General features: G+C 50.8%; 4 protein-coding genes across 9 annotated transcripts; 2 read left to right on the top strand and 2 right to left on the bottom strand.

Moving 5' to 3' along the window:
• Positions 1-6575: 6575 nt before the first annotated feature.
• EMC1 (ER membrane protein complex subunit 1) lies at positions 6576-30049 on the bottom strand. Of its 5 annotated transcripts, none has more exons than XM_016214664.2 (23): positions 29955-30049; positions 27305-27429; positions 26359-26424; positions 26025-26118; positions 24737-24865; positions 23771-23897; positions 23081-23230; positions 22616-22783; positions 22050-22121; positions 21617-21679; positions 20871-20993; positions 20014-20110; positions 19568-19690; positions 17730-17929; positions 17436-17585; positions 16653-16814; positions 16204-16323; positions 13825-13962; positions 10197-10370; positions 9392-9602; positions 8403-8487; positions 7131-7260; positions 6576-6976 (listed from the first exon to the last, which is right to left on the bottom strand). In XM_016214664.2, exons 1-23 carry the CDS (start codon positions 30047-30049, stop codon positions 6797-6799), a joined length of 2982 nt encoding a protein of 993 aa, XP_016070150.2. In that variant the 3' UTR covers positions 6576-6796. The 5 variants fall into 5 exon arrangements, 4 of the variants coding, with proteins under 4 accessions (XP_016070150.2, XP_016070153.2, XP_016070151.2 ...); XM_016214667.2 differs by having other exon boundaries at positions 19568-19687; XM_016214665.2 differs by having other exon boundaries at positions 21617-21676.
• Positions 30050-30301: 252 nt separating this feature from the next.
• On the top strand, positions 30302-35954 carry MRTO4 (MRT4 homolog, ribosome maturation factor). The gene is made up of 8 exons (XM_016214692.2): positions 30302-30399; positions 32136-32194; positions 33016-33119; positions 33795-33876; positions 34166-34233; positions 34495-34646; positions 35039-35115; positions 35227-35954. The coding sequence occupies exons 1-8, from the start codon at positions 30372-30374 to the stop codon at positions 35377-35379; spliced, it is 723 nt and encodes a 240-aa protein (XP_016070178.1). The 5' UTR covers positions 30302-30371; the 3' UTR covers positions 35380-35954.
• Positions 35955-36413: 459 nt separating this feature from the next.
• LOC107538440 (aflatoxin B1 aldehyde reductase member 2) lies at positions 36414-42321 on the bottom strand. Its single transcript, XM_016214691.2, has 7 exons — positions 41997-42321; positions 39409-39596; positions 39131-39235; positions 38524-38620; positions 38237-38336; positions 37518-37647; positions 36414-36805 (listed from the first exon to the last, which is right to left on the bottom strand). The coding sequence occupies exons 1-7, from the start codon at positions 42319-42321 to the stop codon at positions 36644-36646; spliced, it is 1107 nt and encodes a 368-aa protein (XP_016070177.2). The 3' UTR covers positions 36414-36643.
• Positions 42322-42526: 205 nt separating this feature from the next.
• Positions 42527-54715, top strand: SLC66A1 (solute carrier family 66 member 1). Of its 2 annotated transcripts, none has more exons than XM_016214708.2 (8): positions 42527-42586; positions 47437-47651; positions 49906-50035; positions 50744-50831; positions 51434-51576; positions 51726-51818; positions 52299-52484; positions 53706-54715. In XM_016214708.2, exons 2-8 carry the CDS (start codon positions 47488-47490, stop codon positions 53775-53777), a joined length of 876 nt encoding a protein of 291 aa, XP_016070194.1. In that variant the 5' UTR covers positions 42527-42586; positions 47437-47487; the 3' UTR covers positions 53778-54715. The 2 variants fall into 2 exon arrangements, with proteins under 2 accessions (XP_016070194.1, XP_087676326.1); XM_087820200.1 differs by lacking the exon at positions 42527-42586 and adding an exon at positions 42637-42731.
• Positions 54716-55118: the final 403 nt, after the last annotated feature.

Here is a 55118-nt window from a genome sequence, read left to right as displayed (position 1 = left end):
CTTTATTGATTTCAGAGAGGAAAGGAGAGGGAAGAGAGAGATAGAAACATCAGTGATGAGAGAGTCATTGATCGGCTGCAGCCCACAACCCGGGCATGTGCGCTGACCAGGAATCGAACCCCGATCACTTGGATCCTAGGTCGACGCTCAACCGCTGAGCCACGCCCGGCCGGGCTATATGGTAAAAATTTAAAACAAAGAAGAAAATGTGCCTTGCAGTCTTCCTGCTTTAAGAGAGACAAATAATTTTGGCAATTGTGCAGGACTAAAATAAAATGTCAGTTTTAGAGAACAGCAGGAAGCAAGACTTATAGGAAACAGAGAAAGGACACACTTGAAATTATTACAATTATAAGATAAACATTCCAGTTTTAACAGTGTTCAGTAATAGCCAATGTGAATTAACAAATGCTTGACTGACAAACTCTTCCACGATATGAAACTCGGGTATACTTAATCAGCTTTAAACAAATAACATATAAAATCGAAAATCAGAAGAGTTTTGTTTTGAGAAGGGATTTTTATATCCCCCAGTTCTGTTGTCATCTTTTAGGATTTACACTCAGCAGAACTTTTGACCATCAGATTGAGAGAAAAGAGAGAGACGGGAGGGAGATGGATAAAACAAATGTCAAATATCTGAGAATTTTTTGTATTGTTCTTGTAACTTTTCTGTAAGTCTGAAATTGTATCAGGATAAAAAGTTAAAAGAAAAAAAAAACTTTGTAAATACTCTGCCCTATGATTAGGGAAGTAGTATAGTTAGCCTAGGAAAAGTAGAGTCAAATGATTATAATGTATCCTTTGGGGGTGGGGAGGGGCTGCTCCTGTCAGTGGAAGTGAATATTCTGGTCTCTTACACATATATGCCTATAGTAAAAACCATGCATAGGATATCACCCCCCCCCCCATGCTAACTCCATAATAATCAAGCAGACTTACAGCATTTTAATTTACTATCCAGACTTTTTCCAACTAGCAGACATAAGTATTCTGGTCCTCTTTATAATCTGTCTTCCTTGTCATTAATAAATTGGCATTCTGGTTATGTTTCTAGTCTATCTTATTTATCACAGCACATGGGATGTAAAACACCACCAAAACCATAAAAAGTTGTACAGTAGAGCTTATAGGAGTTGCCTTTTAAGTATATTACTGCTTTCTTAACTTTTCTTCTTTCAGATTGTATGTGAGGCGATAGTAGACAAGAGTGTGCTTCGATATGAACCTGCAGCTATGTCACATAGATACCTTCCTAAGGAGCCTCAATCTCCACTGGAAAACGGTCCATCTCAGGACCGTGGGTTAGGAATTCATACAGCCCTGGTGCTGGGAGGAAAGTGGGTTCTTGGTTGGAGGTCAGTCTCCACCGACATCACAGTCCGACTCCTGAAGAATGAGGGCGTAGGGTGTGCACATCCTTTGTTACTGTTGTAAATCCTTCCTGCAAAGACCATGTGACTAGTACAAGACAGACTTTCCTGAAAGAGGATTTCATTGATCACATAACAGTCTCTAATGGAGTACCACTGAACTGCAACCTTGTGATCATAAAAAGGGGTTCCCCCCGTTGCTAATATGGAAGGCTCTCCATGATAAGTCACATTGCAGGACATCATGTGGTCTGGAGACATCCATACCAAATTGTTCAGTGGTTATCTCTGGGACATAGAGGGTTGGGGAAGGTTTTGAAGGGGAGACCCAACCATGATTTTTTTGGGAATTGTTCAGTAATTTAACATATGTAGTCTTTTAAAATAAATAACTTGGCAGCAAAATATGAAGCAGTCCCTTTATACGAAGTACCAGTGTCTCCACTGTTGAAAGGTAGATGGTCCCTCTGCTTACATTTTACAAAAAAATAAATGTGACAAAGTATTGATTTTGGAATAATAATTGTCAAATTTTGAATATTAAGGTAGTTATAAAGAATATTGTTTTCCAAAGCCTATTTGGACTTTGAGTCTAAGTAATCACAGTTCTCTTTATTTTGTTTACATTAAGTACATATAAATACAATACCAAAAAAATACCATTCCTTTTTTTTTTTTAATCCTCACCAAAGTGTATGTTTATTGATTTTAGAGAGAGAAACATCAATGTGAGAGAGAAGTATTGATCAGTAGCCTCCTGTACATGCCCTGACCAGGGATCAAACCCACAACCTAGGTAATGTGCCCTGACTGGGAATCAAACCCGCAAACTTGGGTGTACAGATGATGCTCCAACCGAGCCACCCCGCCAGGGTGATACTGTTCCTTTTTAAAATAGAAATTGTGGTACCACAAAGCTTATTTCCCATATTGACCTTGTGGGCATGTTTTATGTAGCATAATAGGGTTTGTCAGAGCCTGCGTTCACCAGAAAAGGTGAGTAGAACTATCTCTTGGCATTTCAATGTAAGAATGAATTCCTTATGGAGTCACCAAAGAGACTATAAATTTAAGAAACTAAGGACAAATGTCCTAAGGTTTCTATGAAGAAGGCATTAACATTTGGGGAACTATTGGTCAAGTAGCAGCTTTATGCTTAAGATAGTGGGGAATTCAGAAAACAGTTTATCAATCCCTGGGAGACAAAATGACTCAAGTAATAAAATGCTGGAATACACCATTCAGGAAATTGTGTGGTGAGCAGCCAGGAAGCCTGGAGGTTCTGGGTAGCCAAAATCAACAGGGAGGGCTTTATGGAGGATTTTAGATTTGAGACAAACCAGATTTTGAGAAGGCAAAAAAGCATTCCAAGTAAAGAATGTAGAGAAACAATAGATTCATTACTTAAAAACAAAATTTTGAATGAGCAGAAATCAGTAAATAAGTCTTGGGATGCTTCTGATCATAGTAGCTTATGTAATAAGCTTTTTAAAAGAATAGCCATTTATAAGGGCAAATTACAAATCTAAAATTTCTATCATACTCTGTTCCAGAAAGGATTTAGGACCTCTTTTATCAAAACCTGATGTTTAAGATGGAGTAGTTGGAAAAAAAAGTAGAATTTAATAGCAGGATCCCATTAAGAAAGTTTATGCATAAGAACACTAAACTGACTACCATATGATTAATATTAGTACTAGTCCAGAGCATATTTTGCATGTAAAATTTTTCTATAACATGCATGTTCTATTTAAAATCAAGGAAAAAAGATTTTTATAAGTGACTTGAGACACTGTTCTGATACTGAGCCGAGGGAAATCCTCCTTGGTCTCTACATATGATAAACAATGTCTTTAACATCCAGAGTAAGTCCAGCACCAAGTTCTAGAACCCATTCCTGAGGGTAGGCTGTGACAAAATGCTGCCCCTGCCCCTAAAATTCAATCCAGATGCACAGCTGGTCTGGCCTAAGCTAGGGACCGACTTCAGAGTAGCCTGCAGAAAAGATGGGTTTCATATACACATGCGGGGTCCACCACAGCCGTCTGAACCAGTCTCCCTTGAGCCGTGTTTTTCATTCTCTCATTGCTGTGTCTTCACCTCATTAATTTTCACCTTATTTTATTGTGTATCACTTGTGGTGGTGTAAGCTGTCCCAAGTGCTATTTTAATAATATTTTATTTTTCAATCACAGTATACTTACAGTATTATTTTGTATTGTTTCAGGCTTACAGCATAGTGGTTTGACAATCATATACTTTACAGTGTCCCCCTCAGTATCTCCAGTACCCACCTGCACCGTACGTAGTTAACGCAGCATTTACAGACCATATTTCCTATGCCATCCTTCACATCCCATGACTGTTTTGTAACTGCCAGTTTGTACTTCTTAATCGCTTCACCTCTTTCTCCCAGTCCCCCCTCCCCTCTGGCAACCACCAGTCCGCTCTCTGTGTCTGAGTCTGTTTCAACCAAGTACTTTTTATAAGGAGGTGAGATACTGACCAAGGAGATCTACATTAAACTTCCTGGAGCATATCTTCTGTTTGTGCTCAAGAGGCATGGAGCTATACGGTTTAGCAGTTTTAAAGCTGAGAGGAGTAACATCCTCTCGTTAAAATGAAAGAGCCTGACAAGGATTTATGTCTAATCTGAGGGCCAAAGGAATGCCTTAAAGCAGTTTCATATCTGCTCTAGTGCAGAGAAAAGGGTCCAGGCCCAGGACTCTCCTACACAGAGAAAGGCAGAATGAGTCGACTCACAATTTTGAATTGTAGACTCCAAGCAAAATAAATATTGGAGAAATACAATTATTTGGGTTTCAGAAAAAGTTTAGAACTTGTTTTGGTAGTTACCAAGTTGAGGGTCAGTAATAAAATCATATTATCTGCATATGAGCTTGCTCACCCTTCATTGTTGGGGGTGGGGATAGGGGAGCAGGTATCAACCTCTTGCAGAAGAGGTATTAATAAGCTACAGTTTTAAGAAGAGGGTGGGTGGGGCAAAATACATCACTACTTAACCACCCCCCCCAAATTTAAAACTACAATTCTGTATTTAATTCATGCACATTCCCCAATAACTGATCACTGTCCAGAGTGAAAGGCCAAGGAGACGTTAACGAAAGCCGTAAGCCACTGTACCCAACAGGGACTGAGAGTCACTAAATAGTGTTTATCTGTGAACTTTATACCAAGAGATCATTTGTGCTGACCCAAGTAATTTTAAAAATGATGGCATCCAAAATACTGGGGAATCTCCTTTTAAGTGAAATATGCATTGCAGGGGGCCCCAAAGTTAACCTAATTAATGAAGAGAGGGGAACACATGTCTCGAGGGATGCACAGAAAGGATACACACAGAAAAAGGGGAAGATAAGAAAACCCACCAGAGAAAGTGTCAAAAGCCACAGGTAGAGGTTGAGTATAACTGGTCAGTACTGAGTGCTGCTTTAAGATTAAGAAAGGTGAGAAGACTTAGATTTAACCATGCCACTTGAGGTAACTCACAGTAAAAAGAAAACTAAAGCGGAAATGCAGGGAATTTTATGAAAGGTCAATAACTTGTCTCCCATTAGCTTGTTCTTTCAGATGTGGCACATACGTAGGTAAATATAAACTAGACTCTTACAGATGTATTGGGCTGGGCGAGCACAACAGGAAGCCAGGCGGCAGCCAGTGAGGCAGTTCACACAGGTTTGCACAGGACAGTCAGAATTACAGCCAGGCCTCCTCAAACTCAGGCAGAAATTTTTTTTTATGTATGTCTATTGATCTCAGAGACGAAGAGAGAGACATCACTGATGAGAGTCATTGATCAGCTGCCTCCTGCATGCCCCCTACTGGGGATCAAGCCCGCAAGCTGGGCATGTGCCCTGACTGGGAATCGAACCCCGATCCCCTGGATCCTAGGTCAGTACTCAACCGCTGAGCCACGCTGGCCAGGCAGGCAGAAATATATAACTTTCACTCATTCTCTTCTCCCAGCTCACAATATGCCTTGAGTCAGGATGAACCAGATGCCTGTTTTTTTCTGGAGATACTCAGATGTTCATTAAAGTCAAATTCACAATTTTATTACTAAAATAAAATCATTTTTCCTCCTTCTCTGCCATAATCTACCATCAGCATGACAACAAAAAGATAAAAAATGTTTTCTAAAAACCATTTCTGCACTGCTTTTTTGTCCCCTCCAATGCAAAAGTAACCTCAAAGTGTCCTTAAACCACAAAAAAGGACTTAAATAGTGCCATCTGTCACTCGCTTCATTCAGACACTTGTGTGTGCCTGTCCTGCACAGGGCTCGAGGTCTATGCTGTACATGTCACTCTTCACAGTAAAGAAAACCCCATCATTCCCCGAGTCCATGAATAAGGGGAAGCTGCTAGGGCGTCTTTCATCTGCAGCAGAAACAACAGCCAGGCGACCGGCAATGCCTCACCCACTAGGTGCCGATTTCCTGCCTCTACCCTTTCTCCATGTTTCTTAAAGATCTGTAAGATTTAAAATCTGCTCGTTTTAAGAGCGATCTAGTGACCCACACATGTCACTTTATATCTAAAACTAAATAATGAGGTTCCTCAACAAGGATGACTCTCTAACCTGGCTGTCAGATGGCTGGGCCAGGCTGTGGGTGAAATGAGGCTGGTACTGCAAATAGGCAGGTTCTCTCCTCCCTGCCCTGAAATCACAAGGTTCAGACAGTTCAGTAGTATTAAAAAGGCCTCAGCTTGGACACACCTTAGGTGAAAGACCTGGGCAATGATCCACAAACCAACGTGCTATTTACACACAAGGCTTTTGATAAACTGAAACAAAGACTAGGTGGCCCAACCTGAATGACAGCATGAAACTATAGTCTTAATTAAAATAAGTCTGACACCAAATACAGATTCCTCAACCAGGAGTTACTCTGGAGAGACGTCACCAGAGGCTGGATCAGTGCTCAAACTTTAGCAAAGGACAGATCTTCTTTCTCCCCAACATAAAACAGCAAATGCGCCTATAAGATGGAGTTAGCAGTAAGAGTCTGAGGAAGAAGCAGGGAAACAGAGGATTTCTAGATTAACCTGGGAAACTGGAGGCAAACCAAAATCAACTTAACCAGGCCTCACAAAAGAGAAAACTCTGTTGGGAAGTCTTATTTAAAAAAAAAAAAAGATTCATAGCTGGGCAGAGAGGAAACGGCAATGGCCTGATGCTTTGAGATTCTCAGCTGAGAGAGTGAGTTCAGCCTCCATCCACCAACGACTGCACCAGACATATCCCAAAGGAGGCTCCCTGAGAGTCCATCTTTGCCCTCACAACTCCACTAAGATGAGCACCCAACACACATCCTCCACCACCCTGTCAAACTGCAGCTGGCGCATGACTGACCCTCGCTCCCCTCGGCTCTCTGCTCTCCGGCAGCAGGTCTTGGGTCTTTACCGCCAGGCACGATTCAGGAGTTTCACCTGCGCCAGTCTCTTCGTGATCATGGTGGCGAAAACCAGGCCAAAGAGGACACTGCTGATTAACACGTAGTCATAGTCATCCTTCAGGACGTCAAACTGTTTAGATGGGTAGACTCGAGTTTGGTAAATGTCCAGGCCATAGGCCACAACCTGGAAGGCAGGGGGAATGAGTAGTAGTTAGGAAAGGCAGCTGGTGATCCACACAACATCACTCGGGTAGGGAAGGGAAGGGAACCCTCAGCTGTTTCCCCAAGGGTGAAACCAAGAGCAGCTGTCACATTGGGCAGCTATGGGATCTACTCACCAAACAAGTGGACTCCAGGCCTGAGGGAGCGGTGTAGATACCTCGCATTCGAGAAACTGTCTGGTTATAGTTGATGAATCGTTCTGCGTGTATCTGTACATCTGGAGAATACGGGATTAGGTTCTCCTCTCTGCAAAACATCAGCCGGGACGGCATTCAAACTGCTGTAAGGAGATCCCTTGGCTGCCCTTCCGGAGTCCTGGGAGCTTTCCAGGCCACACATCTAGCCTCACATCTCCCTTCAAAGTCTACTAGGTAGGTAGAAATTTAGCAGCTAACTGTTGGAAGGCTGCGAGAAAGCAAGCTGCGTGGAGACTAAGACTGAGATCTGGATTCCTACCTTGTTCTAAATCTAAGTACAAGTAGCATACAGACAACCAGTATTCACACCAGGGGAGGAAAGTCAGGGCCATTTTAAAACCAAAAAACGGAGCCAGTGGGCCAATTCCTGCTCTTTCCCACAGAGTGTCTCTGCCTACACTCCTCTCGAAAACCCTGTTAGTGCCCCGCGTCTTTTGCCCACCCTTATCCTTCCCTCCCGCGCGCCCATCTCCCTCGCTCTCATTCTCGCCCCACCTGCAAACCATACTCCTCTCCTTCCCGCGTGTGCAAAGACAGACCTACTGTCTCTTCATGCTGCCCAGTTTCTCACACCCCTAAGGGAACAGGACTGGGGATGGGGGCGAGAAAATATGCAGAAATGATGGCTGGAATTACTCAAATTCATATTAACAGTGACAAGCTATTTGCCTTCCCTACATGACCCAGCCCCCCATCACATCCCTGACCTCCCTGTCCCCACCACCAGCTGCTCCAGCCCCACTGTCCCCCCCCCCCCCCCGTAACTCACCAACCTGATCTCAGAGAATTTGCACCGGCTCTTCCCTCTGCCTGAAAAGCACCCAGATCTCCACAAGGCTAGCTGCTTTCCTCCTTACAGTCTTCAGTAGAGTGACCATTTCAGAGGGGCTTTCCCTGGCCACCCTGGCAAAGTTCAACCACAAACCACCACCCCCATAACCCTTCATAGCCCCTGTCCCCCTTTTGCTTTTTTCTTCCTCAGCATTTATGAGTAGCTAATAGTTCATCTTATTTACTGTCCATCCCCCAGCCAGAACATAAAACTCCATGAGGGCAGACATGTTTGTCAGACTTGTTCACTGCTACATCTCCAACACAGCAGGACAGCATGTACCAGACTGAAGACCAAGCGTGACTAACAGTTTAGGTTCCTAAAGGTCAAAGTCTTCACGCTGCCCACAGGGGTCTCACCTGCTTTGTTCTGTGGGGATCTCAGGGCGGCGGGGATCCAGCAAGGCCTTAGGAAGGGAGAGGATCGCTCCGGAAGGTAGTCCAACTGCACAGAAGGAAGTTGAAATGACTGTTCACACTGGTCAAACCCAGATTAGGGCTAGTTACAAAAATGTCATTATCACAGAAATGTAACACTGAGTTTAAAACCAAAAAAAAGGGTCACTGAGGCTCCCTTAAATGGCCAAAAATGATAATCTAATACACATGGGTCTGAATGAAGGTTCCCACTTTTGAAGATACTGGTTTCCTCACATATCCTGAGACATCAGGAAATAAAGTTCTTGAGTCAAGAAATGGGTACTGATGAGAGAGAGGAGCATGGAAGGCCACTCAGATCTCTTCATCCCCTCCTCTCCCTCCAATACTACCTGTCGCGACCGAGTCTCCTTCCCATGAGCCAAACATGCCGTGGGCGCCACTGCGGCAGAGGCCAGGGAGAGCAGAAGACATGAGAGCCTGCTGAGTTCAAAAGTGGTGGGGCTCTAACTTGGGGTTTAAACTGCCAAGAGGGCTGCCCTCCTTGTATTTGAGAACAAAATAGTAGTACTGAGTGCCTGTCAGCACCGAGACCCAGACGTCTTTGGTAAAATCAACTAGACAGGGCAGCCTGTTAAGCACCACTAAGTCCTGAGCTTAGGCTGCAGAAGGATGAGGCGGAACCGTGCCAGTTTCCGCAGTCAGCACAGGCCAGCTGTTGGGAATAATATCAAGGCCCAACTTTCTGAGCAAGGTGACAGTGCAGAAAGATATGAGAATTAAAACGTGTCATCATCTATGGGTGGCAAAGCCAGACTATGGAACTTTTCCTACTGAAATAAAGGCCTCCTCCCTAGCCTTTCCTGTCGGAGGTCAAGCGTGGCTGTGCCCACATGGTATCCCTGGCTCTGTCCTTCAGTGTGGCTGCCTGAGGAAACCCAGTCACCCCAGAGACCCCCCCGGTCACTCACTAAGCAGGTGTCGGCTGGTGATGCCCCGCTCGGTGATGGTGGCTTCCATGGCACTGATGGAGGAGGGGAAGATGTAGGACTGCTGGAGGACTTGGGGCAGCTGGGGCCGGTCCAGGGAGCTGAAGGCGGTGGCATTGTACTGCGCGGTGCCCTCGTAGAGCTCCAGCACGGTGAACTCGTTGCGCCGGGCCTTGGTATTCCAGTACTGGTACTGCAGAGGAAGGGGACAGCCAGGGACTCAGCTGCTGCTGGTCCAACTGGACGGGAAATTACCTGGGAAGACACCTTTCCAATCAGCTACATGCCCAAGAAGGAAAGAAACCACCCAGCACCCCGGTTTTCTTCCTTGCTAATAAGTTTACTACCTTCCAGAGTAGTTTTCTCTAGGCTACCCACACTTCACCACAAGAAACAAAGGATTCTCATGATTCCTGGAAATCGGAATAATGGCTGGCATCGGGTGCTTACTATGTGCCAGGCATTGTAAGCTACACTGGAGGTGACTGTTACTATCCCTATTTCACAAATGATGCTGCACAGAGCTTAACTAGCTAGTTCAAGTCCAGGTTGTACGATCAGGAAATGGAAGAGCTGGGATGAAACCTAGGCAGTCTGATCCTGAGCCTAACCCCCGACCAGCACTCTATGCTGCCATCCAGGGGTTTTGGATCCCACGAAAACACAAAGCAGCATCTGGTTTCTGGAACAAGAGGCAATGTGAGGATTTAGACACAGGGAGACCAGCCATAGAGTCTTGAGCTGTCATGTCCCTGATGGCGACATGAGTTTATCTGCGAGTCCTTACCACCACCCAGTTCTCAGAGTGCACAATGTGGACGGGGCCCTTGGCCTTCCTCTGCACAGAGGAGTGGACGATGCGCCCAGTGACACCGTCCACGAGGAAGATGCCGATGAAGGTGCGCTCGTGATGTACGTCTGTGCTCTCGGTCACCACGGCCAGTAGGTTGGGGTTCAGGCTCTGGGAAGGAGGAGAGTAAAGCTCCCTCAGAACCACAGTGGCACATCACGGGCTCCACGCCACTGTGAGCCTGGGGCTGTGAAGCAGGGCTGGAGCTCACTGGCCTGGCACAGGAATCGGGTTTCCTGGTAAGAAGAGCTTCCTGTTTAAGAGTCTGTCATCACTGCACCCGTTTAGTGTCTGCTGGGTGCTGGTGCCACACCACGTGCTTTGCCTACCTCATTTCACTGAATCCATAAACATCTTTGCAAAGTAGCTATTATCCACATTTCAGAGATGAAAAATGTTACAGTAGTTACACAGCTTGCTCAAGTCACAGAAGCAGCAAATGGTAACTCAAGATACAACCCAGGTCTGCCCAGTCACTGGCCTAAGGACATTGCTCCAGCAACACTTTCTATCCCAGTAGCCTCCCTATCACTGAGTCAATGGATGAGTCTCAGTTCTCACCTTACCTGGCCTACTGGTACCATGTGACACTGGATCACGCCCGTCTTGAAACACTTTCTCCACCTGGCATCTAGGACACCGCTTTGTTTTCTTCTGCCTTACTGGCCACGCCTTCTGTCCCTTCTGCGGGTTCCCCTCATCTCCCCGATCTCTTGGACGCTGCCATCTATACTCACTCTCACGGTGACCTCAGCCACTCTCATGGCCTTCACACCATCTATGGGTGCTGGCAGTGCCCAACTTGATGTATCCAAGCCAGACCTCTCCCTGAACTCCAGACTTGACTAACACACTGCCAGCTCAGTATCTCTTCTTAGATGTCTTATCTCAAACTTGACATGCCCCAAACTGAACTCCTGTTCTACTTCTCAGGGCTCCTCATGCGTCAGTGTCTTAGACCTGGAACCTCTGAGTCATCTCGACTCCTTCCCTCTAACACACACAACATCCTATCCATCAATATATTGGTTCCACCTTCAAATGTATCCAAGATCAGATCCTTTGTCACCACCCTAACCAACCCAGTTTAAGCTACCATCATCTCACCTGGATTATTACAACAGCCTATTTGCCTGCCTGCTCTCCTCCTTGGCTCACAACAGGCTAGTCTCAACACAGGAGGCCACATGAGCCTGTTATACTTCCATCACTTCTGTCACTTCTCTGCTCAAAACTTCCCAGTGGCTCTCTGCGTCACTCAAAAGGCCAGAGTTGCCCGGCTGGCATGGCTCAGTGGTTGAGCATCAACCTATGATCCAGGAGATCGGGGTTTGAGTCCCAGTCAGGGCACAGGGCACATGCCCAGGTTTTGGGCTTGATCCGGGGGGGGGGGGGGGGGGGGGGGGGGCAGGAGGCAGCCAATCAGTGGCTCTCTCATCATTGATGTTTCTCTCTCCCTCTCCTTTCCTCTCTCTCAAATTAATAAAGATATATTTGGGGAGGGAGGAGGCCAGAGTGATGGCCTGTGATCTGGCCCTGTACCTCCTGACCTGAGCAACCCAGACTCTCCTCAAAGACCCCATTCTGGTCATACTATCCTCCGTGCTGTTTCTAGAACACTCCAGGCATGCTCTGGCTTTTCTGTCCAGAAGGCGCTTCCCAGGTATCATATGACTCACTTCCTCATTCCAAGTGTTGCTTAAGTGTCACTTTCTCAATGAGACCCTCCCTAACCATCCTATTTCAAATGTACCCCCTTCCAATTCCAGTCTGCCCTGTCCTCTTCTCAGCTTCGTATTTTCCTATAAAACTGGTCATCCTCTAATATGGTATATAATTTACCTATTTATTTGCTTTATTAGCTTCTTTCAAATACAATGAAAGCCTTGTGAGGACAGGACATGTCTCTTGTGTTCCCTGATGTATCCCCATGTCTAGAGGACCTGGCACCCAGCTGGCACTCACCTCTGTGGTATCCCGTCCAGAACCTGCAACTACAGTCTAACCATGAGAAAGCATCAGACAACCAAAACTGAGAGACACTCTACGGAACTCCTGACTAGTGCTCTTCAAAACTAGCAAAGTCATTTAAAACTGTCAGCTTGACAACTAACTGCAGTGTGGGGCCCTGGATTGGATCCTGGGGCAGAAAAGGACATTAATGGAAAAGCTAGTGAGACCCAGATAAAGACTGGAGTTTGGTTAATAGTCTTGCAACAATGTTGGTGTCTTAGTTTAGACAGATGTCCTGTGGTCCCCTGGGGAAAACTAGAGAAGGGGTATGTGGAATTCTGTGTACTACCTTTGCAGCTATTCTGTAAATCTAAAATTAAGCTCAGGGAAAAAAAGTTTATTTAAAGCAAGACTGACCTAAAAGCATTCGGTATGACTCCATAGACCCCACTATAAGTATGACTCCATAGACCCTGCTCCTACTATGCTTTCAGCACATGAAAACACAACCACTCTAGTCTATTTTACAGGTTTTTTTTCTAGTACAAGTCAAAATGTACTTTAGAACATGTATTATATTGGTCCTTCTGAACAAGCAAAACTGTGGCCACATGGAAGGCATCCATCAGTAAAGATTTCAAGCTCACAGCACTAATACTAATGTTAACTGGGTGGAGGACACCATTCAAATCACGTTACCCGTGGGGGGTTTTTGTTTCTTTGTTTTTTGTGGGGGTTTTTAAGGTATCTTTACTGATTTCAGAGACAGGAAAGGAGAGGGACAGAGAGAGAGACAGAAACATCAGTGATGAGAGAGTCATCGATCTGCTGCCTCCTGGGGATCGAGCCCACAACCCAGGCATGTGCCCTGACTGGGAATCAAACCCTGATCGCCTGGATCCCAGGTTGACACTCAACCGCTGAGCCATGACCGGCCTGGCAACGTTACATGTTATCATTAATCTTCAAAGTTATCTATGACACAGACACTACTGTCTCCATTCTAAGTCAGGAAGCCTAAGCAAATCACCGACGATGAACAGTTAGTCTGCGGCAGAGCCTCGTCTGAACCTAGACAGTCCAACTGGAGGCTTGCACTCACCTCACACTTGGCGAAGCAGCTGCCCATGGAGTTCCTTGGTTGTGTTACCCGGGTCTATTACATCTCCCCTAACTCAGTCTCTGCTGTGCTGGAGGGTGTAATTAGTATCCATTACCACAATGACTACATGCCCTCATAGGACAGTTCTGCAGCCCACTAGTCACCTCTCCATCTCCCGCCCTGTACTACTAACTACAGTGCTGGATCACAGAGACAGACTTTCTGACTGGTCAACTAAGGTTTAACCCCAGTAAGCTCTATCAGTACTATCACTAATAATAACAGCAGCTAACATCTATTGGGTAAGTGGCCTTATGCCAGGCCCCAGGCTGAGCATGAGTCTCTCATGGGATCATCACGACCACCCTAGAAGGGCAAAGTGTGCCCATTTCACAGACAAGTTAGGCTCAAAGGGATTAAATGACTCACTTGGAGTCATGTACCTACCAAATTCTAGAGCCAGAATTCAAAGCCTTGCTCTTCTGCATTATACCAGACTGGTGTGCATACCTTGTAGAGCACGCTGCGGTCCCCCATCACACGGCCCTGGGAATGCACGTGCTCACTGCTGCGCTTCCCCTTTACTGTGACAATGCGCTGCACTTCTGGGGGGATGGTCAGCTCCCAACTCAGTTCAGTAGCGAGATCCTAGAGCAAAGGCAAAAAAGGTGGCACTTGTCATCAGGAGGGTACACCTGGACCCCAGACACCTGTAGCTGGGCACATCCTACAGTTCATTATCTGTAGCCTTTGTGCTGGAAGAAACAGGAAAACAGTAATAAGGATCTAGTTTGTAAAGAAGTTCTAAACTCTCAGTTTGACTTTAAAGGATACTAAAGCCATTAAGAAGCAAAGGACTACTCAATAGCTTCCCATTGTTTATCTGAGTAGGAAATATCCAGAGAAAATGTACCACTTATTACTAAAATCAATTCCCTGGGCCAACAGTGAATTACTGAGCTGGCAGGGACCTCAATATACTATAGTAAACATTCTTTAGAGTCAAAGGAAACCAATGAGCAAACCTCTATGGTTAAATGTTATTACAGAGGGAGGGGAAAGGGGCACAAGGACCACCTGGGGTGCTGGGGCCATTCTGCTTCGGATCTGACTGCCATGTACACAAATGTTCCTCTTTTGAAGGGTCACTGAGTCATAACCTCAGGATTCTGGACTTTTCTTAATATACTTGAATTAAAAAATGGGTTTAACAAAATAATGAGGTGGAGGAAAATCAAAAATCCTATTATTAAATACAGGTCAATTCCATTTCACCAAGAAGAAATACCTATGAATCACACATACATGTGGTCCATACAGCTGCTTACACAGTACTGTGGATACACAGAAAGGACCATGCAAGATGCACAGCCAACTCCTGACAGGCATTTCACCTGGGCAAGCAGCTGGGAAAAGATGGAAAGGGTCCGCTCACATTTTGCTTGTGCATTTCTGTGTCAATTCAATCTTTTACAGTGAAAAACATTCCCAGAGTAAGGTCACTAGTAAACTCACTCAGAGGTCAAAAGACTGTAAGTCATCCTTGGCCTACTCCTCAGGTACACTTTGCCTCCTTTGTCTGCCCTTGGCCACCACTTACTCCGATGACATCCTCAGAACTCCACTGATTCATGACACCACACTTGTTTGCTCCCCTGTATCCACAAAGAACTGTCTCTCTCAGGGTCTCCTTTATATCAACTTGGAAGGGCAACTGATTTTCACCCCCAAGGATAAAGAACATATTTTCTGGGTAGACCATTTCCTGTACTGTTTATGTGAAAGGCTGATGTTACACAATAGTCAGAAAAGGGCATCACACCTTAAAACAGCAGCAGGTAAAAATCTTAGATGGCACTTACCATGTGACAGGCACTGCTTTATGTAATTTACATGTATTAGTCCCTGACTCCTCACAATAACCCTATGAGTTAGGTACTATTATCATCTTATTTCAGACAAGAAAACAGCGCTAGAGAAATCCTACACCCAAGGTCACAAAGTTAGTAAGCAAGGTTTCACACATAAGCAGCTGGGTCCAAGCTCTTAACCTCTATATTATGCCTCTCCAAAGGCCCTATGGGACAGGATGGAAGGGCCATCAGCATGCTGAGTACACACCACAAATTACTCCTCTATGCAGCCCTGACGGTGAGACCAAGACCAGCCCTCGTGAACAGCCAAGCTGTACTTCAGAGCCAGTGTGTACCACTGTTTGCAAGAGCTGGACTCAGCCCAGCTGGGCATGGCTCAGCGGCTGAGCATTGACCTGGGATCCAGGCAACTGGGGTTCGATTTCTGGTCAGGGCACATGCCCGGGTTTCGGGCTCCATCCCCAGCAGGGGGCGTGCAGGAGGCAGCCAATCAATGACTCTCTCATCATTGATGCTTCTCTCTCTCTCCCCCTCTCCCTTTCTCTCTCTGAAATCAATAAAGATATATTTTAAAAAAAGAACTAGACTCAAGTAGGTCAGGGTCAGAGCAAATCAACCCCACTTCTAGAAATAAAGTTCAAAACATGTTCTATCAAGAGTGGGTTAATAACACCATCCTCACATAGAAATACTTTTACTCAACCCCTATTTCTACCTCCCATGCTCCCCAAAAGGAAAAAATGTCCCTCTCTCCACTGTAGAAAAGGGAGCGAATGAAACCGCCGCGGGAACAGAGGCTTTGTCTACCGTTCGCTGCTCTTTCCACAGCACCTGGAACCACACCTGCCACGTAGTAGCTGCTCAATAAAATGAAAATGACTTTGAGTCAGGCAGCAGGACTCTGCTGGCCTAAATTTACAATAAAATGAATAGTATAATTCACTTCCTAGCCAAATAACCCAAAAACGCCCACCTCTCTCCTACAAAGGATCCTGCCAGGATGCCCCTTCCCTACCTTCCGAAGTCGATATCCACACAGCCGTCCCTGCTCTGCATCCACCAAGTAGAAGAAGATGGAAGGGGCCAGCTCATGGAGCTGTCGCAAGACATTCCGAGTGGCTGGGAAAGCTGTGACCTTGGAAACCCCAAGAGCAAAAGAAAAGAGTTAAAGGAAAAGGCTGGGCATCTCTGAGCAGTTTCTCAATACTCATTACTATTTCCCATCAAGGAGAACCTTCATAAAACAGCAAATCTTGAAAGAATGAGTGTACTGAGCTCAGTTAGGGCTTGAGTTTAGTTCTGTTAAGACCCTGAGTAATCAAGTCGCTCAGAAATGCCCTTCAAACCCAAACATGCGCTCACTGCAGACAGCTCCCGTCTCTGTACCACCGGCTACTGTGTGACCAACCCTCCCAACACCCAACTCCACTTGGAGGTTCTCCAGCAACACTGAAGATGTCATACCTTGTACTCATCATCTATCAACAGCAGCACCTTGGCATAGTCTTGATCCATGACGGGGAGAAGCAAAGACTGCAAGATGGGGCGCTTCAGCACCGGGGGAGCCACCTGACTCCATTTCCCAAAAATGGGATTGAAGACATAGAGAGAACTCATTCCTGTCTCCTGAAACAGACAAACTGTCAGATTTCACCAACATGAAAAGAATGCACATCCTAGGGGAAATCTGAAAAGATGGGGATTCCTTAGTCTTTGCCTTCCTTATGGGAAATACAAGGCTAATCTGTCAAAAGGAAAATACAGTACACTTCCCCTTGGCTCCAAAGCTAACCAAGAACTGGAAAGACTGAGGGGCAAATTAAATGGTCAAGAACCAATTCAGCAATCCCTGGGCAGCAATTCCAGCAGAACGCTTCCCAGCTCCCTTTAAACAGTACCAGGATGAACCCACAAAAATCCATCCAGTTCTAGGAGGCAGGGCTAGAAGTAGCTTTGTGTCCTGCTCTTCGTCATCTAAGAGAGGAAACAGCCAGTCAGCTACCAAGGGCCACCTATGCCTAGGAAGAAGCAGCTGCTGCTACACATCTGGTCAAGTCACACCCGTTTCCAGTCAATTCCCCCTCGGTCCTGGATGGCTCCTCCACTCAGGAAAAAACAAAGAAACAGAGCTCTAGCCCCTGAACACTGATCTTGAACTCCCATACAAGTCTCAAGGCCTAGGAGGAATTTAAGTTATGAAACACCAAAAAGCTACCCTGCTTTGGTTCAAATCAGAGGCGGCCTCACCTTATCCTTCACCAGGAGGGTGCACTGTGGGGGGTGGGGGAAGTGAGCAGTGGTTCTCTGCACCATCAGTTTAAAGGAGGAGTCTGGCTTGACACTGGGGAGATACTGTTTCCACAGGATAGTGCCAGAGCTGCTCTCAATGCCAAAAAGCTGCAAGATAAACAAATAACTGGCTCACTACTAGGAAGACAAACCAAAGAACTGATTCTATCCGTGAAAATTAGAACCCGTGCTCTCCCCTGCCATACCCAGAGCCTCAGAAGGCTTAGTACCTGAGGCTCAACCCCCACTCACCTTGCCTGAGGCTGTCACCATCACCATCATCTTCTGGAGGTTGAATTCATCTCTGGCCAGGGTGTCAATGTTGATCTCATTCTTTATCTGACTTCGGGGCTTCCGAGCATCATAAAACATTTTCCAGAGGTGGGAGGTCCATGCCTGCAGCAGGATGAGCTGGGACGAGAGGCGTTTCAGGAACATCCCCAGCAAGCCATCTGGTGTCAAGGAAAAGGTAATACAGCTGAGGCTCCCTCCCCATCAGACTGTTTCCAGCAAGGGGGTACCTGCTTTTCCTAACGAGGGGTCGCTCTCTCTCCTGTGGCTCCACACCCCAGGCTGCACGCCCAAGGGGCAGTCCTGTGTCTGATGCCAAGTCTCACACTCAGGTACAGCCAGGCAAGAACTTCCAAACCTACTTACCTGGCTCACAGCACTTCACCTGCCTGGGATCTTGGAAAAGGAGACTAAGAGGTCAGGGATCAGCCATGCAGGATGCAACCATGCTGTGAATGTCTCCACCACAGCCCACATCCAGAATGGCTAGAGGAAGGCTCCAGGTGCAATGAAACCAAAAGAGAGGGGGAACGTGGGGTGCAGGAGTGCATTGTATGTCTATCATGGACGGGTGCTCTCACTTCCCACTGCTTCACTCCTACTCTGTGAACTGTTTGACCTGCACCCAACAGACCTACCTACAACCAATTCCCAGGCTATCACTCACTCTCTCCGACTCCATCACGACACCACTACCCTCGAATCTCCTCCGCAAGATAGATTTGGTCACTGAAGCAAGGTAGCATGGTGCAGAGCATGGCCTCTGGAGCCTGGCAGACCTGGGTTAAAATCCCAACTCCACTTGCTTACTAACTGGATGACCCTGGGAAATGTACTTGACCTTCTGGCCCCTGGTCCCCCATCAGTAATGACCTGTAACCCACTGACTGGGCTGCTGCAAGATGCCACCACATGATGGACATACAGGGTTTCACACAGTGTGGGGTACATGGTGAGTGCTCACTGAACAGGAGGGATGCCCTTTCTTATGTAATTTTTCTTCAGTTCAAGGAAGAGAAGTGAGAGGCAAACAGGCAAGTCACAGCCACAGCAGTCCACACACACATGGTATATACCTTGTTGATGCAAGTCAGGAAAAACACAGAATTAACCAAAAGCTAGTCATGTGGGCAGGCAACAAGCAACAAAGTGGCCGGAAGCAGATTTTACCTTGAATCGCTGGATCCAGGCAGCAAAAATAAACAGTAAAGTCAAATTAATCCTCAGCTTAGAAAAACCTGCAATGCCTACCAGGGTGCCCGGCCCAGAGTAGGCCCTCAATAACTATCTGTTGGACAGCGGGATGAATGAAGGGAAGGGAGAGAGGTGGGAGGCAGGAGTGAGTCAAAGTAGAGGGAACCAAGTCCGTCTTGGGTTTGGGACTGTGGCCAGCCTCAGAAGGCACTGGCCACAATAACTGGGTCAACCCAGTCATGTCTCTCTAGAAAAGCATGGCTGTTGCTCTGGGGACAACGGGTGTATAGTGCCTGACACGCTGCCTGTCAAATTTCAGGTACTCAGACAATGATAGCTATTACTACACTAAACTAAGTTTCTTTCCTCAGGGCCTTTCCCTAAAGGGAGTCTGACACCTTTCAGAGAAAAAACGGGTACATAAACCATGTGACCACAAAGCACTGTAAACTGGTCTCAGAGCGGGTTCAGAGCAGACTGGCAACAGCTGCACCCCGAAAGCCAGGGATGCCGTGAGACAGCATTGCCTGTGGTCCAACTAGCAGAACCATTCCCAAAGCCACCCTCTCCAGCAACTCTGCTGGCCCATCCTCTTAAGCTCATACCTGCCTTCTTGCCAAATTCTCCTTCCAGCTCAGCCTGTGCCCCAGTCAGGGGGAGGTCCACCATCTCTAGGCAAACCACCTCTGCCAGCGACTCCTCCCGGCTCCACAACACCGCCTTCCCTGCTGGAGAAACCATGATCACAGAGCTAGGCCCACCCCTTATCTCCCGAAGGGACTCTTGCTGGGTCAGGGATTCCCTGCAGCTCTTATGTCAAAAAGAAACAACAGGGCAAGGGGCTGGATTCTACAGGTCAAGCTAGGAAAGTTCTGTGTCCCAACAAGAATGCTAAGGAATTCCTCAAAAGCAGGAGACGTGCTTTGGAAAAAATATCAGGGTATGCTCATCATGGCTCTTTTCCAGAAGCCTGTTCATAGCCCCAAACAGAGAGTCTAACTGGAACTAAAGGGTGGGCCTAAAGTAAAGGGGCCGAAGGAGGTCCGCTCACCCAGCTGCTGCAGGAAAAGGAGCAGATGGTCCTCGGTCTGCACCAAGGCCCGGTAGCCCACGGAGTCGTCCTTCTTCAGGAACACCTGGATGTAGAGCTAGGGGCCAAAGAGTCAAGACCACTGCGTCAGTGCCAATTCAAGTGCCTCTCAGTGCGCCGGACCCTAAGATCCAAAGCCTGAGGTGTGGTCAGAGGTCCAGGTCATGGCATTATTTTATGTCTAAAGAATACAGCTATTACCTGGACTCCAAAAAGATAACGCTTATTCCTAGAAGCCAACACAACAGTACTAGGCTCGAGCTCTGACCTTCCCATGGAGGAAACCTGAGGAATCCTTGGGTCCACATCATTCACCATGTGCCAAACACAACCCACTAAGTGAGCAGGAGGACAGGATTAGGCTTCCTGTTTTAGGAACAAAAAGCCCGGCCCAGAAAGGCTGAGGAACACAACTAAATGTGCACAAAGGCCACACCGGGCAGCAACGAGGAATGCCAGCTGCAAGGCTAGTGACCTCTTGCTAGCTCTGTGACTTGGGCCAGGGTCCTGAATCTCTGGACACAATTTCCTATTTGTAATAATCACCTCACAAGACTGCTGGGAGAGTTAAATCAATTAGTGCATACATGAAAAGCTTAGCACGGTGCCTGGCACAGTGACGACTTGGAATGAATGGTACGGCTTTCACTGCTATTCACAGGGACTTATGACAGGTCAGTGGCTCAGCAAGAACCAGAGCCCATGTCCAGAGAGCTCTAATCCAGGACTGAAGGCTGTGATCCGGCCCTGAGGAAAGGGAGCCCTACACTGAGACGCCCAAACAGCGAAGTCTGAAGACAAAGCTCCCTCCCGCTCACCCGCTCTGGCCGAGTGCCGTTCTGTTCCAGGCTAAAGGTGATAGTGGTGTCGAGCAGCCGCCGACCAGTCTCCACCAAGTAGAGGTTAATGGTGTAGGTCTGGTTGAAGCAAGTCAGCGAGTCCTAGGGGAACAGACAGCATGGATCAACTAGAGGGATCTCCCAAAGCAAAGTTCCCCAAAGGAAGCCCAAGAACCGGGGGCAAATACCCTAGTGAAGGACCCAGGCCAGGAGAGGAAGTATGTGCAAAGGAAGAGAAAAGAAAGCTAAATCCTAAGGCAGAAATAACACACCCAAGTAAATAAATAAAATTACAACCACTGTACTTGTCCAGAAGGACACAGTGCAGTATAGCAGAGACTGTCCAAAGAGATAGAACAGTCAGCGGGGAAACGACAGACCCTTCGGAAAACTCAGGAGAAAGAGCCGCAGCAGGAACCTGTGTCTCCAGCCAGGGTCCCACACTCTGCTCCAGTAAAACACAGATTAAAACTCAACTCTACCAGCCAGGAGCCCAGAATAAATGGGGAAACTAAGGCTGAAAGGAGAAAGTGGGTAAGGGCAGATTCTAGAGATTCTACTTCCTAACCTCCCAACTAAAAAGGATCCAGGGAAATATTATCTATACTACTTAGGAAACCCCATTTGAGGCTGGAAACCAGCTCATGGCCCAAGCTGCACCCCCAGCTTCACTGGGTGACCTCCTGGGTCTCTAGGTCTGGCACACTGCCGATGCCACACCCTACCTGTGGACCAGACTTCTCCGAAAAGCTCCCCACTGACCCATCTTCAGAACTGCTAGGTTTCTGCTAGGAAAAGAGAGGGACAGGAGAAAACTGAGCCAAAGGGTCACTTCCCAGTCACCAAAACAAAGCTTTCACCTCTGTGTCTTCTCAGGATTTGGGAGAAGGCAAATCTCAATTTCCCATTCCTGCCCACAAAGCCTATGCAACTCCTAACAATCCAGATGGAAGTGAGGTCCTCATATTAGGTCCACTCCTGGGGACCAAGCAGGTGTACAGAAAGCTCTATCGATGATGTGAGAACTCAGTTCTCAACAGCCTCCCGCCCCCTGGACTCAAAATGACAGGGGAATATACCCAGACGTTTGGTCCCCTGGGCTCTTGGCAGACACAAGGAAGGAACCCCCCAGTGCTGACTAGTATTCTCAACACTCACCGCTTCATTCCGACAGGTCATAACTGCAGCCACCGTCTTCTCCCCAGTGGTGGCAAAGCTCACCAGGGCAGTCTGGGGGGGAAAAGCAGGGTGTTAGTTCCTAAAGGGGACCTTCACTAGCCAGCAGTCCTCCAGAGAGTCACCTCTGCAGGGAGGTCCCTTGGCCTTGGAGCTGAAAGTACTCCAGCTTCAGAGCGTAACGGCCAGGCCATGGGAGAGCAGAGGAAGGTGCCCCCACAGCCGAAACGGCCTCTCCCCCTCCTCCGACACAGGCACAGGTCGATCCTCAATCCCACGCTGCTTAGTACCTGTGGGAAACTCTAATTAATGTCCCCACTTTCCTGAGGACTCATAGGAAGGTGCCAGTTTTACCCTAAAGATCCTTTATAACTCTTAGAAGAAAAAGTACCCCATTTCCGCTCTAAGGCTAATCCCTCTCAAGCCACTTTTGGAAAGATGTCTTCTATCTTGAGCCAATACCTCCAGCTTCAAAGGTAGGGATTTCTAGCATTCATGTCCTGGCTAGATCCTCCTGAATCGTAGCGAACCATGTGGCCTGCAGTTACCTGTGGGAAGTTTTTGAGCAGACTCAGGACCCCATGATGGTAGTGCAGCAGAGCATAGTGGCTTGGGGACAACTGCAGGAAGAACTGGGCCCGAGAAGGATCCACTGGGTTAGGTTGTGTGGGAAGGACCCGGGGTTGGAATCCACTTGCAAATTCTAAGTCGAGAGACTGGGAAGCAAGAAGGAGGGTTAGGGCTAGAAGCTGAGAAGTCCGTTTTTCATCCCAAGCTTGCACCCTCTGTCCCACTTTGCCAATGAAAGCCATATGGCATGTGGCTCCTGAAGTTCCTATTCAGGTTCTCCAAAGAGGAGAGTGGCCCACTTCCCCTTTCATCAGTTCAGCCAGAGGCCTGCCTTCTCTCAACAGCTGCCAAGGCTCAGGAAGGAAGCAGGACATTGGAAGAAAGACTTTTCAAAGCAGTGAAGGCTGTGCCTCAGGCCAGGGGAAGCAGCGCTGGTGTCTCACCTGCAGTGGGATCTGCCTCAACTCCCACTCTGTCTCCAGGGCCAAGGTCTGGAGGGACCGTGAGCTGGGGTCAGGGCACACCAGGACAGCCTCATCAACCACACCACAGGCTCCGGTGAGACTTTGCAGCCAGGGAGTTGAAACCCTGACCTACAGGAAAGACATCATAACAGAAGGCCCGTGAAGATTTTTACACTTCCCTCTCAGCTCATCATCAATGTCACCACCAGATTCCACTGGGGAGGCCTAACTATAAGGCTCTTTACGGTTGATTCCAAAGGAGCTCCTCCTGTCCCCCAGCCTCCCAAAAGCTCCAAAGCCAGAGAAAAATCCCAATTTTCTTTCTAGTTACTAGAAAGACATACTAGATTATTTTTAATACCTGACACTTCAGATAAGCATTCGCTTACTATATTTGTCACATGTGGCTTCTCTATTATTATTTTGCAAGATACTTGTAAGCAACAAATAGATCTATGCAATTTTTTTAGCCACCCTGGGAGAGCATTATGTATGAATGCAAGAGCTATAAATAAATACTTGATGAGGAGAAGGCAGCCTCCAAGTGACTAGAATCAGGGACCTTAAATGGCTCAGCCAGCTGAGTTCCCTGGTCCTAGTGCAAGGAAGGGTTCTATCTGTCCCCTTCCTCAACTCACAGGGCTCCTTGAGGCAGACGCCTGACCATACCTGTTGCATGATCTCTCCATCTTCCACATTAAACTTGACAATGTTCACGTGGCTGAAGGGAACAACACCGAGGGCCCACACCACCCCAGAGCCGTAGGAATACACCATCTGGTAATGGATGCTGTCACTAAGAGAGAGGAGAAAAAGCAGGGAGCAACAGCCTGAGCCACAGGACAGGGGTCCTCCAGAAGCAGGCTGCCAGGTCCTTAGCCAGCGTCATAAAATATCAGTTCCCAAATAGGTTTTGTTTGGTTCACACAGTTCTTCTTTATTATTTTTATTAGTCGTCCACATTCAGAATTGAGATTTTATGTGTAAAAACCAGATTTCTAGCTTTTCTTAAAAAAGATGTGGCAACACTAGGCATCCCTGCATGCCTATAGGGCACTTATCAGCTGAGTAAGGCTGCCCCCTTGAGGAAGGCCAGGCACACTGCAGTTCCCAAGAATCCCCAAGGAGTCTGCTATCCATGCACTTGGCCCCACAGGAATCTGACTTTTGGGTCCAGCCTTAGGTGGTCTAAGTAGATCCTTTCCTTTCCTCCCTCCCTCCTGTTTCTTCCCAGCTTCAATGCTTCCCACCACCAGGACGTCTGGAAACCACCTCAAGCTCCTAAGCTCCTGCCCTGGGCCTTCTTGAGTTGTTATAATTCTTAATATGAAAGGCTCAGTCTGACTCGAACTAGAAGTCCAAGAGCCAAAAGTAGTATGACCATGAGCGAGAGAGCCACTCCCCTTGCTTGACTGGCTCTCATGCCCAGTTTGAGAGTTTTCTCCTCACTGCAATGGAAACTCCAGAGGTAGCACAGCCTTTGAGTTCAGGCCTAGATCTAGTGAGCCCAACACACTATGCCTGATGCCAATGTAAGGTAAGCTGGGCCAAAGCAAATGCTTCCACTCTAAAGGAGAGAGGGGCTTGTAGAGAGCAGAACCAGGCAGCCATCACCTGGTGGGAAGGCAGCCTTACCTTTCTGGGAGATGCTCCACCCACTTTAGGTGCCCACTGGAGAGGTGATGGAGGGCAAGAGTGGTCTTCTTCAGGACTGCAATGTACCGCACTGACTCTTGCAGGCCTACCAGGCCAAGTGCCTGGAAACTGAGCACAGGGACTGGGTGAGCACTGCCCAGCGCATCCAGAGCCTCAAGCTAGAGGAAACGATATGGGACACTACTACTGCAGCTGGGTAGGTAAGAAAATAGGTGTTGGGGTCCAACACATCTGGATGATCCTAAGCCCAGTGCTGCCTCTGGTTAGGTGACTTGGAGACTGCACTTTGAACCACTAGGCTACACTGCTTCCCTCAGGCTCTGAGTCTCCTAAGAGTTGTTCCCTCCTTTCCCTGGGACTTCACAGCAACCAGGCCAACCCTCCACCATGGCACCCATCAGAAAGTACTGTCATTATTGGGCTACATGCCTGCCTCCCCCAACTGACAATGACTTCCTTGATGACAGAAACTAACTCACAGTCACATGCATGTTCCTACTGCCTGGGGGCTCCCCAAGTGCTTACCAAATAAATGACTACCAGGTGTATAGGCTAATGCAAATGACCTTATCATCTAGACTTTAGCCAGGATGTAACAGTGCTTTGAGCTGTTCTCTAAACAGAATTAAAATACTGAAAACTTTATATTATGTCATTGTATCTACAACACTGCAAAGCTCTCAAGTCATGGTAAGACTAGGAAAAGCAGTTAAGTACAGTAAACACTGCATCTAGCTCAAAGCTCTGCATCTGACAGGTGCTCAATAAATGCTGGCTGAGGAAACACATGTGTTCCATAACCTCAAAAATATCAAGCCCTGGCTGGTGTGGCTCAATTGGCTGGAGCATCATCCCATACACCAAAAGATAGTGGGTTTGCCCGGCCTGCGAGGCTCAGCAGTTGAGCATCGACCTAGGATCCAGGAAATCAAGGTTTGATTCCCAGTCAGGGCACATGTCCAGGTTGCAGGCTCCATCCCCAGTGGGGGGTATGCAGGAGGCAGCCAATCCATGACTCTCTCATCATTGATGTTTCTATCTCTCTCTCTCTCCCTCTCCCTTCCTCTCTCTGAAATCAATAAAGACATATTTTCTTAAAAATATACACAAACAAAAAAAACATCAAAAATTGGGTGTTTAATGCTCATTGGCTCTGTAGTTGTCCCTGGGAAAAAGCCAAAAGGCCCAGAGTTGCTGTCCATGCAGATCTGTGTTCCAGCAAAGCCCTGAACCAAGCCCAGATGAAATATAGCTTCTCCCCCTCTACCTGCCACTGTCCAAGGTAATCTCCCAGTTGAGGCCCCCTATGTTAGTCTCCCAGGAACGCATGATCCGGCCTCCACTGGACACAGTGATTGCATCTGGAAAAGAAAAGTCCATAGTGACATCATCTCCCAAACTGGAGCTCTGTAGCCACCTAGGGCCTGTCAAAGGTAGCCTCACCTCTGATACATGAGTGCAAATAAGAACTATGTGCATACCTGTTCTCTCTTGTGGGGAATACTTCTTCTTCTTTCCCTACCAGACCCTGTGCAAGGGAGAAACCAAGGAATGGGGAGAGGGAGCCGACACCATGATGGAAACAAAGCAGGACTGCTTACCCTGTCCGTACAGCAGCATGGCATCCACTGCCCCTTCCGCTGTGCCCTTGTCAACATGGCGCCACACTGAGGGACATGAGAGCCAGACATTACTACAAGATAAAGAGAGGCATCCAAGAAAGAAGACAGGTGGGAGAAAACAAAAGAGGTCTGCGTTTGCATAGCGGTGCCCAATTTTATTTCAAGGGAGGGAAGGACTATAGTGAAATGGCAATGATCCACTCCACTCACTGGGTAATGGGGGGAGGAGGGACTGAGAGGAGCCGCTACTGCCCCAGTCTAAGGTCTCTGCACTTCCCACCTCTGCTACCACCCACCAAACATGCAAATGAACAATGACAAAATTAACAAAATCCATGTGATTCGCAAAAAAAATAGTGGTTACAAATTACATATCCATGATTTTAGTGCCTAAAAACATCCATAAAAGCAGTACAAGTAACTGGTAGGGGGACAATCCAAACCTTTAGTGCAAAATAGAGTAATGTGTTTTTTTGCAGCAATATCTAATTTAAAAATACTCAGGATGCCCAGCCAGGTGTGGCTCAGCAGTTGAGCATCAACCTAGGATCCAGGAGATAAGGGTTCGATTCCCAGTCAGGGCACATGCCCAGGGTGCGGGCTAGGCAGCCGATCAATGACTCTCTCATCATTGATGTTTCTATCTCTCTCTCTCCCCCTCCTTTCCTCTCTCTGAAATCAATTAAGATATGTTTAAAAAAAAATACTCAGGATTTGGGCTCAGGGAAAAAACAAAGGCCAATTACAGGAATATATTAAATGACAAAGACTAAAAAAAAATGTTAGAATCCAGTAAGAGATGCATCTTTTGGCCAACTTGTCCCTAATCTGGGAACCAGCCAGACTTCCCAAGCCACAGACCATTCTGGATACACTATGGTCAGCCATTCCACCCCAAGCTAACCACCCTACACAATTCACTCACAGATCTCCCCAGTCCGAGAATTTAATGCTGCAATCACATTCTTCTCTGTGGCCACAACCAACTTCTTGGATCCAGGGGAAAATTCCAAGGAGGCAAATTTGAGCTTCCCAACATACTGCTGTCTCCTAAAGAAAAGGGAAATGTGAGCAGCCAAAACCATCACTGCACAAAATGCTTTGGAAAAAGACAACTGCACAAACACAGGTTATCACTGTCGGTACCTATCTTAGGATGTAGGAGAAATGTTTGTTAATGGGAGAGCTGAACTAACGCAAGATTTCTATGCAATGTAGTCAGAAGCAAAGGGAACAAGAAAATACCTAATAGATGAGAAATACAAGCCTTCCTTCTAAATGTAAGCACATATTTATCTCAAGATAAGCGACACCCAAAAGAGCACCTGGCCTAAATCCCACTGGAACAAACATTACAGTCCTCTCTGTACTCATTAATAGTGGGATTAGGCACTCACACCACACATGAGAGAAGAGACACAAACCCTGTTGTCCATGAACATACAATCCAACTTTCCCTTCTACTTTTACTGACCTCTGGAGAAAAAAGTTATGCAAACTTTCCCAACAAAACTCCTTTGTGCTCTACAGTCTTTTCTAGCCTGCACCATGTTCAGGATCCATTTGACCCATTACTCATACCTTCTTGGGACTATACATATCTCATTACTTTCAACACTCTTACCTAAGCATAAAGAGAATGTAACTAGCTTCGTATGGCAGACTACCAAGTACACAGGAGGTGCCTGCACATTGCTGTTAATGAAAAAGTACTACATTCTCCGACAGAGTGGTGAAGGCCAGGGGAAGAGTGATGGGGGCTGGGTGAATGTGGGCAAAGACAGGGGAAATGGGAAATATCTGTAATAGTGTCAGCAATAAAAAAGTACTGCACTCTCCAGCAAATTAATCGCATATGATGCTTACACTGAATTTATCTTGTCATGATTTGGTCTAATTTTTTTTGTTTTAAGAAACAACTAAGCTGGTAGTGGAGAGAGGCTTATATTACATTTGACAGTTTCTACCAGTATTTCCACTTACTTTATTCTCACTGTATCCAACGAACACTCCATGAAGTACGTGGGACAATTATTACTCTCATTTTACAGGTAAGTAAATCAAAGTCCACTGAAGTCATCTAATTACTGTCAGAACTAGAATGCAAAACTAAGGCCTTCTGACTCTAAATTCCATGCTCTCTTTTAAAATACTGTTATCTGGACTATAAAAAGAATGCCTGCTCATTGTAGAAATGTGAAAAATACATAGAAGTATTAAAAAGAAAATAAGAAATGCCCCCAAATAACCACCATAAACTTACTAATGTTTTGGTATATTTCCTTCTGTTTATTTTTCAACTTGTAAATTGCATATGCCTAGTAGTCTGCTAAATTGGAATCATACATATTGTATTATGAGTGTTTGCCCTGTCTTTAAAAAAATGTCATTATGTTGCATTTGTCAAGCCTTCTTATATCACACAGCAGGTCCTCCAATAACATCATTCCAATTTAACAATTTGCCGTAGGGACTTAACTCTTGCTTATATCAATTGGCCTATGGGAAAACTGGTCTTGATGTATGTTGTTCTGTTTAAAATTGCAGAATGTACTGATGATGTTAAGTGAAGACTTACTGTATATCTGCCCCATGAGCTCCTTCACATCTCCGTATCCACAGCACCCAGAACCACCACTGACCCACTACAGGCACTCAACAAATAGGTGAGTTACTTTGCCTGATACAGAAAAGACTTCATAGAGGAGATATCTGAGCTGGGCTCTGAAGGTTGAAATGTTCCCTGAATAGTAATAATAATGGGCAACATTTACTGATCACACCCAATGAGCCAAGCATTGTGCTAATTTAAGGAAATGATCTCCTCCATCCTTACAACTGCTGGAGGAGGTGATGGATTAGTATTAGTAAACCACTTTACAGATAAAGAACACACGGCACAGAGTGGCTAAGTCACTTTCCCAAGATCACACAACCCTTAAATGGCAAAACTGAGATTCAAACAAAAACAATCGGAATCCAGGGCCTTAAAGAAAAAGGAGGGGTATGAGGAGGGGGGCGAGTGAACCGCACCTCCAGGAATGGCACCTCCTGGCAGATGTGAGGCTTGCTCGGGCCTCTTCAGAGGCCAGAGCTGGGCTGGGCTGGAAGGGAGAGGAAAGAGGGCTCAGTATAGGACTTATAACAACACCCAACGTCCTGTTCACATGCTCGAGATGCCAGTCCGAGGAGGCATGAGAGTTCACTGCGGGCCGTCGGCCTCTGGCGCGCAGATCAGAAGCCCGACAGTCACGGAGAAGCGGCCCGACCGGGAGGAGGGGACGGCGATCTCCGACCCGAAACCCACGCGCGCGGCAATGTCACCGGCCTGCAACCTGTACAGTCACGCGGGGCGGCTCAGAGGCACCCCCAACGTTTGGTTTAAGGCTCTGCTGTCACCCCCTTAAAACTTCACTTCTGATCAGGGGTCCCACACTTTCTTTTGGCACTGGGCCCCGCAAGCTCTGTAGCCTAGCGGGTCCTGCTGCCTGATAACCCCCTCCCTTCAGCAAGGAGAAGACAGGGACCGGGGAAATAGCCACATCTTTCCCGTAGGGGCGCGCGCACGTACGCACCAATCAAACTTGCCCACTTGGTCTTCGTAGACCGCAGCAGCAGGAACAAGCAGGGCAGCCCAGAGCCAGACTCGGGAAGCCGCCGCCACCGCCATGATGGGAGCCCGGGCCCCGCCCGCCGCCGGCCCGGCATGCACCGCGCCGCAGGCGCTGTATCCGCGGAACCAGCGAGTTGGGACCACGCGCAAAGCCCTCGGTGGGGCGCGCAGGACTCGGGGGGAGATCCCCGGACGCGTGACAAGTGGCCCTGGAGACGTGGGGAAGAGCGCAGGTGGCGGCCGCCGGAGAGAGGCCGGACGCAGCGCAGATTGGGTCAGGCACCGTCGAGGACAGCTCCCGAGGGCGGTCCCAGAGGCCCCCGCGCCGCCGGGGTCCTAACAGGCAACACCGCCTTCCGCCGCACGTGTCCGCAGAGCGATGCCCAAGTCCAAGCGCGACAAGAAAGGTGGGCAAAAGGGATATTGGGACCCAGCGGGGAGCTCCGCTTGCTGGGTGCCGGCTGTGATGGGGGCTGTGGGGGCACGGAATGGGACGCCCAGACCTCCGCGAAGAGCTCCGCGGGGTCGCTGCTAGCCGGCGGCGGGAGCACCTCTGGGGCGTAAGGAGCATCCGAGGGGGCTGGAGCCTGTCTGGGGCAAGGGAGCGGAGACAGTTTTGCCCGGCCTCGAGTGTTCTTTCAAGGCCTGCTGGACCGCGCCCGATCTCGCCTTGGTGCACCTTTTCCACCTCAGTCCATCTCCCTTAGCTTTCTCCTCTCCCTCCATCCTGTCCGCGCTAAGAAATCGTTCCTGACTATGGCGGCCTTTCTCACCCCAGCTGTTTAGCACATTCACTGCAATAGTTAGGGGCCTGGCACTGTCTAAGCATAGGTGGATACGGCGGTTACAAGGAAGGCCTAGAGCCCTCGCTGAGCTTAACGTTTTAGTCACGGGAAATACCCCCCCCCCCCATAATACCAAAAACCCACTAACTAATGTCAGTCATGACTCCCACGGAGCAAAAGTGAAAGAAGTGATGTTTTGTGTAATGTGACCAGAGAAGGGCTCTCTGATGAGGTGGCAAATGGGCATAAACTTGAAGGAAGTGAACAACCCACGGAGTTGCCTGGATAATGGTGTTCCAAAGAGAAGAAACAAAAGAGCAGAGGCTGACATGAGGGCATGTTTGAAAGGTCCTGGGACCAGAGGCTGGTGTGAGCAAAGAGGGGGAGGCGAGAGTGGGCGGGGCTTTTAAGACCTCTGCAAGGAATTACCTTTTACATCCAGGTGAGATGTGTAGCTATTGAGAGCTTGAGCAGAGGAATGACATGATTTGACTTTCCTTTTAAGAGTTTACCCTAGTTGCCTTGTTGAGAATGGACTGGGCAGAGTGGAGGCAAGGATGGAAGCAGCAAGACCAGCAGTAATCCAAGACAGGATGATGCTGGGTTTGTTCACAGTTGTAGCAGTGAAAAGGATCGAAAGTGGATCATTGTGTTTTGTTTCCCCTCGTGCTTCATTTTCCCCTGACCGGTGGGATTACCTTTCGGTATGTGTGCCTCTGAAGAGGGACTCAGTCCCAATCAGGATAAATAAGAGGCAGCCTCTTCCTGGGGGAACCCTGGGCTTTGCATTTGATGCTCTGTTAAGTGTCTGTGGGTTCTGTGGGGGGATCCGTGATGACATCCGGCAAATGCCAAACCCTTCTGGGTAAGGGGCCATTTGGGCCCCAGCTTTTGTTACAGTAGGAGTGCTTCTCTCTCCCCAAAGTGGCATTGCTGCATCCATGAGTCCAAACTGCAAAGATGTAGCAGAGGAGATGAATGATGAGCCCCCCCCCCCCCCCCGACTCATTCATTTCACAGCAGAGGCCAGCCATAGATGGTCTCTGTGCACCTGCCTCAGCCACCAGGCTAGGTCTTCCACTGAAAGCACTTTGGGAGCACGAACAAGCCATACCAACACACCTCAGAACCGAATTCTAGCTTAAACTAAGAGGAGGGAAGGAATATCTAGTTTGTCTGCATAACAGGAACTATATCAAAAGATCTTCAGGGTCAAGAATGACAGTAGGTAGGCACTCAGGACTCTGGCAATAGCTTTACTGCCTCTCCCCATACTGGCTTGGTCCAGCCAAGAAGAAAATGAGTCTCCAGGACATCCAGCTTTGTCTCATCATGTCTCCTGTTTTTTTTTGTGTTAGTTTCCTTAACCAAAACTGCTAAGAAAGGCTTGGAACTGAAACAGAACCTGATAGAAGAGGTAAGAGCTTGTTCTTTTTATTTCTCCAGACCTTGTATTTGGTTTATAAATGTAGGCATAGGATTGTATGTTAGGAAAACATACTGTTTAAAACAAGAAAAGGCTGCTGGTCTAGCCCTTTTCCTCCAGTGGCAGGAAAACTCCCATAGTAATGATTTCCAGCTTTGATTGAGCTCTTACTCTATGCCCTGCACAGGGCTGTGTTCCACATGTATCATTCCACTCCATCCTTACATAGGAGGTGATGTTATAACTGTTTTGCGGTTGGGTAACAAGCTTACAGAGATTTGTTAGTCTGCCTGATGTCAAAAAGCTGGGAGCTTCCAGATGTGAGTAAATGCACCACCTCACTGCACTGCTTTGGGGCTGCAAGCAGGGTGAGAAGGGTGTCTTCTCCTGCACAAAGATTCTATTTCCTTGAGACCACCTCATCATGGCTGCGGCCAGCAATGTGGGCAGAGCAGGGCTGGTGAGCCACCTCCCTTTAAGAGTAAATAATGAGGCTTCATGTGTTTCATTTAGTAGGCGACTTTCTAGTGCAACTGAGTGTTTTTAGGTTGTCGACTATTAAGGAACAAAACAGAGAAGCAGCCACAGGTAAGTCAGAAACCTGGAGAGGCTGTGGGATCTTGACCCATGGCTCAGCTTCCCCTACACTTGGAGGTCATGCCTGCTTTGCCCCAGAGATCCTGGCTTGGAGGCCTCCAGCCCTAAACTTTCATTAGTGAGGGACTAGAGCATAGTCTTTCCCATCTGAGGCCCAGGTGTTGAGCAATCTGTGGTGCCCCTGGAACTTCAGAGCCCCATGAATTGTTCCACAGCTTCGGAAATGTGTGGACACGTACAAGCACCTTTTCATCTTCTCCGTGGCCAACATGAGGAACAGCAAATTGAAGGACATCCGGAGTGCCTGGAAGCACAGCCGGTGAGCAGGCAGAGGGCAGCGCCCTTTGAGTGCTTTCAGAGCCCAGAGGCAGTTATTGACTCTTGGTCACCTGGGTCACAGATGGCGTCTTAAGGACAAAGTGCCGTGCCCCACTGAAGGGCACTTTCTGTTCCAGCTGGTCTCGCTCTGAGCTCCTTGGGGGGCAGGGCTTGGTGGTTGCTCAGGGAGTTTGAGCATTGACCCCCTTCAGGAGGAGGGGCTCCCTCACCCCTAGGGTCTGATCTTTTTAGGAACACTCTATCAGTTTTAGGTCAGGATGTGCTGTGGGATGCAACAGGGACCCTGCAGCAAGCTGTACAAGCCATGTGGCAAGCATCTGTCCTTGGGCTGGAATTGTGAAAGTGCGGATGATGACTGGTCACCTACAGTTGCACCAGCTCTGGTTCAGACCATTAAACAGGCCTCTTCCATACATTCAGACAGGGCAGGCAGATTATCACATAACATTCACGGTGGGCTGATAGAATTATTGTGAATTTCGGGTTTATAGGCAGGAAAGTAGTGAAAAGGACCCTGGGCTGTAGACAGTGGGCAGGGCTCCATGGAAGAAGTGAGAGCCTCTGGCCACATCTCCAGCTACTAGAGCTGGTCTGCACTTAACTAGGGGAGCACGGGGCAGGCCACCTCCTTCACAGACCCCTCTTCTCTCTGTAGGATGTTCTTTGGCAAAAACAAAGTGATGATGGTGGCCTTAGGTCGAAGCCCATCTGATGAGTACAAAGACAACCTGCATCAGGTGAGCCTCGGGCCCTCACGAGGAGGGCCAAGGCCAAGCCACCTTCTCTCCTGCTGTTCTGTGACACACCAGCCAGCTGGCCTGCCTGGGGCTCGGGGAAAGCAAGGTCTGGCTTAAAGCTCCGGTTCTCCTTCAACCTCCAACCCAGAGAGTAGATCCCCCACACACATGCAGCTGCAACCATCAAAAATGCCTCCAGATGTTGCAAATGTAGGGGGTGGGGGTCAAAACTGTCCCCAGTTGAAAACCACTGTTCTAATGTGACCGATGGATGCACTTTCATTTTTAGGTCAGCAAGAAGTTGAGGGGTGAAGTTGGTCTCCTTTTCACCAATCGTACTAAAGAGGAAGTAAACGAGTGAGTGTTTTTGAGGAGTGGGGGGGAAGAAAGGTTGGTGAGGACTCTGGGGAAGGAATCCAGGGACTCTGTACAGTGGAGACATCAAGAACTGGCTCCTGGGACCTGTTACTGAGCCTTTATTCCCAGCACAGTGCTCCAAGCCAGCTGCTGCCAGCAGCTGAGATGAACCCAGAGGGGAGACACCAGGGGAACCTGACTTCAGGTGGGCCGGTGGGCCAGTCAGGAACCTCCCCTCCAGCCCCTTCTTGTTCCCCTAAGGTGGTTCACGAAGTACGCAGAAATGGACTATGCTCGTGCTGGAAACAAAGCAACGTTCACCGTGACCCTGGACCCAGGGCCCCTGGAGCAGTTCCCCCACTCCATGGAGCCACAACTGAGGCAGCTGGGCCTGCCTACTGCCCTCAAGAGAGGTACAGGGAGGTCCCTGGAGCTGAAAGGTCACAGCTGAGTGGCCAAGAGCACAGGCTCCCAAACCCAACAGGCCTCCTTTCTGGCTGAGCAGGTTATTTCTACCAGCTTCCATTTTCTCATGAGAATGGGGTACTAAGAGTGCCCACCTCATGCTTGGGGTGAATGTGGACAGTAACTTACAGCCAGGATGCAACACGTAAGGGACAGTGGGGGAGGCTGTCAGCTGTCACTACTCCAAATACGCCGCAGGCCACTGACACTGCTGAGTAATCCATGCCCCAGTGTGTGCTGGAGTGGGGAGGACAGGTGGGCAAGCAAATTCCTCCCAACTCTGGGCAGCAGACAGAAAGCTCTGCCAGAAGTAACTGCTTGCTGCCCCCCTTCTCCGCAGGTGTGGTGACCCTGCTGTCCGACTATGAAGTGTGCAAGGAGGGCGATGTGCTGACACCAGAGCAGGCCCGCATCCTGGTAAGTTCGGCCCGGCTCCTCCTAGCAGTCTGCAGGCTGGGGCAGGAGGGGCCACAGTGACTCCGGATCACACCTGCTCTTCCTGACTCTCAGTTCCTTCGTCTCTTGCAGAAGCTTTTCGGATATGAGATGGCTGAATTCAAGGTGACTATCAAATACATGTGGGATGCACAGTCCAGAAGGTTCCAACAGATGGAAGATGACTTGCCAGAGAGTGCACCTGAGTCGACAGAAGAATCAGAGGACGACGACGATGACTGCTGATAGGCAAGCAGGACTGAGGGCCTCTGGCTAGGTCCAGGTGTCATATTGACTATCTGGACTGCCACCGCCCCTCTCGGCGGAGCAGCTATTTATCTTGCTGTGGAAGACAAATGAGGGCTATAGGGACAGACTTTTCCTACAAAGAATAAAACTATCTGCAGGGTGTCTCCGTGTAGATGGAAAAAGGAACTTTTCTCAGAAAAAAAAGGCCTTTGGGTTTGGGCTTTTGTTTGGATTCCTAGGGTTCCTTTCGTTCACCTCGTGAGTCAGCTTCCAGCACTGGTTCCTGCATGACCACTGTCCCCAGAAGACAGAAGATCAACTACAGGGCTTCTCTTCAGTGGCCCTCAATGCCCTTGCTTGAAATGGGGATTTGCTGAGAAAAACAGGCACCCTGGCTCTGGCCGGTGTGGCTCAGTTGGTTGAGCATAGTCTCACGAAGTGAGAGGTCACTGGGTGGATTCCCAGTCAGGGCACATGCCGTGGTTGCAGGCTGGATCCCCAGTAGGGGTCGTGCAGTAGGCAGCCCGTCAGTGATTCTTTCCCTGTCCCTTCTCTAAATTCAATAAAAACATATTAAAAGCAGGCACCCTGGCTGCCCTTCCTCGCCCTCCACATACTCTCTCCCAAGCCAGAGCTGAGTAGCTTTGGGGGGAGGACGACGGAGGCTTTAGCTAGGATGAGAGCACAGCCCCGAGTGTGTTAATATGTTCCACAGCATCCTTGGAGGTTGTCTTCTTGGTGGTGACTCTGACAGAGTTTTGCCCAAACTGTCCTATCTGTAAATGATTCAGTGAAGGCATTTCTGAATGAGAGAGTCTGCGTCAGGTTGTACGGCTCTTTGTCATGTGTGGAAGGGCCACCTCCAGTCCCTCTCCTGAGAGGTCAGACTGGAGTCAGCACAGGACGCTGGGGAGCCCATCCCACTGCCTCTGCCCTTCAAAGACGAAGCCACACTCCTGCACCCTTCTCCCCAGGCCTTTGGGAAGACAGGAACCAGGTTGCTGGCAGCAAAAGAAGCAAGTTCACCAGGCTCACTTTGGGCCTGGGCTACCCCAGGTCAAGTGCCTGCTTTATTCAGACAGGAAATGCCGGAGTAGATCACAGCCCCCGCCTTTACACATTGTGAAGGCAACTGGGAGTATTACAAGAATATAGGAAACAATTTGTTAACTAAGACGATGAGAAAAGAACAGGCTAAATGAAGTTTAAGGCCAGGGTGAGAGACTGTAGTGTACTCTGCTACCTTGAGTCAGGACTAGGCCTAGCGGAAGTAGTTGGGACATTCATGGGCAACCAGGTGCCAGGCTTGATCAAAGGCCTGCACAACAGCCGGCTCCAGGGGCCCTTCCTCAGTTGCTGCCAGGTTCTGTTCCAGCTGTTCCAGGCTGGACATGCCCAGGATGACTGCATCCCCGTGGGCACCCTGGAAGGCAAGACAGACATCAATGCACCAGTGCACAGTGACTCCAGACATGCGCACCCCTCGCAGTCCTGTACCCGTTTGGATTTGGGATCTGATGTCTTTATACCCTGTATTATTACAGAAAGAACTTATCTTGCCTTCAGACAGCTCTAAAGCCCTGCCTCCAGTCTCTTCAGCACACAGACCTAAGTTCAGAGCCACTGACCTCTGCCTCTCAGCAGCTGGGTTACTTACTTGACCTCTCTAGGCTTCAGACTTCCTGAAGTTTGCAGGGTGATTGTGGGAATTAAAATTTTGGGAAGTACTTTGCTTCAGGCCTGGCACTTAGCAGGTGCTCGATAAAGAGGAGCCACACAATACCCAAGCTGGGGGAAGGGAAACCCACCAGGTACAGAGTTGGACTCTGCAGAGCGGGCAGCCAAGGATGGAATAAATGCTAACGGTTAAAAAAACCAGTCCTTGAGTGAGGGTTAAAAAATAAAATTGGGGTTACACCTAATAGGACCAATAGTGTTTGTGACAGGGCACATAAGGAAGTCAAAGAACAACAGAATTACTGCCCAAAAGATGGGAGGGGCATGGAGAAATTTCAGAGAAAGCAAAGGAGTCATCTCAGAAATCACCAAATAATTATGCAGCCCTCTCCCTCACCACCGCCCCACCCAAGAAAATGGAAAAACAGAAGCAGAGCCTCCTGGGACAGCTGGGTTACCTGGAGCTGCGAGTGGTGGTACATCCACCGCAGGGCGGCTGAGGTCATGCTGGGGGCACTGGTGCCATATGCAGCCTGCAGGGCCTTCTCCACTAGGGCAATGGCCTTGAAGTGGTGCTCCTTCCAGAAACTGGGCAGGTGAGGGGGGTGACATATAGGTCAGTATCATGGGGGTGGTCACATTGGGGGCTATAGGCAAAGAGCCAACCAGAGCAGCTATGCCCACCCCAACCCCACAGTAGGGGTTGGGCAGTGTCCTCTCTAGCAGTGGGGCTCGTGCCTTATTAGGCAGCAGAACCACTCGGGCTACTGGCTCCCTCACCAGAGACCTCCACATCTTCATTCCTAAGAACACAAAGCCTGTCCTCACTCCACCCTGGAGCACACATAGTGCAGGAGGCAGGCCCCACGTCTCCTGAGCCTCAATCCAGGGCTCTTTCCTTTCCTCTTAGCAGGTGATGAGCATTTCCCAGGGAACAGCTGTGACTTGGAAGACCCTGCTTAAGGTCCAGGGATCCTCATTTCCTCCCAGAGGTACCAAGAAAACAAGAAGAAACCCCACAGAGGGTTTGGCAATTCCTGCAGGAATCCAGAGACATAGGTCCAGGCTGCAAGGGAAGGCCTGGAGCCCACAGGAAAGCAGCCTAGAACTTCTCCATTCAGATAAAAGAACACTCCCCCCCACATACACACCCCTAATGCAGATATCTCCAGCTCACCGATTCCTGTAGGTCTCAGCCCAGCTATTCCCAAAGAAGCGGCCCACAGGTTGTTTCCCATCCTTGTCTTCATACTTGTACTTGCCAGTCAGCAGGCCCCCTGTGGGAAGGCTGTAATCAGATCCCCTGACCCACACTGCTTCCAGAGGCTCTTCTGGACTGGGCTTGGGGGCGGAAGGAGAACCAGGAAGGATGGAAGGCACAGCCGAGCCTCCTGTGAAACCCATTTCTGCTTCCCAGGGCCAGGAATGCGCACCCACCCCAGGAGGAGGAGCCTGTCCTCGTACCAGCCAAAGGGTTGTAGGCGTAGAATCTCAGTCCAAAGTGCCTGAGGCAGGGGAAGAGCTCTGTTTCCACCTGCCGGGTGGTGGCGTTGTACATTCCCTGCAGGCAGAAGGACCGGCTAGAGAGGGTGCACATGTCAAAGGAAGGGACCCCAGCAACCTTCTTTTAAAACCTGCAGTCAAAACCTGCCAAGGACTTCAGCAGTGATTTCCCAGACCACCTGGTGGTAGGGGATGGGGAGACAGCATTGGGCCCAGGAAGGGAAACTGGACTCGAGTGATCATTCCACAAACATCTATGGGTGCCAACTGTGGGCTGGACACTGGGTTTCCAAACATGAGTAAGTCCAGCACAATCTCTGTCTCCAACAGATGTTAGAGGCGAGTTAAAGACACAGAGAGGAGACAGATAATCACAATAAAGGTGGTTTCCAGGATTAGAGCCAGGCTGAGGAGCTTGCACGTCAACCTGAGGGGCACCTGGGGCCGATATGCAGGCTGTGAGCAGGGGAATGGCTGCTATGGAGAGGGCAAGGGCCGGTCAGAGGGGCCAAGAGAAGTCGGGATCATAGGAGCCCTGGAGACAGGCCTCTGCAGCCCTGCCCCGCACCTGGTACACAGTGGGCAGGGTCCAGCCGTTGCTCTTGCAGAGAGTACAGATCTCAGCCACCTCCCAGGCTGCATAGTTGGAAAGCCCAAGCTCCACAAACTTGCCCTGCAGGAAAGAGGCAGTGGTCAGAACCCAACACCGTCAAGACAACCCTAGGTGTGGGGACTGTCCCCAGCTCTGCTTTGGGACAGCCCTGGAGCCTCTACTCTCCTGGGTAATGGCAGGCCAAAGAGAGGAGCAGCAGACCTCCTCCTGGAGCCTAGGGGGGCCACCCTCACCTCTTGGTGCAGCTGGTGGCAGGCACGTAGCGTTTCTTCCACGGGAGTGGCATGGTCAGGTGCATGTAGGTAGAAGAGGTCCACCTGGGAGCACTGCAATCGCTTCAGTGATGTCTCCAGCTGGGACCGGAGACTGTCAGGCTTCAGTGACTTCCCATCCCAGGGATTGGCCTTGGTGGCAATTTTCACTTTGGGGGCAGAATGCAATGGTGGAGAGACTTACTATAACCACTTACTAGCCATGTGACCCTGGCTAAATTATTTAAGTTCTCTGAGCCTCAGTTCTATAATCTGTAAAATAGGGGTGATAAGGAACTGTCCTCATTGGGAGATCGTGAGGATGAACTACATGATGTTACATGTAAGTTCTCAATGTTCATTGCTGTTATAGTAACTATTATTAGTCATCATACTGTTTGGTGTGCCAAGCCTTGCACTGGAGGCTGAGTACACAGAAAGGAACTAAACACACTCGATCTCTACCCTCAAGGAGCTCAGAGTCTAGAAGGTGAGGTTACAATACAGTAAGTGCTGCACAGAAAAGCACTGGTGCTAAAGGAGCCCAGAGAAGAGGTGTGTGGTCAGCCTGGGACTGCCAGGGAAGGCTTCCTGTGGGATAACCCCCAAGCTGAGTCTCCAAGAATGAGTCACAGTCAACAAGGAAGGCTGGGAAGCACATTCCAGAGGGTGGGAACACAGGCAAAAATCATAGACAAGGCAATACAGTATGTGAAGGGCCATACTTGGCAATTCTGAGCTATAAGAGCATAAACTCCAGGCATGGAGCAATGGAGCAAGAGAGAAGAGAAAGGGCACAGGCATAATCTCAAAGGATCTTCTCAGACACCATCACTCAAACGTTTCAAGTCAGTGTGTGCCCGCACTCTGGCTGCAGTATAGAGAAAAAAACTCAAGGGGGCAGGCCTGGAAGTATAGAGACGGGTAAAGAGGCTGCTGGGAGAATTCAGAGAAGAGAAGTATCTGCCTGAACATGAGCGCTGGCAGAGATCAAGTTGAGAGACAGGCAGAAGGCAAAATGAGCAGAAGGCAATTATAGTTCCCCTTCCCCTTCCAGACTCGTGGAAGCTGCACACCCACACACCCACCGTCCAGACACAGTCCCCATGAGAACGAGATAGTGCTCTGCCATGCAAGCACGGCTCTGCCTTGCAAGCGGCGTGGAAATGCTATACAGAACGCTGGCTGGCTGGATCGGGGGGGTGGATGGAGTCTGCACTTTTCATCCTTGCCAAAGACAACTCAGCAGTTCAGAGGGAAGTCATCCGACCATTTCATATGAGGGAACAAGTCCCACAGCCTTACGACCAGATACTCTCTATTCCTCCGAATGCTCAGTGAACTTTGCCTCGGGTCCCGCCTGAGGACTTGGGCCCAGTGAGCGCCTGGGTCAAAGAAGGAAGCAGGGAAGGGTTGCAGAAGAAAAACCACTTCAGAAACAAAACCTTCATTAACAACAAGGCGGCCAGGTGAACTAGACAGCATGGGCCTGAGATACATGTCCCCATTCTGTTCCTCCAGATCCACCAAGCTATGAGTCTAAGGGTCCCGAGGGGAAGCCCCACAGGGGCTGGGAAAGAAGAGCCTGGGGGGGAGGGGGCGCAAAGTGTGACAGTAATAATAGCCAACGTTTAGTGGGCGCCACTATACGTCAGGTAGCCTCCTAGGCACTTCTAATGGAATCAGGCTAATGAGGGACAGTCCTTCCTTACACACACTTCCCCCTTTCAAGCCACACCTGCCCACGGGCCACCCTTCCACACACCAGGCACTTTGCATTTCCAAGCCCAGTCTTAGTACAGCTGTGCCCTCAGCGCTAATGCCCCTTTCTGTCATTCTCTGCCCAGCAAACCATTACTGATCCTTTAAGGCCCAGCCAGCTCCTGCTCTCTGAGCCTTCCCCAGGGCCCCTCCCAGTTCTGGTCGTCCCAGAGCGCTGCCCCTTCTGGGTTCCCTGGTAATCACTGGCTTGTCTTTCCCACCACACTCTGAGCTCCCTGGGGGTGGGTTAGTCACTTTCCCTCCGGTTACCCCATAACAAAGATAGCAGGGGCTACCTGACTGGCTCTCTCACACGGCCACCTCTGCTCCCCCGGCCCAGCCTGCTACTGCATCGCTACCGCTCTCCCTGAGAGCGCCCAGGGACTGCCAACTGACCTGAGCAAAGTCCAGGGACTGGTGAAAGAACAGGGTGCTCAGGGAGCGGAGGGGGAGTGAGGGCAATGGGGAGAGGGGCCTGGGCGGAGCGCGGGGCCTGGTTATGGGCACCTGGCAGGACTGAAGGCGGGAAGGGCACGGCTCTGGAGGCCAGTGCCTCAGAGAGGTTCCCCAAGAAAGCAACAGGGGTAGAAAGCTAAGGGCTAGACCAGACTCGGGGGGGGTTCCCGAGCTGCAACCCCTAAAGGAAGGGAAGGGGAAGGTGGTCAGGACAGAGCCCTGTACGGCTGTCGGGGCTACATGTGCACCGGGTCTGGAGAGCAGGGCTAGGGGAGGGGACGAGGCTGTCGGTGCACAATGGCTGGGGCCGGGTCAGCGTCCAGCCGGCGCAGGCGGCAGTGAGGGGCCGTTACCTCTGCAGTCGCCGCCGCCCAGCCCGAGCCCCAGGCCGCCCAGGATGCTCTCCGACTGGCCGTCGCTGTACATGAAGGCCGTGTCCAGCTCGGTGTGGCCGCGCTCCAGGAAGGCGCGCACAGCCGCGGCGCAGGCGGGCGCGTCCATGCGGCGCCCCATCTCCATGGTGCCCAGCACGGTGGCCGGCCGGGCCGGGGCGCCCGAGGCGGACCGCGGCGAACGGGACATGGCGGCGGCGCTGGCGGCGCGAGCCTGCGGCGGCCCCCGGCGACGCGCACAGCGGACCGCGGCGCGGGCCACAGCGCGAGACGCCGCGCGGAGCATGAGGTCCGCGCCTGCGCGCCGGGGCGCCCGGGACCCCGCCCACCGCCGCGGGGAGGCGGAGCCCGGGAGGCGGCGGGGCAGCCGGCCCCGAGCGTCCCTGCGCCGCACGCACGCTGTGCCCGCCAGCGCCGCCCCGGGGCCGTCGGACAAGTGCGCGGCGCGAGGGGCGGAGCCGCGCGGTGCCGGGCGGGGAGGCGCCTCGGGTCGGCTGACCAGGCAGTGGAGACGGAGCCGAGAAACCCGCCGGGCGGCGGGTGTGGACGAGGTGAGCCGGCTCGAGGCTGGGGGCGAACACGAACGTGGCTGCGGGTCGGGGCGCTGGGGCTCCCCCCGCATCTTCGCAGCACCCTCCTCCAGCCCCTGGGCGGTCCCGAGGCTCCTGGCCTCTCCTTTGGAGCGCGAGGTCCTAGGTGAGACTCGGAGCCGGGATTGGGTGGCCCTCGGGGGGCCACGTCCCCCTCCTCGGGGGCGACCAGCACGGCCTCTCCGACGCGCCTGGCCAGGGTTTGGGGTCCGGGTCCCCGATCCTGATGGCTTTGTTTTCCCCAGGGCGGGCCGGGCCGGGGGAGGGGGCCTCGCGGCGGTTGAGCGCTGACCCCGGCGGCTGCTCTGTCATTATCCCGGCCGCTCCGGCGGCGGGCGCCGGGCTGAGTCACCGGCTGGCCCAGGACCTGGAGGCCCGGCGTGGGTGGGAGCCGCGAGCCGGGACGCTCCTCCCCTCCGCGTCGTCCCCAGGTCTGCAGGGAGCACGGGTTGCACCCTCCCCGCCCCATGCCTAGGACGGGTTTGGAAGTGTGTCCATGGGGAGGCTGGGTTTGGAAGCGTGCGGGTTGGCGCCGGTCTCGGTCTCGTCCATTCAACACTTTCTGAAGGCTGCTGTGTGCCAGGGACCCTGAAGGGGGCTTGGGGGCGCGCTACAGCCAGAAGGGAATAATGGCCATCCATGGCTATTACCACTGAGCCTTCAACCTGTCGCTTGGCCTGGGCTTTCTCGTTTAACTCTGCCATCAGCCAGGGAGGCGGATGCTTGCATTCGCCCCATTGTGAGGTGGGAACCCTAAGGCTGCATCACTTGCCCAGGAGTTCTACACCTGTAAGCATCAGGCCGGTCAGTGCCAGGGCGCTTTCTCCCCAGCCTTAGGCCATCCGAGCTCACAACTAGATCTTTTCTTGTTTCTCTTTCTCCCTTCCTCCATTCCTCTCTCAACATTTTTACTGTGCAGCTGGTGCCTTAGGTTGAAGGGGAGGATTGGGCTTAAAGAGCAGTGATCTCTGAGGAGGTGTGATAAGCATTATTCAAGTTTGTGGAGAGGGAGGGGAAAGGTGACAGGTTGTCCAGCCAGCCCTTGTAAACCTCTCTGAGAGGACAATTTAGAGCTTGATCTTAGTCTCTCTACCAGGCCCTCCATGGGGAGGACAGTCCTAGGGGACGAGACAGCATGTGCAGAAAGAAGGCTGGAGGCCTGAGAATGACTACTGAAGACCTGGGCAAGGGACAGGAGATAAGGGGAGGGCAGTTCCTGAAGTACCTTGGGGATGTGGACTTGATCTGGTAGGTGAAGGTCACTTGACCAACTTCAGTGGAACCATTTCCTTGACTCAGCTTAGGATCTGGGAGAGGAGCTTGCGTGTGGCAGGAGATACCTTCTCCAGCTCAGTCTCACAGTGTGGCCACGTGCATCAGAATCAGCTGGGGAAGCCCCTTAAATCCAAGGTCCTTGATCCCCATCCCAGACGTACTGATCCTGAATTTTGAACATATACCCTCCCTGATCCTAAGGCACCTCGGCTGCAGTCCTTGTCAAACCTACAAATGCAGTCAAGCTTTTTTGCAACTCTGGACATCCATTCATTCGGTGCTGTTGGACCAGGTGGGCACATTTCCAAAAGCCAGGCCTGGGGCCCAGGCTGGCTCCCTACTTGAGTCAGAGTCTATGGGTGACAGGGCCTATTCACAGTGGCTGTCAGAGGAAGGCCCTTTCTGTTCAGTGCTTACATGTGTCTCAGAGCATCTTGAGCCCTGAGCTGCATGACAGCCTTGTGCATGGACAGGGGAGCACCCACCCAGTGCCCTGGGCCCTATAAGCCAAGGTACATTACTCAAGATATCCTCCTCCTTCATTGGGCATGTGCCCACCTCATTTCTTCCCAACCTGGTGAAAAGAGGGAGTGAGAGAGTGGCCTCAGGGTTGCTGAGATACTGGACTCTCATCCACAAAACAGTCACTGCCATGCATTGTCAGGCCCTGGGCTTAGACCTTTATGTGCATTTCATCTGCACAACAACCCAAGGAGTAAGGGTCACTATTCTCATTTTACTTTTTATTTATTTATTTTTAAGTGTTTTTATTGATTTCAGAGAGAGTAAGGCAGAGGGAGATAGAAACATCAGTGTTGAGAGAGAGTCACTGAGTGGCTGCCTCCTGCATGCCCCTTGCTGGGGACTGAGCCCACACCCCAGCATGTGCCCTGACCGGAAATCAAACCATGACCTCCTGGTTCATAGCTCAACGCTCAACCACTGAGCCATGCCAGCTACGCACCATCCTCATTTTATAAACAGGCTCAGACAAGTTACTTGTCCGAAGCCACTGGACCTTATCTGTAAAATGGGGACAGCATTCCCCACCTCTCAGGAAAGTGACAAGGATGGCCGTGTACTAACCTGTGATGAACTGCAGTGGCACGTTTGGGATCTGTAAGGGGGAGTGGAGGAGGCAGTCCAATTCCAGGATGCCTGGGGAACAAAAGGACTTGATTTGAAATGCGTGCGGCATTGCAGAGATAGAGTTCTTACTTGAACCATATGTTAACCTGGGGTTGCCTTGCAGGTGCTGGGAGCCGGGCATCAGGTAAACAGTTGCAGTATCAGCTGTGCTAAAGGTCATCCAGGTGGGTCACCAGGATACAGGGAGAGGCTTTCAGCCATGCTCGCTGGGCCCTGGAGATGCTGCAAGGAACCACACAGACAGTGACCTGGGGTGCCCCTCCCCCAGCTCTGGGGCCTCTGCCCACTGCTGGTCACACTAGGGCTGAGAACCTAGAGCTTCCTGAGAAAAGAAGCTGACTCTCTTCCTTTCCCTTCCTGACACTCAGACACTGTGACCTCAGCAGTTCCAGGGTCCAGTCAGGATGACTTAGTCCATTGGAGCTGCTGTGACAGACATCATAGATTAGGTGGCTTATAAACAACACAGGTTCGTTTGGAGCCAGCTGACTCAATGTCTGGTGAGGGTCTACTTCCTATTCATAGATGGCTGACTTCTCACTGTGTCCCCACTTGGCAGAGAAGGAGGGAGGGAGGGAGGGAGGGAGGGAGGGAGGGAGGGAGGGAGGGAGGGAGGGAGGGAGGGAAAGCTCTCGTGTCTCTTATAAGGGCCCTAATCCCACTCATAAGGGCTCTGCCCTCCTGACCTGAGCACTTCCCAAAGGCCCCACCTCCTAAAACCATCGCATTAGGGGTGAGGTTTCAACAGAATAATTTGGGGAAGACATAAGTGTTCAGTCTATGGCCCTGGGCATTGCTTGAGGAGGACCTTCGACCTCCTGACAGGACTAGGAACTGGAGGGAGCAGGAGGAGCCTCGCACCGCTGGTGAGGAAAACCCCTCTGAGCACAGTGAGAAAAGGGGAAGCCTGTCTTCTGGCTGCTCAAGAAGCTGGGCAGTGAAGCCAGACCACAGGAAGGCTCTGCTGGGCCCAGGGACAGGCGCACCTGAGGCAGCGTGGCATGGTGGCTTTGAGCAGGGTTGGGTCCTGGTTCTGGCTTTGACTCATGGCTCTGCCACTTCCTGGTTGCATGTCCCCGGGAAGTGACTTCGCTGGTTCCTCTACTTTATAGAGCTGATATGAGGACAAAATGCATGAATGCAAGCCAGGCAGTTAACACAGAGCTGGCAGAGGCTCAGCCATAGGGCTGTGATGAGTCTCGCCCGGCGGAGATGGCGCCACCTGGCTCCGCTTTCTCTCCCTTCTCTGGCGTAGTGTTTGTGCAGGGTGCCGAGGCACCAGGAGGGCCTTCCCTGCCTGCCCCTGTAGCCAGCCATCTTCTGGCTTTGCAGTGGTGAGAAGGGGGAGGTGGCTCTGGATTCCTTGCCAGCAGGCGTCCCACACAGGTGAGGTCCTGGGGGAACACGGCTTGAACCCCAGTCACCTGTGCAGCCTCCGGATTCAGCTGGTCCTTAGCCCTCACCCACCTCATCTGACTGACCTGTCAACGGAAGAAATGTGCAAACCTAGAAGATTCTTCTAGGAGTTTACTTGAGCCAAACTGAGACATATGTCGGGGAGCAAGCTCTCAAATGCTCCGGAGAGTAACAGTTTTACGCTTTGTGCACTTGAAATTAAGGAGGGAAGATAAGGAAGGTTACATGAGGATGAGGGGGAGCCAGATGGGGATCAGACTGTAGGGTTATGTACTTTCTTGCGGGGCTTACGTCTGGAGGGGCATTACTTCCAGCATTTCAGTGGTGGTTTAGCCCAGATGCACAAGAACAGTGGACAGGGTTGGCTTAAAAACCTTTCACTAAAGAAGGTATATCCCTGGGGCCTGACCACCCACCATGACCTGCCCAGTTTGGAATTTATAATCAGGTCACCCTGTGAGATTACTTTCCATAGAGCCCGTTCTTTTCCACCCACAGACCAATGTCGGGTGACAAGCCTACTCCATGGGCCTGCTCTCAGCAGACCCTCACAGCGTAATTTACAATAACGAACTGGGAACGATCTGAACATTCAAGAATTACAATAGAAGTGACATGTTTGAGGGCTCAGTTCTCCATACTGAATTTATGAATTCATCGGACCCTCACAACTGTATGAGGGAGGCGTTGTCATCACCCCAGTTTACAGCCAAGGGAACTGAGGCACAGTTGCAGCATTAACAAGGGTTAGGGTGGGACAGGAAGGCGCTCATCCCTGACTGCAGGTCCAGCGCTCCTTGCACACGTGGGTGGCTCAGGTTTGCTTTGATCTCTGTGCTTGAGGCAGATGGTGTCCTTTGGTCCAGGGGGCTCAGTCAGTGCCAGATAAGCTGGGAATGGGCTTACGTTGGGGACACCATGACTAGGGCCCCGACCTTCCGAAGCTGAAGCCCCCCTCTTTCTCCATATAGAGCCCTCACCTGCCTCAGCGTGCCAGCACCCTCCCTCTGCCTTCCTCAGCCATGGTCTGGAAGAAACTGGGCTCCGGAAACTTCTCCAGCTGCCCTAACGGCTCCCGCCAGTGGATATGGGACGTGTTCGGTGAATGTGCCCAGGACGGCTGGGACGAGGCCAGCGTGGGCCTGGGCTTAGTCTCCATTCTCTGCTTCGCAGCATCTACCTTCCCGTGAGTAGTGCCAGGGTGGCAGGACCGTGTTTAACCTCGTGAGGAGCTACCAGACGGTTTGCCGAAGCAGTCACACCATTTCACATCCTCACCAGCGCTGTAGAGAGGACCCACTTTTCCCGCATTCTCATCAGCACTTGGCATTTTCTGTCTTTATTATAGCCCTCCCAGCAGGCGGAAGTGGTAGTTTCGATTCATATTTTCCTGGGGAGTAATGATGTTAAATGGCCTCTCATGTGCTTATTGGCCAGCTCTGTGTCTTCTTCGGTAAGAGGTCTGTTCAGCTCCTTTGCATTGGATTGTCTTTTTATTGTTGAGGTATAAGAGCTCTTTATATAGTCTATGTCGACGTAAGAATGTCCAAACCTGTAGAGAATTTTCAGAAGAGTTTATTTGAGCTGAACTGATGACATATGCCGTGAAGCAAGATCTGAAACACTCCGCAGTTTTGCAGCTTCTTTCATACATTTGAAATTAAGGAGGAGATGGGAGGAAGCCTACAAGAAGATGGGAGAGAGCAAGCCAGGGACTGGAGCACAGGGTGGTTAACAAGATTATGTGCTCTGATTCGGGTGGTTGTTTCAAAGGTGTGTTAACCTAGATACACACACACACACACACACAAATGAATCTTGCTTAAAGCAAAGATAAGCCTTCTGCTAGAAAAGTTACATGTCTGGTGCATGACTACCCATCATGACCTGCCTAGTTAAACGTTTATGATTAGATCGCCCTGTGAGGTTACTGTCCATAGAACCTCTTTCATCCACCTTCACATGACTTGCAAATATTTTCTCCTATTCTCTGGGTTGTCTTTTCACTTTCTTGGTGTCCTTGGAAGCACAAAAGTGCTGTACTAGGTATGACACAAGTAAATAAAACAGATACTGCCCTGTTCCATGCAGAGCTTCCATTCTGGCACCTTTAAAGGACACCCAGGGAGGCACAGGGAAGATGGCCTGAAGGAGAAAGGCCATCCAGCAAGCGGTGATGTCAGGGGCCATTGGAGAGGCCCTAGGAGGCAGAGTGGACAGGTCTGGTGACTGATGGAGGCAGAGGGAGAGAGACTCATCTGGAGAGCTTCCCAGACCCATCTGAGGAGCTGGCTGAGGCTTCTCCTTCCTGCCATGGCATAGCGCTGGCCCTGCCTGGGTCTGGCTGATTAACCAGCAAGGGGAGTCAAAGGCCTAGGAGAGAGCCCCAAGTGACGGCAGGAATGGCAGCCAACTTTCTGCTCCTTAGGACCCACTCTTTCCTGGGTGTTACAAAATTATTTTACCTGCAATTTCTGGAGATATGTCAGGTCACAGTATCCCGAAGGAGCTTTGTGGGACAGCATAAACCTTCATTAAGGGCCTTCTCAGCAACAGGCCTGTGCTGGGCACTGTCCCTACCCCCAGGAAGCTTGAGTCCAGGAGAGAGACCCAGGTGCCAAGTGTTACAAAGGATGCTGGTGAGCTCACATCAAGGGAGGCCCTGAGGAGGAACTGGTATTTCCTGAACAGTGACAGATGACTAGGAGGGGTGGGCGGACCATCTGTAAGCGAAGAGTTCAGAGGAAGAGAAAGCAACCCTTGTGGAGCAAGACTGCCTCCCAGACTCCCCAGCTGCACGACCTGACTGGCTCAGCCCCCAGGAAGGAGGGGTTCTGACCACATGGGGGACTGTGAGGACGGAATGAGTTTGTACACACGAAGGGCTCAGAGCTATGCCTGAGACCCCATAGCCACCATCCACGTTGGGCCCATGCTGAGACCTGGCCACAGGTCCAAAGAGAGGGTCCCAGTACCAAGGACCTTTGGGAAAACAGCCAAGGTGCTGACTACCCTGGCTTTGTACTGGAGAGCCCCGGGAGCCACAGCCCTGCCCCAGGGAGATAACAGCTGTGGTTCAGCCGTCATCTTATCTTCACCCGTGCCTGAAGATAGGGCAGTGGCAGTGCCCAGCCTTGGGCTTGCAGCCACCACCACCATCCTGTTTTCAAACTCCCTACCCCCTTCGTATGAGAGAGAATCTAGGGTCCCCAGGGTGCTGTGGAGGAGAGTGTGAGCAACGCTCTGCTGTCTCTGGAAAGATGCACACTCAGCATGTTCCTGGGTTGGACGGGATTCTCCCTGGTAAGAACCCCCAAAGGGCAAAGAAAGGCTCATGAGGACCCTGTGGTGGTCTCATCTGGGGGCTCTTCCCTTGCTGACCCTCCAAGGCAATGCCACAGCCCTGGGCCCCTGAGCCTGCATCTCCCTCTGTGCCGCAGACAGTACATCAAGGCCTGCAAGATGGGCAACATGGACCAGGCCCTGTCCCTGTGGTTTCTTCTGGGCTGGATTGGTGGCGACTCCTGCAACCTCATCGGCTCTTTCCTTGCTGACCAGCTGCCCCTGCAGGTGGGCTAGCCCCGGGCAGGGTGGGCTAACTGGGATAGCCATGGCAGAGGCTCTGGGGCCTCCCACTGGAGGCCTGGGGTCCAGAATCCTGGCCTGTTGTTCCGTCTTATGAGGGCCCCACGCTCTAGAGAGAGCCCTGTGCCCTGCCATGCAGCATGACAATGGGCTAGTCACTGCCCTTCTCTGTGCCTCAGTTTCCCCTCTGCAAAATGACCACATCAAACCAGAAGATCTCTGACATCTTCACCTCTAAGGTGCTATGATCCTGATGGAGCTTGGAGGCGGGGGGGGGGGGGGTTAGAAGAGGAAAGTTTTCCTCTGAGAGGCCCAGGAGCCTCCTGTGGGTAGGCAGAGCTGAGATGCCCAATCAGGAACCCATTGTCTCCCCAAGGGGACTGTGAAGTCGTAAGTGCACCTGTATCAGGCCAGACTAGATCCCACACTTAATCTCTGTGTCCCATTTTGTCCTGACGAGAGGAGCTAGTCAGACATTTCCTCCATCTGCCTGGGCCAATGCTTTATTTACCTGATCTCTAGTTCTGTCAGGTAGGAACTGTGATTCCCCTTTCCAGATGAGCAGACGAAGCTCAGAGAGGTGAAGCGACTTGCTCAGGGTCACCCCGCTGGGATGTGAGGGCGCTGCCTCAGTGTCAGGGCGCTGTCAGTCCCGAGCCTGGGACTGAGCCAGAGCCCCTGCTTCCCCTGCAGACCTACACGGCGGTGTATTACGTCCTGGCAGACCTGGTCATGCTGTCCCTGTACTTTCATTACAAGTATAAGAACCGCCCCTCTCTCTGTGAGTACGGTAGTCCCTCTGTGTCGGGCACTCCGGGGACAGCCAGGAGTTTGGAAGGAAGCGGGTGGCCCATTGCTGGGTGATAAACCTCAGAAAGGCTTCCTTGGGTCTTATCTGCGAGCCTGAGTGCTGATCAGCCAAGATAGAGACCAAGGGCAATGAGCATAACCGGGCAAGACCACAGGGCTTCCTTTCACTCAGATTCTTATTCAGCAAACATGGCTTCATCTTCTCCTCTGTGCCTGGCCCTGGGCTTGGAGCTGGGGAAACAGGCACAGGGCACACAGACCGTCGCTCCCTTTGAGGATTCCGAAGAGGCAGCAGCCGAGGTCAGAGCGAGGGCTATATGAGATGTGGCCTGAGGCACTGCTTTCAGTAACCCCCCTCTGGCCTCCACTGCCCTCCTCATATCGCTTGTATAACCCCAAGAGAAGGACAGTATTATTACACCCTTTCTACAGAGGAGGAATTAAAGCTCAGCGTTGTTAGGTCACTTGCCCAAGGTCACACAGCCACTGAGGGGCAATGCCATGACTCCAATCCCGGTGTGCCTACCGCCATGCAGATACCTAACTGCCGCTTCCTTCCTGCCTCACGTCCAGTGTCTGCCCCCATCAACTCCGTGCTCTTGTTCACTTTGGGACTGGCCTGTGCCACCCCGCTGCTGAGCAGCATTGCCTCCAAGGCTGCCCCGCAGGAGGTCTTCAGGGGGCGGAAGCTCCTGTCTGTGGAGCCAGGCAATAAGGTGAGGTGAGGGCCTGTAATGGTAGGGTGGGGTGGGAGGCATGGCCTCCTGAGGGGGAGGGTGGGTTGCCCAGTAGGAGGGAGCTCGGGGGTCTCCCCCTGCCCCTCCAGCCCCTGCTAGGCACTGAGCGCTCCCCTCTGCCTTCTCAGCCCTTCACTCGGCAGGAAATCATTGGCTTTGTCATCGGCTCCATCTCCAGTGTACTGTACCTGTTCTCCCGGCTGCCTCAGATCCGCACCAACGTGAGCCTTGAGCAGGGGTGGGGCCGAGTGGGAGAGAAGAGCTGGCCTGGCCGCTCGGTCCTCTGGGTTGAGTAGCGCGGTGCAGGGATCTGGGTCCATACTCACTGTTGGCTTAGGCGACTTAATCCAATTCTCTGAGCCTCGGTTTGTGCCTCCGGAAGATGGGCATGATGATGCCTGCCATCCAGGGGTCCGTGTGACCTGTGTGAGGATTAGGGAAGTCAGAGGTCAGGTGAAGGGAGGGGCTGAGTTTAGAGGCCTCAGAGGAGAGGAGAAGGTGGGGAATCGGATGGGGGTGGGGCTGGAGAGCAGGGCATCGTGGGCAGCGGGCATAATGCAGCATGGTCTCCTGTGATGCACATAGTGAACAGGCAGGCTAAGACTCCATGCAGTGTGACGGGGAAGATGGCTGCGTGGACAGTCACAATCCAGAGTGACAGGCCCTATTTAAGGTCTCTGACCTCAACTCCCTCACTCCAGTTCCTGCGGAAGTCAACCCAGGGAATCTCCTACTCGCTGTTCGCCTTGGTGATGCTGGGGAACACGCTGTATGGGCTGAGTGTGCTGCTCAAGAACCCCGAGGTGGGCCAGAGCGAGGGCAGCTACGTGCTGCACCACCTGCCCTGGCTCGTGGGCAGCCTGGGCGTGCTGCTGCTTGACACCATTGTATCCTTCAGGGCAGGCGGGGCGGGAGGGCTGGCAGGCAGCCTCTGTCTGCTCACAGCGTCCACATCCACCCATCCACCCACCCACCCACCCATCCACCCACCCATTCATCCATCCACCCACCCACGCATCCACCCACTCATTCATCCATCCACCCACCCATTCATCCATCCACCCAGAGTCACCTGGGTGCCATGCATCCTGCCAGACACTGGGTCCAGTGAGCAAGAACAGGATGGCCTTGCCTCAGGAAGCTTATAGCTCAGTGGGGTGGCAAATAGGATGCGCGTAATTATAAATAATTACTTCATTGCAGTGACACCGAAGGCCACAGAGAAAAACTGCTGTCATGCTTTGAAGGCTCCACAGAGGCCTCCATGGGGGCCATTTATACTGTGCCCTGAAGGAGGTTAGTCATGCAAAGGCTAGAGGGATGTTCCCAGCTTGGTGCAAAGGCCCTGAGGAACAGGGAAAATCGGGCCATGCAGGCCTGAGGAATGAAAGCTGGAACATGGAGACATACCTGAGTTAGAGTCAGAAAACTTTGGGGTCAAATTCTGGCTCCACTCCATAGCTGTGTGACACAGGGCAAACCGTTAACCTCTCTGTGCTTCTGTATCTTCATCTGCATGGTAGAGGTCACAGTCACTGTCTCACCAAGATAATGGGGTGATTACATAAGGTAAGGCATCCGGAAGTGCTGCACACGCCCAGAGCAGCGAGTGCTCAGTGTGTTTGCTAAACAATGGAATGGAGCCTTACTTGGATCTCGTTTGGGAGAAAGTAAACATGGCCCTTGTGTCAACATCTGCCGAGTCCCTGCTGGGTGCAAGGAGAGAAAAGTTTAAGCTCACCTGGAACTAATATAAAATATTGAATGTCAAAGGAAAGCTTAAGCTCCAGTGCCTTCAAATGGCCCCAGCCACCTAGCGAAACTCCCAGGATGGTACAGGGTGGAAGGAAGGCAAAATCATGGGGCTGGAGTTCCGGGGACTGCCTGGGGGAGGAAGACCCCCGTCTGGGCTTGGAAGAGGAAGTTGGGCCAGGGACTGAGGAGCCGGAAGGCATTCAGGGTGGAAGGTGTGGTCTGAGCAGAGGCTGGGACGCCATGGCTGGCCCTCGCCATGGGAAGAGGGAAGCAGCTCTGGATGGAGCCACGGGCCCCCAGAGGCAGATCCAACCCAGTCTGTGCTTGGTTTGGCCTTGACTTCAGCCCCTCAGATCTCCGTACAGTTCGTGGTGTACAGGAACGCCACCACGTCCCCAGAGCACCAGCCACTCCTCCCAGGCTGACCAGGACCCAGGTCAAGCCCACGTGACCAGGATCTCCAGACGCCACACCAGGAAGAGAAGTGTGGGCAGCCACAGCGCTGCGGACCTGGACCAGGCTGTGGAGGAAGCCGGGGTGGGGGCCTGGCACTCCTGACCCAGCGGCCTACCCCCACGCCTCCAAAACCTCCTGGGCTGGGCTGCCTTCCTCAGGAGCAGCCCTGACTGACTCAGGAGCAAGACTGCCCCTAGGGCCAGCCTGCCGCCCCCACCCCCATTTGGGACTCACCCCCCTTAGGATCTGAAGCAGCTGTCTCTGGGAGCTTTGAGGGAGGGGCTGCAGCTGGCACCTCACCCCTCAAAAACCAGTGCAGCTGCCCCTAAGCTAACCTACCTCATTCTGCTGCTCGCCCCCTGGGGAGGGACTCAGCCGTATCCCAGGCTACCCAGGACTGTCCTGTGGGCTGCAGCCAGCCCAGTAAATGGTACTTCCCAACGCGGCTGTCCTGTTCCTCCTTCCCAAGGTACTGGGGTCTGGGCTGCTCTGAACAGCGGTGGATAGAGATCTGGGCCCCACCTCCCAGGGCCTGGGTGGGGGCCTAAAAGATCAGGTTGTGGGGGAGCCAAGCAGGAGGGGACTGAGTCTGCCAGCTATCCTACCGGGGGCCTCTTAATTTCATCAACCTGCTTCTCTCTGACTGGCTCCACACCTGGTGGTGGGGACAGCTATGAGAATGACACTGCAACAGGGTCCCTGCACCTCGGTCCGCAGAAGGAAGCAGATAGTTAAGGTTCAGATCTTGGTTCTGCATCTTAGCTTCTCTGTGCCTCAGTTACTTTATCTGTGAAATGGAATGACAGTGATTACCACTTCATATGTCCTTATGAGATGGTGTAACTATGGAGGTTAGCCCCGAAGTCTAGCACATAGTAAGGACTCAATAAACGTTAGCTTTGATAAATTTTAGTTGGAGGAGAGGGGCAACCAAATCTCCCTGGACATCAGGGAGACCTTCCTGGAGGGGGTGACATGGCAGAAGGATGAGCGAGAGATAACCAGGGGGCAAGGAGGGAGTGTTGCAGGCCAGAGGAAGAGAAGGTTCCAGAGCAGGTGGGGTAGGGAGGGGAGGAAGGCAGGGCTCAGCCCTGAGACTCCATCCTGAGTCCACTTTCCTGTTGGCAATGACCCTGTGGGTACCTGAGGACAGAGGGGCCAGCTCTCCTCTGCTCTTACCCGCACGCCCCACTTCAGGTTCCCAGGTTGTGGGAGCCATCGGGGTGGGGTGGGAGAGAAGCTGTCCTCTGAGCCTTTCTTTTGGAATCTTCCTCTTTCTCCCCAGAGAAAGCAAGGAGCTGAGCAAGGGG

Source organism: Miniopterus natalensis, chromosome 9 (assembly GCF_054644295.1).
Source record: "Miniopterus natalensis isolate mMinNat1 chromosome 9, mMinNat1.hap1, whole genome shotgun sequence".
NCBI lineage: Eukaryota > Metazoa > Chordata > Mammalia > Chiroptera > Miniopteridae > Miniopterus > Miniopterus natalensis.
Note: the sequence above shows the minus strand (reverse complement) of the source record. Positions and strands in the feature narration are given on the sequence as shown.

Coding starts and splice junctions, on each gene's coding strand:
- EMC1 (XM_016214664.2), bottom strand. CDS start 30,049: ATGGCGGTGGCGGCGGCTTCCCGAGTCTGGCTCTGGGCTGCCCTGCTT. Junction 24,866..26,024: donor ATTACCTTGGACAGTGGCAG/GTAGAGGGGGAG, acceptor CCCTGTGCTCAG/TTTCCAGGCACTTGGCCTGG. Junction 23,231..23,770: donor ATGGAGAGATCATGCAACAG/GTATGGTCAGGC, acceptor TCTTTCCTGTAG/GTCAGGGTTTCAACTCCCTG.
- MRTO4 (XM_016214692.2), top strand. CDS start 30,372: ATGCCCAAGTCCAAGCGCGACAAGAAAG. Junction 32,195..33,015: donor AACAGAACCTGATAGAAGAG/GTAAGAGCTTGT, acceptor ATTGTTCCACAG/CTTCGGAAATGTGTGGACAC. Junction 33,877..34,165: donor ACAAAGACAACCTGCATCAG/GTGAGCCTCGGG, acceptor TTTCATTTTTAG/GTCAGCAAGAAGTTGAGGGG.
- LOC107538440 (XM_016214691.2), bottom strand. CDS start 42,321: ATGCTCCGCGCGGCGTCTCGCGCTGTGGCCCGCGCCGCGGTCCGCTGT. Junction 39,236..39,408: donor GCCACCAGCTGCACCAAGAG/GTGAGGGTGGCC, acceptor TCTTTCCTGCAG/GGCAAGTTTGTGGAGCTTGG. Junction 38,621..39,130: donor CCCTGCCCACTGTGTACCAG/GTGCGGGGCAGG, acceptor TTCTGCCTGCAG/GGAATGTACAACGCCACCAC.
- SLC66A1 (XM_016214708.2), top strand. CDS start 47,488: ATGGTCTGGAAGAAACTGGGCTCCGGAAACTTCTCCAGCTGCCCTAAC. Junction 50,832..51,433: donor TAAGAACCGCCCCTCTCTCT/GTGAGTACGGTA, acceptor CCTCACGTCCAG/TGTCTGCCCCCATCAACTCC. Junction 51,577..51,725: donor CTGTGGAGCCAGGCAATAAG/GTGAGGTGAGGG, acceptor CTGCCTTCTCAG/CCCTTCACTCGGCAGGAAAT.